The sequence below is a fragment of the Phalacrocorax aristotelis genome, chromosome 11 (assembly GCF_949628215.1).
Source record: "Phalacrocorax aristotelis chromosome 11, bGulAri2.1, whole genome shotgun sequence".
Taxonomy (NCBI): Eukaryota; Metazoa; Chordata; class Aves; order Suliformes; family Phalacrocoracidae; genus Phalacrocorax; species Phalacrocorax aristotelis.
The window spans coordinates 1,116,323-1,173,828 of record NC_134286.1 but is presented as its reverse complement, the minus strand read 5'-3'; the positions used below and the strand labels follow the sequence as shown (position 1 = coordinate 1,173,828).

General features: G+C 46.7%; 2 protein-coding genes across 5 annotated transcripts; one reads left to right on the top strand and one right to left on the bottom strand.

Moving 5' to 3' along the window:
- Window positions 1-4,626: 4,626 nt before the first annotated feature.
- Window positions 4,627-20,848, bottom strand: LOC142063139 (heat shock factor protein 3-like). Its single transcript, XM_075106527.1, is given in 14 exon segments — window positions 4,627-7,215; window positions 7,795-7,861; window positions 8,938-9,003; window positions 9,554-9,659; window positions 11,074-11,319; window positions 12,153-12,286; window positions 12,570-12,651; window positions 13,115-13,176; window positions 13,917-13,992; window positions 14,864-14,988; window positions 17,673-17,800; window positions 19,485-19,593; window positions 20,704-20,808; window positions 20,810-20,848. Coding segments are annotated over 14 exon segments (1,659 nt in total). The 5' UTR covers window positions 20,834-20,848; the 3' UTR covers window positions 4,627-6,886.
- A 239-nt stretch (window positions 20,849-21,087) lies between these two features.
- Window positions 21,088-47,599, top strand: HEPH (hephaestin). Of its 4 annotated transcripts, XM_075106524.1 has the most exons (22): window positions 21,167-21,195; window positions 21,510-21,584; window positions 24,723-24,919; window positions 27,214-27,458; window positions 28,196-28,408; window positions 28,968-29,147; window positions 29,565-29,819; window positions 30,412-30,580; window positions 31,775-31,914; window positions 33,864-33,995; window positions 34,587-34,798; window positions 36,466-36,616; window positions 36,923-37,135; window positions 37,953-38,163; window positions 38,428-38,567; window positions 39,462-39,593; window positions 40,568-40,674; window positions 41,420-41,645; window positions 43,119-43,258; window positions 43,643-43,805; window positions 44,883-44,915; window positions 46,502-47,599. In XM_075106524.1, the coding sequence occupies exons 3-22, from the start codon at window positions 24,759-24,761 to the stop codon at window positions 46,744-46,746; spliced, it is 3,468 nt and encodes a 1,155-aa protein (XP_074962625.1). In that variant the 5' UTR covers window positions 21,167-21,195; window positions 21,510-21,584; window positions 24,723-24,758; the 3' UTR covers window positions 46,747-47,599. The 4 variants fall into 4 exon arrangements, with proteins under 4 accessions (XP_074962626.1, XP_074962625.1, XP_074962624.1 ...); XM_075106525.1 differs by lacking the exon at window positions 21,510-21,584 and having other exon boundaries at window positions 21,088-21,195; XM_075106523.1 differs by lacking the exon at window positions 21,167-21,195 and having other exon boundaries at window positions 21,469-21,584.
- Window positions 47,600-57,506: the final 9,907 nt, after the last annotated feature.

The following is a 57,506-nucleotide window of genomic DNA, read 5'->3' as shown; positions in this document are numbered from 1 at the left end:
TCCCTTCCAAATGAAATATACTATACCATTATATCCCATTTGAGAGGTGGAGAGTTTAGGTGTACAAACCCAAAACCAAATAATTTCCTAGAGCTGCAGGCACCTGGCCTTGTCCATCCTACTCTGTGTCACCGATTGATCCTCCTTTCTCAAGTAGCAATTTAGCTGCTTGGTTCAATTGATTAATTGCATTCAATTCAAAGCATGAATTAGGGCCGTAGGCACCTGCATTTCCTGCAGACTACTTTGGAAACTGCTAAATAATTATCTGCCTAGAGAGAAAAAAGCAGGAACTTACCGAAGTAGGAAGTCTTTGAGACTATCAAATCACGACTTCTTAACTGTAACGAGATGTGTTATTATTTATTAAAGGTAATGTTAGCGTTAATCTGTATTATTAAGTAATTGAGCACTAGACCTGCCTAGGAGAAGTATCTGTCTCTACTGAAACATTTTCTTGAAGAGATTTTGCATGTCTTCTTCTGTCTTCTGCAGCTTTTAATTTTTCTTATGCCCTAATCACAGAAATCTCTTCTGCTTCATTGTATTCAGCTAAATTGGTATGAGGACTTTGCTGTTGTTGCATCCAAATTCAACATACAGTCCTCCAATGCAAGGAACCAGACTAATGAAACGCAGTCAACAAAATCCTAGACCGTATTCTAAAGTACAACCCTCCTTTAAGGACAGTGAGACAATGTTTGCATCTGTAGAGGCACAGTACAGAGTACCAGAGCAATCAGTGCTGCACACCCGATTCTGAAGTGGTGGCAATGTGGGGGAAAAAATATTTCTTATAGTCTTATATATGGCTTAAAGATGGCTCCACCTACATTGTCATTTGTAAGCAGCTTCATTAGGTTATAGTGTAATTTAACATTAAAAGCAGGAGTCTTGTGTGTACAGCCCTGGGAGCTCTGATATTATCGTGTTCCTTTTCTTTTGAGGTCTTTGCTGTCGTTGTGATTGCTTGCTTTTACATATAGTCTTAATTTAGAGCCATTGACAGATCATTCTGCAAAACAATGGTGCTTAAAAGCATATATGCATATAGAAGTGCGATTTTTTTGACTACTTGTTATTAATATTGACCTAATTAAGACAATGTTATTGATAGGAGTTTGGATTTGGTCCTTTTCAGGTTATAACATTCTGATCGCTGTTTCCCTGAAGCTGGTGATTTTATTAAACACAATTTTCATGCCTTTATTTGGTTAGAAAATCTTTATATCCTTGTGGTTGTTTATCAGTCTCAGCCTAGAGAATCATCTGTTAATCAATTTCTTACCATCAACTGTATTTGCAGTTATGCCTGTAATTAAAGAGGGCACCTAACCAGCTTAAGGTCTAAATGCTACTTGATATCCTACTTGATAAGGCTGAGTAAAAGCAGAGATTTCAAGAGATTTTGGGACCTGATTTCACGTGCTTCTCCCTTGTAGCTCTGTATTCCTCCATCAGAAATTTTCCGTGAGCTGCAACTCCAATCTGCAGCCACCGGGATGGGGAGAAGCAGGAAAAGCTTGTGTGGGTTACAGTGTTCACATACTTCTTGGTTCAAAAAAGGAAGAGAAAAGAACATGTTAAATTCAAATTAATGAAACTCCTTCCTGGGGAACATGGCTGGCTGGACAGGAGGGCAGAAGCCTAAACTGACTCGGACTAGGTCATAAGGGAACCTACCCCTAGCAGGGTACATACCAACGAGGAAGCTAAAACTCAAACTGTTTGACAAAAAAAATGATGTGTGTATATATACGTATATATGTATATATGTATTTATATATTATAGCTTCAAAACAGCACTCTTGTTTTAAGAGACAGCAAAGCATTCTGAGCATGGACTGTGTGAGGTGGCATCATACAGTCCAGGACAGACAGATCAAAAGAGGTTTTTCTCGTACTCTGGAAAGCTCTGTGTTAGCAAGCAAACAGCAGTACGAGATAAAAATGGGTGGCTAGGCTAGCACGGCCGGTGCGGGGAGGACCAGTCTGGAACCATATGAAAATGATTACAAAAGAAGCATGTGTGGGGCACTTCTCAGTTTCTCATGCTGTGCTTGCCATGCCTGGATGTGTTCTGTATATTCTCAGCACGTGAAAGTCCAGGAGAAGCAACCTTTCCCACACACAGGACACTAAAACCAAGAAGTAAAAGCAGCAGCCGTGCGTATTGATGCTGGGGGAGAAAGGAAATTTGCATCATAGTGAGGCAACCGTAGTCACGTAACAGTCGTGCATCGAGCTGCACCGTAGCCCCAGGCGGCTGCACGCTGAGGGTCAGCGACCGCAGCCAGGCGGCCGGCTGCGCCGCACAGCCCGTGTGCTGCAGGTGTACCTGCCTGCAGGCTCGTGCTCACGCGGGGATGTCCCTGCGGCCCCCCGCGCCGCTGCCGCCTCCCTCTCCTCGTCTCCAAGCAGAGCAGCACGTTTTCATATAAACTTCCTTTTTCTTGGCGGTGGAAATTATGAATACTGTTGTTTACTTCTGGGAAAATCTACAAAAACTGTGAAGCCCACAGTGCCGGTTAACCTCGGCACGGCCCCGCACAGCGTGCCGTGCCTGGATCAGAGGTCTGCCTGATGCTAGGGCTATCTGTGATGGTCCCTGTTTCCTTCTCACGTCACCTCCAGTAAACGTTGTTTTAATCAACACCTTACGGGGCTGAGGGCCTTTCTTACTGGAGCCTATGAAGAACACTTGCACCGGTGGCTTCACCTTGCGTAGCTGGCAGAGCCCAGTGAGAAATGGCTTTTCGGGAGAGGGCGGGTGCGCGGCTGGCCCCACACACAGGCGCAGGGGCACCTGTGCAGTCTCTGGGCCAAGTGACCGCCCCCCAAGTTGGCAAACCGGGTGTCCCATCCCAGCTGAAATATGAACTTGTCTCCAAAAGGAAAAGTAAAGGGTGGTAAAAAACAAAAAATCCAAACAAAACCCAGCAGAATTTACATCGTAGTTGGTTGTTATTGGCACACTTTCCAGAGTGCTAGCAAATTTTGACCAAGCAGAGCATTACAAAAGACTGAGATACGGGAAGAGCTGGTGTGGGTGCCCCAGCAACGAGAAGCAATGACGAAAGAGCCGAGAGCTGCAGCCGAGTGGCCACGGTCACAGCAGGGGGCACAAGGCTGAGGCTGGGATTCTGCAATGCGGGACCACAAGCTATGAACAAGCAACAGGGAGCCTGGACAACCTTATACACTGCCTCTGTGTGAGATTACACCCAGGGAGAGTTGCAGAACATGGTTGAAACTCAGTTGCAAAAATAGAGGAGAAACTAGGGCAATGGCTCTGGAATAGAACTGTTGGTTTCAGTAATGTGTTTTCTTTTTTAAACAAATGCATAAATAAATAAATAAATCAGAATAGAAGTAATGTTAAAGGAAGAAGGCATAGATAAGTATTAGAAGATACTCAGACTTGTCTGATAACCAACCTTAACACCTGTAGTCTAGTGAATCTAAGTTAACCCTGTATGGTACGTGAACTTCAGCTGCTCACACCTTCCTAAAGAGGAAAGAGGAGATGGTAAGTGTCTGTGCATAAATACACCAACTGCTGATCTAAGCTACAATGTAAAGTTTATCCATTTGTTATAGAGAGGATAGGGGGAGATGGAGAAATGGGGGCAGCAGGGGGAGAAAGGTGAGTGAGTATACTGGGTGCTCCTACGGAGGAAAATACTCCAGCTCTGGGAACAGAGATAACTACTAATGAACAGCTTTTGTTAACCTTTTCCGCAACAGGTAACAGAGGAACTTGGGATCCCCAAAACTTCTGGACTCTTACCAACTTAATGACGTTTCATCCTCCAGGACTCTTGCACAGAGCCGCAGATGATCAGAGGGGCCAGATGGTTCCTACGCCTTGGCAATGCAGCTCAGGGCACCCAGAGTTTCCCATTACTTTGTCCTAATTGTTTTTGCCCTGTCTTTCATCTTACTCTCCCTTTCACTTCCCATGCATTCACTTCAGTTGATTTCTGTTTAAATAGACTTCTTATTCAGAGGATCCCTCTGCTCCTCTGAGTAACATAGGAGGGCTCAAGGATACTTGCTCCTTTGAGGCAGCAGCATTTGCTTTGCTGAGCTTAGGGCACGGTGGTGTTCGTTACCACAGCACCTGTTTGAACAGCAGCTTCCTGGAGTTGCCATTTTACAGCCCACAATCCATCACGACTTTTGGTCGTTCACTGGGGAGCTTTCCAGCACAAGTCCGCTTCTCACTAGCACCCAACATAGTATTTTGAGCTTTCACATCACCACCTATGAAAAAAACCCAGTAGCAGTCCACTCACTGCTTAAATGTGAAGGCTGGCTCCCAGCAAGCTACCTGCATCTAGGCAGCGAGTAAATACCCAAAGCCAGCCTGGCCCAGCACTGTCAGTAACGCCCCGTTCTCTCAAGCTTTGATTCCACAGTATATTGAATATGGGTTAAGATAGGGCTGACAGCTCTGAAAACAGGTGCCAGGCTAACCCTAGCATTGCAGTTATTTTTGATCCAGCAGCAGCTGCCCCCAGAGAGCATTAAAGCTCCCCTTTCTAGAAAATTCAGTAAACAGGTTCGGGAAGTATTGGCACACACAGGAACACACACAAAAACAACGTACAAGAAACACGGAAATGGTTTCACAGTTCTTGAGTTTAATTGTTTCAGCATGTGGGTTTTCCTTGCTTTTCAGTCTTCCCATTGCCATCGTTCTTAGGAAACCTGCATGAACACAGACTCTTCCTAGACCAGTACATAAACCAGACACAGATGCACAAGTTTATTTGCAGTTTTCTTAAGCCTTGGTTTCTTAACTTAAGAGAGAGTGTATTAAAAAACTATTACGCAATCAGATCAAGTATCTGACAGTGAGACGCACTGAGATCAGAGGACTCCATGATGGAAGAACATGACAGGAATCCCTTACAGGAACTACACTTCGGCCTAGCCTGTTCAGGAAGTCAGAGTTACAGAAGATCAGCCTCTCAGAGAACTTTGTTGTCTCCACTATGCTGTCAAACCAGCACAGAAGAAAAGTCTGTTTCTTACTGTTTCACTCTTGACAAAATTGAGGCCTTTGGGAAGAAATGGAAAAAAAACAAAAGTGGAACCCAAGACAGATGTTCACTCATTTCCCCCTCTCCCTTTAGCTCACGAAAACTTGAGGCTCTTCAGCCCCATGTCTCACAAAAGAAGCAAAAAAAAAAAAAAAAAGAGACTAGAAAGGGCTAGCATAAGATGTACTTGACGAAAGGCAATTCAAAAGATAAAAAGACAAAGGGTCATGAGGTAAAGAACAGTTACAGAAGCATGGGAATGAAACGACACTGTGAAGGCTTTACACATACACACACACTCGGTAGCAAGATCCTCCTCTGCAACTCAAAAGATTTGACAATGAAGCACAAACCCAATTAAGCAAGGCTAGCATAGATAATGTGCGTTATCTAGTAGGCTTTAGAATATCAGATTAACTTGGATTCTTGAATATAAAAGATCTCAAAACTTGCTCAGAAACTTTGGAGAGAACAAACCCTGTAGGTAGCCTGGATTCCTAAAACTTGAATAAAATTTTCAAGTAATTGTGCTGGTAGGAAATATCACGTGATATTATACAACGGGTTTTCTACCCGCTTCCAGGCCTCTTCTAGTCCCAACGGTTTTGTATCACTACAGCAGGCTCCAGGTTTGTGTGGGCTAGTGGTAGACTGTTAGAAACTTGGTATCAGCGAAGGAGAGCTGGCTATCCCACTGACACCAGTGACACCAGGAGCTGCTGTCCACATTAGAGTTGCTCAAAGAAGTTAGGAAAACAGTGTAGAAAGGAATTTTGGGGAAAGGTTTTTTGATTAACCAGACACTAGTTTTGTAATTTGCTGTCAAAGGACTCAAATGCATCTAGTTAGTTCAGCTTTAAGATTCTACAAGCAGAAAATGGAGGAAGAAGTCCAGTGTTCATAAAGGGTCAGGTAGATGAGTAGCTGCTGCAAGCAGAAGAGGAATCTTAATGTCATGTCCTGCATCAATGCAAGTTACCCCATGACTCCTTTCTGCCTTCTCTACCCCCCCCGCCCCTATTTTAAGGGCAGCTGCTGGACTTTGCTAGACATGAATCAGTTCTACTCAAAATTTCTGAGGGGACACAACCTGTGAGCTAGGTGCAAGTTACCCTAGAAGAACTGCCATGCAATGTGCATGAGAAACCAGCATTACGCAGGGTGGCAAGCACTTCCTACCACAACACCTACAAACTGTGGCAATGGATGTGTGTTAGCATGTTAAAAAGTAATATTCCACAGTTAAAATGCAATTTTCCATAGGAAAAAACGTTCCCTGTACCTAGGAGCAAATCTAGGAGTACGAAAGTGACCTAAGCAGATGCAAACAATTGTAGCCACAAACTATCAAAACAGATCTCAAATTAAAAACAAAATTAAAAAAAACCCAACAATCTTAATTCCAAACAGTAAACAAGCCACCTATTAAAACGGGCTCTTAGAAAGAGTAAAATCTATGTTTAAAATATTACACACCACGTTACTATCCAGCTAATAAAAAAAAAAACAAAACCAAACCAAAACCCACCAATAAAAATAACCCAGCCAAACTTTACAAACAGATTTCCTTTGCAATAAGGATATCAGATAAAAAGTTACGGAACACGCTGCGGTACGTTTACAGGGAGGTTGTTCTTCCCCTCTGCCCAGTGTCTTTACTCCCACCAGCTCTTCTTCTGAGCTTGTGCTCAGTTTTTCCAGATGCGCTCTTTGCTTGTAGAAAGAGAACTTCCTTTTGTCCATGGAGAACACGGCACCCAGGAAGCAGGTGAGGAGAGAGGTCAAACTTCTTGCTGTCCATTTCACATCACTGAGCCAGTTGCAGATGTTACGTGAGTTCAAGAAGTTTCTATCTCAGAGGCCTCTTCTATGAAGTTAGCAACAGGACTGAGGAGCAAGAGCGGAAACAGTTTATACTCTCCACTCCCATCTTCCGAGAGGAGCGGTGGGTCGCCCATTCCCAGTGCGTCCAGAGGCTCAGCCTGGCTCGTTGGAGTTGTTAGCGGCAAGACAGTTTCACTATGTGGTGGAGGATGAAGAGCAGGTTTCTCCTCCAAGGGGGGCAGCAGGTCTTTCGGATCCTCTGTCTTCCCTGCAGCTTCGCTTGAGGGTAGCTCTTCAAATAACGAAAGCAGAGGATTGGCCCTGTACTGTATCAGCTGCATATCTGAGGGGAAACAAAGGGTTTAAACTCCAGGCTCCTCTGTCACCTAAGCAAAGGCTCTTATTCAAGACAAGGAAAACTGGAGAGGCTGCTTCAAAACTTGGTTCACTAAAGAAAACCATACAGCTGAGCTGTGACAGACCACATCCAAGCTGCAAGAGGGGAGCTAAGGCTGCCGTGTCTGTTCACATCAGTATCTGAAGCATGCTTCAAGCCCCTCATACATACAGCATGCAATGGCAGCACTGACGTAGTAAAATGAGTAGCACTGCATTTGTGGGGGTCGTAGCCCATTAGGAGATACTTCCACAATGACATTTGCACTTCTGTTCCCTATTGTGACACTCTGTCACGTGTAAGAAAAAGGAAATCATTAACACCAACATGGGGCATAGGATGGGGCCTCTTAGGACTGAGGCACAGCTTCGTAAGATCAGTGAAACATTCCAGTCTTCACAAAAATTTTAAGCCCAGACCAAAGGAGGAGATAAACCATATCACAGGCTACAAAAATTCCATTTCAAAACACAGTTTTGGCAGAGCTTGGAGCTGTCACAGCTCTCAGTGTTCCTTCCTGCCCACCTTTGCTTCCTGCTGTGTCTCTCTCACTCGCTCCCGGATCTTCAGTGGTCTCTGTCAAGTCTGCAATCTGAATCAAAACAGACAGAGCATAAGACAGAATGCTTAACAACAACAAAACCCAAGTCTTCACTGACTGGTTAACAAAATTAAAGGAGAAAGGAGGAGAGAAGAGAAATGAAACAGTTGACCAATAAGCCCCTTGTTGCACTCGAGGGCCAGCAAAGAGGAGTTCTCAAAAGAAGGCAGGGTGAAATACAGACAAACCTAACTTACCAAAGCCAAGCAAGCTTCTGACTGGCACATATTTATTTCACCTTCCAAACCATTTATTATAATGTCTTGTTGGAATAAAACTTTTAAACATGATTTCATCAATACAATTAAATTTTGCAAGCACTGCTTGAACACAGCTGCATTTTACCACAGTTGTGGTCTAAGCTCTTACGACTGGAAAGTCCTAGCTTCAATATTATTTCAGGACTACAAAATAAATGACACTTGCAAGGTTTTTTTTTTCATTTTAACATGCATAAATTTTAGGAACTGGACCAAGAGAAGTAAATTTGCACTGAACTTTTATACGACCTCTGAGAAAATTCCACAAAGCCACGTTCAGAATAAATGCAGTATATTACATTATATTTTTCATTTCATGCTTTTCCTTCAGTCTTCAGACAGACTGAAGACACGCAGTCTCATCTGAACTACAACCCCAGACCTAGTCATTACTTGGCTAAAAGACATCACAGGAATCCCTGAGGCTAGGAGAAACAAGCCAAGAAACTGTTCTCACACACTTAGACTAAAAAAGAGACAAGATTGTCTACCCTCCTCATTCTAAACAGAGGGTCTAGAAGTATTAGATAGAAAGAACATGTTATTCAAAGCAAAGTGACAGTTTAAATCAGCCCAGTGAGTGTATTACTGCAGCTAGGAACATAAGACTTGAAATTACCTTGAGAACCCTCTTAAATTCACATATGCCAACGGTGATAACTGAAAACATTAAGTCAGCAGGACTAGATAAAATAGCAGTTTCATCCTCTGCTATCAATCAAGTCCCCACCCTCAAACTGCATCAGTCAAAATGTAGCTCTGAACACCATATTAACCCTCCCCATCATAGAAGCAACTTGCGCTTACATTTTCCATACCAGGGGAAGTTTCCATCAAGCTTATATCCAGGGCTGGCAGCTCTGGATTAAATGTCTGAAAATAAAAACAGTCCATGTGTCATATAATAAGGTTCTTAGAACAAAACGTGAGAGAGCTCCTGGAAGGAAAGCAGGATCCAGCACAGCACACCACCCTCTGAAGCACAGCGAAGGCGGCTCCTCCGCAGGCCTACAGCAATTTACTTTCAACCTGTGGCAGAAACTGGGGTCACAGGAGAAAAGGACACCATGTTTCCCAGTGGTTTAGGGTATATGGCTAAGTTTCATCCCATACCACAATGCATAATGGAACACACAATCAGGATGTCATGATAAGTTGCGAAGGAGAAAAACGTCCCATTTCTTCATTTTTTTCCCCTTGAGTTACATATAACAGAAATACTACATGAACTGAAAAAGGTTCTCAACTTACCTTGTATATCCTTAGGCTCCTAGAATGACTATGTATCGTTCTATCCACAACTACTTGCTTCTCAGGATTTCCCCCCCTCTTGCCCATTACAAGATGGAATAAACCAGTAAAATTTCATAATGCACCCTAATCAATATTTTTCAGAAATCAGAAAGAGTCAAAAGACACTCACATCACTGAAAGCTTCAGAACCAAAGTTATACTGCTTCCCAGATAACATTGCTTGAAGCTCTTCAAGGCTGGCATCAATGCAATTAAGAAAATCCTGAATTTCTTCTCTAAAAAGACAAAATGATATAGTAGTGTACAGGCAGCAGTCAGGTCCTTCTTTTGCACCACGAGGCAGGAGAAACTCTTAGCAACGATGAGCTGACCTCTCAGTTATTACAGCTGTGGGGCAAGATGGGAGCCAGCCTAGGTTGCTCACCATCCAGAATAGCTTCTTGCCTAATGAATGAAACGGCATTCCTGCATCACTTTTCAGGGTCCAGCTCTTTGAAGGACAGGTACAGGGAAGACTACCTGAGCGGCAAGTATAATAACAGCTATCACATCAAAAAGCAGTTCCTCCTTCCACACCTACTTCCTCCTTCATTTTAATATCTCCTGAATGTTCTCAGATCCCAGCCCATATACCAATACCTGTTTAAACTAAGGTCTGATGGCTGTCACCTGGGGACGATATATAATCAGCAAAGGGCGGGAAATAATCTGGATCTGAAGAAACACTACCTATTTTGAAACACCAGATTGTTGCCAAATTGTGCGCCTTTCCAAGGACACTGGGCAGGACACGGGACAGGGAATGAAGCGGAAAGGAAGCAGCAACACGGTGCCAGTCCGGCACTTCTCGCTGTGCTGCAAGCTACCTCCTGTGCTGGAATACTCAGCTACAAGCAACACCCAGTTCCAAGGCATTGCCCCGCATTTTGCAGTGCCAATGAGGTAAGGTCTTACAGGGCCTTCAGACTACACTGAGGGCTGACATGCATCATCTCAGCACTTCCTACCTGAAGTCAACCGCAGAGGAAGAGCTGCCAGGACAACGAACTAAAGCTAGTTCCTTGATCCAGCTCACCCTGCAGACACACGAATGACTGCACCGATAAAGCTCAGGGGCCAGTGCAAGCCAGGAACTGCTTACGTGGCAGTGCCGCTGAGTGTGAGACCACAGCCCACATGATTTTGGTCCTAGGGGAGAGTCTGGTCTGATAAGACAGGAGGGAAGCGAACCTTTGCAAAAAAAGAGGGGCAAAGAAAGGAAGCAACAGCGAAACAACATCAGGCTAGCACAGACACAAATCCGCATCCAGTTCTCAGAAACAAGCAACACATGGTGCCCTCCTGAAATCGCCACCCTCCATCTGCTGTTCGGCAGTGCTCGGCAGTGCCAGTAGTTGGCGGTACATGGGCTGATGCGACAGAGTGACCTCGCCGACCCTCAGACTGACAGACACATCAGAAGTCGGGCACACTCATTACTAGAGATGGGACTCATGAACTCGCCCTGCTTTTAGTGTACGATGCTAGCACTTGTCTTTTTCAAGACCTACTAACAAAGGGGCAGAAATTTAAGTGAATTAACTTTCTAAATGTCGTTGATGGACTATGTTCTGCTAAACACATCCTCTAAAACTTTGACAAGTTCCCCCAAGATGACGACAGCGTAAGTTTCCAGAAACGAGTTAATACCTTTCCAGTAAAGGATCATTTTGGTTTCCAGAGCTGTTCTCGTTCAAGATGGAGTCAATCACTGACACGGGGTCTTCTGGAGCATTAGGTTGTGCAGAATGGAGTTCCACAGCAACATTTCCTATTTCACTGGATTTGCTGACATCATTTATAAGAACTGGTGGGACAGGTTCTGCACGACTTAACTCATTTGGCTGCAATACTTGACAAATAGGTAAGCTGGGATCCAGAGCTGCCTGTGTCTCTCTAAAATATGACCCAATGAGAAAAAACACACAGAAGAATTCACCAAATGTATTACTGCTCATTTCAAGTTTAGTATCTCAAATCTTAACAACTAATAATGTCAAGACAGTCAAGGGTTCAAACAACCGACTGGTCTTTAGAAAAAGAAGGAAAGTGCCTTCCTAAAGGCAGATGAGAATCTCTTACTACAGCTTATACAGACAGCACGTATCAGAGCAAACCACCCCATTTTGCCAGTGTATGGAAATTAGGCAGGAGGGAAACTCCTAACATTGCGTCTCTGGAAAGAAAAGATCCCACACTGGTCCATATTTCACTCTGGGTGTTAACAATTAAATGGGTTTTCACGAGAATCTGATGCCACAGAAAAGAATGCCTTCCCTTCAGTTATGCTTAGCATAATGCTAGTGAGAGCAGTACTGAAACTAGAGATAAAACTATATGTCTTGGTTTCCTTATTAGTAACCTTTATACATTTTGGATTGTTTGTTAGTAACCTATATATTCATTCAGGTCCCTGTTCAGTCGAAAAGTTAAGTATGTGCTTATTTGTTGATTAGACAGAAAAGGCTCAACAAACCAAACCTGGAGTGCCAAGCGGCTTGATAAGCCCTCAGGCACTCCTGAAGAGACAGGAGCTCTTAAAAAACTTTTGAGGACCACAACCAATGCTGTGTGCTGTAAAAGAGGCAGCCTAGAAACAGGCCTGTCGGGCACAAATAGAGTAAAAATCCGGAGAGGCTGTTTCCCAGAATTCATACGGATCACTCACGCTAACGTAACTACCCAATGAACAACCTAAGCATAAATACCTCCACATCCTTTAAACATACCTGGCTCTGCCACTTGTGTGTGCCACAGCAAGGAGACCATCAGTGGCGTTTTCTAGGGTATCGGTGATATCTCGAATGACGAGACCTGTACCATTTCCATCCTCAACATCCGCATTATGTTCCGAAAAAGCCACCTGCAGGGTACAGCAAACAGAGTCAGTAAACCAAAAGGTCTGACTTTTTCTGATGTTGAAGCTCCATTCTTCTTGCAGCTTCTCTTCCCTGTTCAGGTTTCATCTTTCACTAGTTGTACTAATCTGCATGATTTTACAGACAGAGCAATGCTTTAAAGCGGCCCATTTCAAAATGGAGCGCATCTGATTATAAGATTAGGGTATTAATAGTTATAAGGAAGACTTTGAGATCCCTGTATATCATCCTGTCCAACCCATTGTCTCTCTCTCTGGGAAGACTTACTGCTTGGCCACTCTCCACCGGTATGCGAACATACTGACGACTGTATTTGGAAGGTGAAGCACCTGCAGCATCTGTTAGAGACCTGAGACAAAATACGGCTTTAGTATATAGTTCCACAGTAAAAATCCGTAGTGGTGCCAAATACGTACAGCAATGGCAAGAACCACCATTCTTCTACTTCTAAGACAGCTGGCTTTTGGAAATGTTTTTTAGTAAGCGTACGGCAGACAGGTTGCATTCTAAACACGCTTTTTGCTTTGAATAAGTCAGTCACATTTGCACACTTTGAAGGAGTTACCATTTCTGATAACTGTGCCCTTCAAAATTCAAATTGTATAGTATATTCTCTTCCCACCCATTTGTTTTAGTGCTAAAGCAGAGGAAATCTTTATTTCATGCTTTATTCAACTTCCATCAGCTTTCTCAAGTCTGAATACACAAGTGATAAAAATATTCTTCGTACAGTCTATATATCTTCCTTCTAGAAGCTGATTTATCCCTGTAATTGACATCTGACACTGGTTTGTGACCTATCCAGTAATTACCTTTTTCTTTTGACCCCAACAATATAATTCCCTCGCATCAAACTTAGTATAAATTGAAGAATCTAAAAAGGAAAAACAAACAAAAAAACAAAAACAAGTGGTCAGCATAGCAATCCTAACAGCAAATTACTAATTCAGACTTTCCTACAAAATTATGTAGTTATGTGATTGAAATTAATAGGTAAATTAAAATTCCATTTCTGTTCATGCCTTAAAAACAAAATGATAGTTACAAATGGCATTGAAAAGTTAGCCCCCTTGGACACTTTTTTCTTTTTAAATGTAACATAACACCACAAGTCATTAGAAGATTCCAGACCATAAGCAGCTGAGGGATAAACCAGAGAAAATTCGTTCCAGTGCAGAAGCTCCTATAGTTTCCTTGGGTTCCAAGTTGACTTCTTGAGTGGTCTAAGTCTGTCTTGGTCCAACATCTTTCACAGACTCCATTCCATGTGCCTGCAATCTCTTGTCTTAGGCTCCTGCTACCATGCACTGCCTCCAGCCCCATGTTTACCCCAGGTCAGCTTGGTTTACTGATTTCTCTCCAAATAAGATTCACTGAGATTTCAAACACAGTGAAATCCTTTTTACTATGACTTTTCCTTAGTATTTTGCTTGTGGTTCTTTGCTGTGCTACTTCTGGGACGCTCAGGAACTGTGAACATTTTCTTTATGCTGTATTAATATAGCCTGTTCAGCTCTGTGTCATTTGTCATTCTACATAAGCAAAGAATGCCATCAGAGAGGCATCACAGAGGCAGGAATAAGGATGGTAGCACTGAAGATGCTGCAATGGTACCTTAGACAGCAGCTTCTGTTGTTGACTGTGCTTCTGCCTTAGAACTGCCACTTCCTTCCACAGGGCCTTATTTTCTCTGCAATGCAGAATAAATTAGAAGACAGAGGATGAACAGAGTTTACTTTATATGCTTTAGTTTTACAGCTTTCAAACTTTCACAGTACCTTGCAGGACCAATGGCAACATTCCTTCTGAGGATAACTAACAATCAGTTAATCGGATCCACTATCATGAACTCTGGGTTAAATTAACTCAATTTTCCATCAGGCAGGACCAAGCACTCACTAATAAGAACATTCTCATCCTCTGCTGCTCCACTAATAATCATGATCTGAGGTGTTCCTTCAAAGCCTCAAAGCCTTAGAATAAAGACATGGTGTTTGGAAACAGGCTGAGTGTAACACAGCCCACCTCAGAACAGTTGCAACGTTTGTGTTTGAGGGTTTGGTTTCTTTTTTTAAAGGAACAGAGGAAGTGGAGTGAAGGTATCTCCTGAACTTTGGTCGATACCTGCTTGCGTACCAATGATCTGAATGAATTACCAGTGCCTACACAAAAACTATCCGAGGGAACAGAGATGAGGATGTGCAAAGTCCACTTTCAATTAGAAAGAAAAACCAAAGACTAATTCTCCCTCACTGCATCTAACGCTGCTTTGTGTTTAGAAAGGGAAATGCTTTGATCGCCCTAAAAAACTACTAGAAGTGATGGCAACCAGAATGAAACCTCAACATAGTCAAACTCCCAGTCTTAATCTCTGGTCTGTAACTGAATTATAAAACCAAACAAGATTCAGAATGTCCTGTGGAGTGGAATGGGAATTCTTAGCAAAAAAAGGTGTAGCTTCAGCTGTTCCCAGTTCAGATGAAGCCCACATTTAGAGTCAAACTCCATTAGATATAAGCAACATTCAATGTATAAGTGCCTCTGAAACAGATGGAGTCTACCTCTTCATGTTAGCCAGTCTGACATCCATGTTGTTCTGCTGCTCTCTCATTTCCTGGACTTCAGAGAGTACTTTGTGCAAATCCTCCGTACAGACCTTGAGATCCTCCGTTCTTACTGCAGATACCTAGAACAGGACCAGGTTGCACATGCTTTACTACAAACAGTGCCTTGCACACTGCTTTCTACAGTTAGTCTGTAGAAGAACAGGTACAAACTCCATTAAAAGATTAGGTAACACTATAATTGCTATAGATGATGGTCCTCAGGACAGTCTACTCTGAAAAAAACAAGATGTCAATGAAAACATGAGATTAGCACTTTGTACGTGCAGGCAGTAGATTCATCGCTAATTCATGAAAAAACCTACCACTGATTGAAAAGAGCCTTCCCTATGGTGTTGTCTCTGACAGGTCTGGTGACAGCTTGCCCTCTAGTGCCAAGGAAGAAGACACCAACCAAAACCAAAACAGAATCCGTAGTAGAATAAGACGATCGTATTCCTTTTAGGTGTGGGTAAATCTGCCAGCACAGGAGTAATAAATTTCCACTAAGTTGCTGGTGGCGGATGCGGGGACAGGGGAGGGAGGGAAGGTGTCTAATTAGATGCATCTTACTTGATTTGAAAATGTGTCCCACACCACCTGAATTGCAGACTCCCATATTGGTGCTTCCTCTATTACCACTCTGCTCAGTGACATTCCAAAATTATGGAGACTTGTCTCCAGAAAGTCAGAGTCCAAACTGCTCGCTCTTCTGCCCATAGCAGAATCCATGAATGCTCTTCAAACGATGGTGGAAGAGTCACCAGACAGCAAAAAGCTCGCTCTCTCCTCCCCATATTCAAAATTTTCCAGTTCCTTCAGCAACTCTCTGTCTGGTGGTGGCATCGATGGCTGACATACAATTCGGTATTTTGAAAAAGATGGGTCTGGTGCACCACACGTCTGAATGACATGTCCAGGTTTTGTGGGCATAATTTTAAAGATCGCTTAGCCAAATACTGATGATAACTGAACCAAATGGAGTTGCACCAGATAACCACCAGATGTCCCCTCCAACCTACAGCATGCTATGATTTTTCTTATTATTCTACTAAATTCCAAGAGGGAGGTGAAAGCATCTGGGATTGGCCTGCTGAAGTGCTAGATAACTCCCATGCAGGTTAGCTCAGAGACCCCTTTTTTCCAAAGGAGAACGGGATGGTCAGAAATGGACCTGCAGTGTTATAAAATAACATCCCATCACTTCTTGATGAAACAGAACCTAACTGTTATGTAATCAGTCCACAGAAATAACTAACTACTTTCTTAACACAATCCAGTGTCACAGAGGATGGACCGAAGGGCCTGGCGGTTCTCCTCTCTGTCTGCGTTTCCAGGTGCTTTGCTATTCGTTGTGGGTAATACCTTATGCTAAGGTACATGAGCTATATCCCAAATGCAATCCATGGCCGTCTGATTTCTCCTCAGCACACCCAAATGCAGTCAGCCTGCCTCTAAAAAAAGGGCCAAACGGAAACATTCTGCCCAAGTGCAAGGAACTGCTCTCTTCAAAGTCTTTAACTCGACAGTAAGGCTGTCAGGACTGAAGCACACCAGCAGAGCTAACACTAAAAAGGAGTAGATAAAGGAAGTCCTGCATTCAAACTTGCATTCCTGTTAGAGGCTTGAAATCCAGTTTATAGCAAGTATGGAAATATGACTCCATTCCAGACAGTATGAGATCAAGAAAAAACCAACGGACATTTTGCGAACAATCCCTAACATTTCCTGTGCAACAAAGAATACGTTTCACCAACCTATTCAGTAGTTTCATATGAATGTCCTTGGCACTAACTAGAGCTTTTGTCTTTCCATCTAGAATACTCCACCCAGAGCAACGCTCCTGGGATACGTGGTGCCATACATAATGTCATCAGCTGATTGCCCCAGAATACCAGAAAGCGAGGTGTGCAAGCCAAGACAAGTTAGCGATGACAGCACCTGGGAAGAGCACAAGCCTGAGTCAGAGAAGCAACCGTACAACTATATTTAATCAATTGCGATTCTGAACAGAGACAGCTCAGTGAAGAATCAATCAAAACACAATTGTGGCTCTCAAGCCTGCCCCGTACTTCTATTGACTTGGGCAATGTAGCTACCACATTACGACATTCTAAAGAAAAGATTCTGCTGTTCAAACGTCAACATGATGTATCATGATACTCTCTTTCCCTGGCAGCCAGGATATTATGGGCTGTAATGTGCCAACAGAGGATAAATATCTGTGCAGAAACAGGTCAGAGGAGGCCTGAATGTACAAAACAAAACTGGAAAGCACTAATAAAGATGTAGCCTAGTGGCAACACAGTTTTGGAGGAACAACGTCAGTTATGCGAGCTCACCCAAATGAGCTCATTACTGATGCCCTTGCTAATTTTCATTGAGCACCAAATGGGAATGTATTTTCTTTCACTTCTTTCATTTTGTGATTCCTTCCAACTCTGCTGTGCTGGCAGAACTGAAGACCATGGTAAGCTGTAATCATGTATATGAACCCCCTGTGGGAAAACGGCTCTAGTTTGACAGCTACGAAGACCGTGGTCCTACTCCAGTGCATTGCTAAACAACAGCAGGGTGTGTTCTGCCCAAGAGCTGGCCCGAGGAGGCCAAGCCAAGCATTAGCCTGGCATTCAGGAGGGAGTTGCAAAGGCTTGCATCATGATGCACTGCCTTTGTTCCCATGGAATTTGTTGGCTGAGGACCCTAGACTGGTGTTGATAAGCTCCTTTTCATAACAAAGTGAAGTAAACACTTGCTTAGACTGTACCTTGCGCTTGATGTTTTCCAGTAAGTGTGCCTTCCCTTGCTTGAAGAAGGGGTGCTGGAACTCAATGACTGAGCTTTTCTCTGCCATAACCATACCATTCTCCAGAGCAATCACCTTCCTGAAACCATCTGTGAAGAGGTATTAACAAGGTCATTTCTTTCACAGTACAAAGCTGACTGTTACAACACACAGCTAAAGAAACCCCCGAGGCTACTGAAATACCTACAGCACTACAGTTGCTGGGAGCAGAAACTAGGAAAAACAGCCAAAGTAGCTTTTCTTTGGTGCTCAATGACTTGACTGCTCCAGTCTTCGCAGCTAGAGGACATGTCCACAATACCATCAAATGACCTTGCAGGCTGTACCAACAGCATGCACGGCAGAGACCAGCTAGGGTCTGCAAGTCAGGCAGTGATGTCCAAATAATCACAGAAATTAGGTAGAAATTAGATTATGGGTTTTTTTAGGGTATCTTGAATAAAATCTTGTCCCAGTGGAAGCAGCAGAACGGTGAACCTTCCCTCTCGTGCCTATAATCCCAGACAACTACATATCAAAACAAATGCTGTCACGTATCACCGGGGTCTACAGAACAAAGTAAGGAAGAGAAATTAGTTCCCAGCCTTTGCAAACACGTGCACGCAGCGTACTTTCTCCATACCAGACTGCCTGCATGAAATAAGACGTTGCCAGCTCTATTTCCGTCGCTGCTTCAAGTACCACAGGGCAGATGCGAAATACAGTTGACAGACCAATCCGTACCTCTCCTCATTTGAGTTTTTAACACAGTTAATGCACTCCAATTTCAATGCACCCCAACAGTGCTACCGTTAGAAAACCTTACTCGAAGGTAGGGTAGGTCCAGCAGGAAAAGGAGGCTGCCATCGCATTTCATGTCTTCGTAGGAAAATCTGCATTTTAGCATTTACCCTTCCTACAAGGCAACTGACAATTGTTTGCTTGCACTACCCTTTGACACTCAAGCGAGTCTCAACACTTGACACAAACAGCAGCACCCACCCTGTGTCAAGAGGCCAAGCGTACGCTTTCTGTCTCACGTCTGACAAAACCTAAACAGGGATCAGCTAGAGAGACCAGGCAAACCTACCGAGCAAGGACAGAGAGTTCCTCCCCTTTCTAAATAAGGTGGCCACCTTCTGTGCAGTTTGTACCTTCACTCAGCCCATAAGCTATCTGCTGCAAGACAGCTATTTCTGCCGTGTGTTGCAGCCCCACACATTGTACTGTATCTCTGAATTACCACCCCACTCCAGCTTCTTTGCCTGTACAAGCTGCACAGGTGTTATATCGTGGACGCCACATGATGCTCACAAGTCAGGCACAGAAAACATCATGAGAAACTTAGTCCAGCTTGATCCATCAGTGTGACTAATCTTCTTTCAACACAGCAATGCAGGCAACAGCATGATCGAGGCAGTTTTATTGCCATGGTAGATGCACGGGTGTAGATATGCCTGTGCTCCCCTAGGTACACACAAGTTTGCTGTTACTGTTGCCGTTCACCCTACCACTGGAGCCCAGCGAACTCTACCCAAGCTTCAGGTACCAGCATGTAAAGCGGTATTTTTACAGTCGTTGCTCAAAAGGACTCAGAGCTGGAACACAGACAACAAAGACTAAGCCAAGCTCTACTGTTATTCTTTTCTTTTGCAAAGCAAACTCAAGACCAGAATTCACGTTTTCAGGGATGAAAGACCTGTCAAGTCAATCCGTTTGTTTAAAAAAATCCAAGTCGATGCCAAGTAGCAACAAATTTGGCAGAAAGAGTACATAAGAACAGCTGATGCTTACACATGTTAAGCTGTCGTATGAAGCTGGAGATATTGTTGTGCTTGAAGTACTTGGGGAGTAACTCCTTGGCAAACCTCTGCTCATCCAGAATGCAGAAGTTCTCACCATTCTAGGAAATAAGCAGAAGGAACAGTTAGAGAACAAGCACAATTCTTCTAAGGCGTTGCTCATAAGTGAAGCCATAAATAAACAGGGAGAATCCCTACAGCAGGGAAGGGCAAACGCCTCAGCAGAGGGAATTGCCTGCGCGAGCATGTTGAGCCCTTGGGACTGAACTGAAACGACGGTCACACGGCACACTTCTACTGAACGGGGGATTTTTTTTTTCAAGTCCTGAAGTCTTGGTCTTAACCCAAAGAAAGATCATTCTAAAAACCCCGCTGCCTGCTGCTCCCTTCGTCCACAGGAGACACAAATACCGCTCCAGCGCCACAGAACTTGTGCTACTAGAGGGCTTTTATCGCCTTTGACCAGAGCCCACCAGCTGCTGATGAGATTCTTCCCTTGTACGTGCTATGTCACCACTAAATATAACCAAGGAATGTCGCAGAGTTACTAAAAGCTCGGACGTCACAACCCTGCGGCGAAAACGCGTAACTGTGACACAAGATGAAGTTTCCGCTTCATCAGATTCTCAGGTCCAAACTTCCCGGAACCCGGCGGGTCTCCGAGCCCTGTTCGTGCAGTCCACAGAGAGAACAAAAACACCACGTTTCTTTTCGTCTTTGCCTTTGCAAAGGCCAAACCTCTGAAAAAAAGTGGAGGAAACCCTACGGCTGTAACAAGGGCAGGGGACAAAACCGGGCGCCGTGTTTGTGCCAGATGTCTCGCTGGCCTGTTTGCGACGCCCCGGTGCCGGGGGCACGCGCCACCAGCACGGCCACGTGCCAGGGCTGGGGAAGCGACAAACCGGGAGCCGATCGCTTCCCGGGGCGCGGGGCCGCCGCGCGCCGCCGCCGCGCGCCCCGGGGCCGGGATGCCCCCCCCCGCGCGCTGCCGCCCCGCCCCGCCGCGCCACGCCTGCTCACGGCCAGGGCGCGGGCACCCCTGCGGCGGGGAACGGGGGGCCCCCGCCGCCCCGCCGCGGCAGACCGGGGTCCTCCCCAGCCGCCGCCGCCCCGCGTCCCGCCGCCCCTCCCCCGCAGCCGGCCCCGATCCCCCGCCCCGCGGGCGGCGGTGCCCGGGCCGGGCCGGGCCGGGGCCCGGCGGCCGCCCTCACCCTGCTCCAGCAGATTACGTCGTCGCTGTGCGGGTCCTCCACCAGCGCCCAGAGCTTGGCCAGGAAGCCGGGCACCGGGGCGGCGCCGGCGGCGGCGGCGGGGGGGGGGCAGCGCCGGCCCTTCCCGCATCCTCGGGCCGGGCCGCGCGCTCGTGCAACGGGCTGGGGAGGGCGGGGCGGCCAACGGCGGCCGTGACGCCGCGCGGGGCGGGGCGTTGCCTCAGGCCCGGGGAGCCCGCTCACTGGTGCGTGCCTCCTGGCCCTGCCCCTCTAGGCGGCCCCGCCCCGTGGCCCGCCCCGCCCGGCGGCTGCGAGCGTGACTGTTGTTGTGCTCCCGAGGGAGCGCGGAGCGCGGCCCCGTGACATCACCGGCCGCCGTTAAAGGGGCCGCCCACCAGCCCTGCTGCCTCCCTGGGGAGGGCCCGTTGGCGCGGGGAGGGCCGGGCCGGGCCGGGCCGTGTCCCACCGCCTCCCGCCCCGCCCACCGGGCAGGTAGGTGCCGGTGGCCACGGGCCGAGTTCCGGCCCTGCGCCGAGACCCCGGGGACTCGCCGCGCCGGGGGGGCCGAGCCTTTCTCCCGCCCCGTTACCTGGCCGGGCCGCGGCGCTCCGAGCCCGGGACACCGAGCCCGGCGCCGGGCGGGGCGGGCAGGTGCGCTTCCCGGCGGGGCGGCGGCGGCTGGGGGCGGCCCGGGCTCCCCGTGCACGGCGGGGAGCGGGGCCCGGGAGGGCGGGGGCGGGCGGGCAGCGCCCCGTTTTACAGCCCAGACTTTGCCCCTCCGCCGCTGGTGCATCTTACCCCCGCAGGCTCCCGCTCCCGGAGATGCCTCCCGGCTGACGCGCTCGCCTGCCCGCACCGCCCGCGCCGGCCCCGCTCCGCACGTAAGGGACGCCATGGTCTCCCTCCTCGTCTAACGCTTTCTTCCACCTCTTTCTTGGGCAGGGGCTGCTCTGCAGCCAAGGGTCAGGAAGGGGCCCCGCGGCCAGTCCCTCTGCCTTGATAACGTGGAAGCTGGTTAGCGACCCCGGGGACTGAAATCCAGTTTTCTGTTCACTTGTGACTCCTGTGCTATTAGTGAATCGGCCAAGGGAAGTCTGGGAGTATAAAGTATTGAGGTTCAGGGATGAACGTGATACAAAGTTGGGGTTGGCTTTTTTTTTTTCCCCCTTGAACAAGACATATATTTCAAAGAAAGATTAACTTTTTGGAATGAGTTTGAGGTTGTTGCTTTCCTTTACCTTGCACTAGCAGAGTAACTAAATGGTGACTAGTGACTGTAAAGAGAATGTGAGAACAGAATCGGTCTAGCCTGCTGAATCTTCGTTAAGTGGTGTTGTTTTGCTCTTTCCTAAAGTTGCCACAGAGTTACGTGCAACATCGTGATCAAACTGCACCTGGAGGTCCAGACGGGGCTCCTGTAAAGCCTCAGTAAGGCTGTCCCAAAGACTTGGTCCTTGATTTTTTTTTTTGAATGCTAGAGCACATTCGCAAGGCATTTAGATGGCCATAACTTCTGGTTGAGTCTGATCTATCTGATAAGTTGACTGATGCTGCAGTGGGGAGCTTCATTGTGGTAAGCAGGGGCTCTGCCATGTTGGAATAGTGGGCTGGCGCAGCCGGGATTTGTCTCAGTAGGCAGTTTACACAACCAACTTTAAGAGTTGCTGTTTGTCCTTGGTATAAAGTCTAAGCTTTGCCCTTTCCTAGGATTTGATATTGCTCACAAAAACTGTTAGCGTGGTAGGATGTAAAAATTAGTGCCCACTGGCTCCCCAGGCTCGGCTGCTTCGGTCCTTGGGGACAGCCACTGGGCACGCTTTCTGCAGAAAGCTGCTCCTACAGACTTTGACCCGTGTTGACAAGAAGGCCACTTCTTTGGCTGAGTCAAAAGCATCCCCCTGCCCTTCCCAGCAGGGCGTGTGCTGACGGGATGGGAGGTTTCAGGCTGAGGGCTGGCACTGCCAGCTTTGTCTTTCCTTGTTGCTGTCCCCACGGCCTTTTGCTGTTATGGCATGTGTGTGTTCAGCACGGGTGCAGCTTTCTGAGCTCCTTACTTTGAAACCTCTTTATTGGCACAGAACGAGTGGGTCGGTGCAGGTCCTTCACCTCTCTGAACAGCAGCGGTTGCTGGAGCAGCGGTAGTAGAGGGTAAGGTCGGCGAGGTTAGGGCACGGCGTGCAGCAGCAGGGTTGAGCCAGCGTTCTGCCATCGTCCCCGCTCAGCAAGTGCCATGGGGAGGGGGCTGTTCTGTACCTGAGTGTGTTCAGGTGTGTGACCAGTACCTTCTGGAGAGCTTGCTGGTGGAGCTGCTGGAGCAGAGTGATGCTGTGTTGATGGGTCAAAACCATCTTGGATTTAAAGATCCTTACAGCTCCCTTTTGAGGAAGGAGGGAAGGAAGGCTTTTCCAAGTTGAGAATTGCTTTCTCTCAGCTTTGCAATTTAATGACTCTTTGGAATCAGTAATACTTGATTATTTAGCTTCTGAGGATAGCACAGCATGCTCAGAAATAGAGGTTTGGAAGGTCTCTAGTCCATTGCCACGTACTGGGGTTGAATCCTACATATTGGGTGTCGGATATGGTACGAGCTTTTGCAGCTTCTCTGAGAAAGCTGTTCTGGTGTGACACTGTACTAGCTGAAAGCTTACAGAATATCCAGCTTTGCTGCAAATAAACCTGATACATTCATGTTGCTTTTACCAAAGACAGGGGAAAATAAATAATGACAGCCTCTTTATAAAAAAAAAAAACCTTTCTGTGTCTGACACGGTGTTATGTCACCATCCCTTTCTGAAGTTAAAGAAAACTGATTCCTTTAAGCTTTCTTGCTAGGTTACATTTTTCTAATTCTCTTGCTTTCTGTTCCTCTCTGCTGAATGTTTTCCAAGTTGCTGTTGTGTCAAGAACTGGACATTTGGTTCAGATGGCTGTTTGATTATTGGTTACATCCAGCTTCAGCTTTGTTAATTCTGTCACTGGGTGAGGTCCTCCTTAAGCATTGTCATGTGGGTTTTTTAGTTTGTCATGCATTTTTTTAACTCTAAGCTATTTTCTTATCCTTTGGTGTAATTCTGCTGCCCCATGTTGCACCAGTTTCTCCTTCATACAGGTAGTTCTTTGAACTTGTGTTCAGAATTGTGTTTTGATTATTTCAGACAATTTCTGCAACTTCCCCTGGATCTCTCGTTAGAGTATTTCTGGTGCTTATTCACACCAAGCTCGGTATCGATTGGAAGCTTTATGAGTAAGCTCCTTACTTCGTGATCTAAGTCATGGGGAGAATATTTAATCAGACTAGACTAAGTAAAAAGCCTTGTGTAGCCCATCTGAGGTGCACTCCCTGGGTTACAGAGAACCACTCTCTAAGAGCAATCTTTAAAGAGGTGAAAATTTAAAATTACTTCAGAGTGACTAAATCATACTTCCTCAGATGGCTTAGTAGAAATGAGATCTTGGCAACGCTTCAAAATATAAAGGTACTTGCTCAGGATTATTTTCCTGAGCGTTGTATGTGGTCCTGTAAGATGACCTGGGCCATCAGAGGTGGTGAAAAATGAGTCACCTGAAATTCCAGTGCGCGTGGCACTCTCTGCTCAGGACCCCGCCGCCCTAGGGCGGCTGTTACGCAGCGCGCAGGATTTACAGGTGCCTTTTCTGCTAACGCAGCGCTCGCTGTGAATCCGTTCACCTCGCTTACTGAAATTTCTGAACTAGCAGTATTTTCTCAACATGATGGAACAAAGCATTTGGAAGAGAACTACAGACAAAGAGAAAAGGTTAATCAAACTGTTATGAGAAGCGCGTTTGGTATTGGGGGCTGATCAGGAAGGCATAGTCTCCATCCACCTTGTGCCTTAATTTTGTTATAGGAGTGATTTCCTTCCTGGATATGTGAGTAATGATCCCAATAGGACTTCTGTGATCCCTTCATACCCCCTCAAAACGTCCAATACCTTCAAGCCACGTGCTTGTATTCTTCTTCTGTTCCATTACCTTTGTTTTTCTTTTCTCCCAAATAGGTGTAACCTCCAAAAGTGCCTTCACTCCAGGCTACGATGGGATTGTTTTGGTGGCTGCTGCTTTACATCCAAACGCTACCACCCACGTTTGCTGGAGGTGTCACCCGAGTCTATTACCTGGGGATCAGCGAGGTGCACTGGAACTATGCTCCGACAGGGAAGAATGTACTCGCTAACCAAAGCATCGCACATGACCTGTATGTTTCGTTCTAGAAGAATTTAGTCCGGTACTGGCTTAAAATAGTAACTTTGAGTAATTTCGTGCAAGTATTCTGGGGCTTCTAAGCAAGCAAGAGACACGACCTCATAGATGTCTGTTCTTTATGAGCTTAATGTTTAACTTGTTTTATCGTAGGAACATAGAAACTGTATCAGTGGGAAAATGTGCAGTCAGTTTAATGGAGCATCTAGTGACCAGAGCCTGCACACTAGAGAGAAGTACAAACACTCCGTAATAGAACAGATTGTGCAATGCTCTGCCCTGGGGTTTCATTTTTCTTAGTTCCAGCTGGTGATCAGCTTGTGTATCCTGAGGCATGATGACTTTTCACCTCTTGATGTAAATGACTTGACAGAGCTGGATTGGTTTTGTTTGAATGGCATTTCAAGCCTTAGACTTAGTGGAACTCACTGCGTGGAATTTTAGGGGTTGTTTGAAAAACATTTTTGTTGCAAAAGTAAACCTGGAAACTGTAGAAATTACTTTGAGTCACTACAAAAAGAGGTTTTGGTTTTAGTTTTCAAAACACCAAACTTCTTCAGTGGTTTTTTTATTTGTTTTTTTCTTGTCTGGTTATGGGTTTTTTTGTTTGGTTGGTTGGTTTTTTTGGCATAGCTTTTCTCAGCTTTTTAAAGGCACTTGTGCTTTCCCTCCCCTGCTCCCCCCCCATTTTGTATGGCAAATAACTGGTATTTCTTGACCTGCTCTGTCATTTACCCCTCCATGATAAATAACGCTTGGATTTATACATATTGTTCAGCAACAGCACAGCATGAATAGGAGGGCGCCACAGCAAAATATCAAGGTCTGTCAGTTCAGCATGGAAAAGTCTCTGTTCTCTGGAGATGCTGAATAGGCTTAAATTAGTTCACAGAAAAGGAACCCCCCCCAAAATTCAGGTTAATAAAGATGTTATTGCTGATTCCTGCAGTGATAATGAATGCAGTGATTTTTTGTTTGCTTTCTCTTATAATACATGAAGAGAAGGAAATGAAATTCAAGGCCACTAAACTTAAAAACTGTTCTGTCACTGCATTAGCTAATGGGACTTATCTGTACCATGACTGCAGAAACCAAATCGCTAGCAATAAGGATGTGATATTGATATGAATGAAGGAGGTAGTAAAATGCTTGAAGAATTTTTTTGCTGGGAAGAAGTGGACTATGTGGGGGGGTGGAAAAGAGGTCTGCAAAATGAAGTATGAATTATTTGTAAATTCTTTGCTAATAGTGGCTGTGCAGGAATGACTTCGCAAAGGGTTGAGCTCTAGCTTGCACAACTAGAGCCCGGCCCTTCACGATTCTGAATTACAAGGGCTTGGTGCTTCACGGCTTGGTCTCAACTGTTCATCTTCTGGAGATACGTGTTAGAGTTTGCCTGTATTTCTGGGCTACTTATATGACTGCAGGGTCATTGATGCTAAGGGGGAAGTGGGAGGAGTAACCTCAGCTCTCATTTAGGCTGGTCCCACTAATACCTGGACCATGATTCATCTCTTATCTACTAAGAATTAGCCATAAAGGGCAAATATACTCATGAGTTGAACTTTAGTACCTGTATGAGGTTTTAACTCCAGAAGCTGGTTATGTGCTGGGTATGTACCTGCCTGACTTGTCTGCTGTTCTACAAGTAATGCAGAATTTGTTGAGTAGGAAAGTGTCTTTTAGGCTGTGAGTTTTGGCCAGAGAGCTCAGGAGATCAGCCCTCCCCTGTGAATTAGCTGCAAATGCCTTGGAGGCTTTGAAGTGAGTTTCTAAAAGGCCAGTGAAGGCTGAAGCCAGGCGTAAGAAGGGCTTCTCTTCCCTGTGTCCCCTGCACGTGGTTGTCAGAGAAGCGCCGTCCTTCCCGCTCCTTGTTTGTGCTGCATGGTTCAGGGGTGCACTTTGTGTCCATGCAGGGACGAGGACAGGGCTGCGGCCATGCAGTGCAGCAGGGGGAGGCGCCTGGCCGTGCTGGTGGCTGTGGTCCCAGGCTCACCCAGCTGTTAATGTGCTGATGTGCCCCGTTGTGTTTCACACGCTCAGAAAGCAGACAAGTCTAACGGCCAGCGCTGCCCGTTTCTGAAGCGGACACGGGTAGCGCTGCCCCCGCAGTCAGAGGTGCGGGAGGAGGGAGTTCACGGATGACTTCGCGCATGCTGCCTCTGTAATGGCAAAGCTTTCGGGCTTACCTGGGGAAGTTGTGTGTCATTGTCACTCTACTGGGTTATCGACCAGCTGTTTTATGTAACACGTGACTCACAGTGCCTTTCCCTTTTCTCAATTTAACAGCAAGGCCTCAATATTCCTCCAGCCTGGCAAAGACAGGGTGGGAAGCACGTACAAGAAGTCTGTCTATAAGCAATACACTGACTCCACCTACACCACTGAGATTCCCAAGCCTGGCTGGCTGGGATTCCTTGGGCCTGTCATCCGAGCAGAAGTGGGGGATACCATTAAAGTACACCTAAAAAACTTTGCTAGTCGACCGTATACAATCCATCCTCATGGTGTTTTCTACGAAAAGGACTCTGAAGGTAAATGAGCCGCTGCCATAAAAGGGACAGATTTTTTTCTCGCTGGGAACTCAGGAGTATGTGCTGAGGAAAGATGTCTGTAAAGCCGCAGACTTGGTTAGCCCAAAGCTATATTGCTGGAAAGCAACTGCGCTTAGGTGTTCAGTGAAGGCACCGGTGTTGGGTTAGCAGGTTCATAGGTCTGGGAGTAGTCTCCTGACCTGGGCATTACAGTACACAGCCCAGATTTCTTCACTTTAGAAGAACCTTCAAAGCTTGCTAGTGGGAGAGTGGGGCAGAGGCAAAAGAGCTGTATTCATTATCTGAAGTGCTGTAGTACGAGAGTCATGAGTGCGATGAGCTTCAGGGAATTCACAAGAATGGTGAGGTATGAGATCAAAGAACTGCTATTTGAAGCAACCCTAGAGATTGTAGAGAGGCTGACTGTGGCTCGTCGCAGAGTTGAAGGCAAAGCAGCAGTACGCAGATTGGGAATCATCTTTCTGATGACTGTCAGCCATGTGCTGACCTGTGTACTGGGCCAGTTGCCTTACAATGGCTCTGTGCCTCAGTTTCTCTTTGAAAGAATAATGATGAAACACTGTTTAAGCCTTGGGATGGTGAGTCTTGCTTTGAAATTTGCTACCCAAGTATACCTGTGCAGCTCTCTGCTGAGTGAGAGCAGCTCAGTGTAAGGTTACATGTGTGGACATCTCTGCTCTTCTTGAATGGATGTTGTGGTTGCTCAATTGTTCTAGGATCCCTGTATCCTGATAGGTCCCCCCAGGATCAGAAGAGGGATGATGCTGTTTTCCCAGGACAGAATTACACCTATACTTGGACTGTCCCTGAAGATCACAGCCCAACTGCTGATGACCCAAACTGCTTGACCTGGATCTACCACTCTCATATTGATGCACCAAGGGACATTGCATCTGGATTAATTGGGCCATTACTTACATGCAAAAAAGGTAAAAACTCCAAGAGGAAGCAGCTGAGGGCTGCAGTTTCATACTGTGAAGATTTTGTGGTGACTTGAACAAAGACAGGATGAGAAGATACTCTGGTGGGCAGCTCCCAGCTTCATGGGAGAATGCAGCATGACTGGAGAAGACAGTACCCATGTTCTAGCTGGGTTATGACATTATCTTTATATGTTGGTGGCGGGGCAGGTGAGCTTGTAGGCCTCTTGATCTGAGCGCGCTGTCTGAATCCATATTAAAAGCAGGAATCTTGTCCAAGAACTAGTTTGTGTATTTAAAAAATGGGGACTGTGTGATTTCGGCAGGAGTAAGAACACTTGAAGGTGGTGCAGTTCAGCCATGCAGTGGCAGAGCTGCTTGGGAATGAGAAGCACATCAGCAGGGATATATTAGAAAAGAGTGGGCTTGCTAGAACTCTGCAGTGAGCTGTGCTAGGGTGGTGGGGAAAGCATCTGTCTCTAATTTGTGTGGTAAGAGTTTTAATCCCTTGACTGATGTCTGCTGTTCTGCATGGGCGGGTAATCATTCATCTTTTCTTTCACCCTAGGTACACTGACTGGCAATTCTCAGAGACGCCAGGACGTGGACATTGATTTCTTTCTGATGTTCAGTGTGGTGGATGAGAACCTAAGCTGGTACCTGGATGAGAACATAGCATTGTTCTGCACAGATCCAGGCTCCGTAGACAAAGAGGAGGAGGAATTCCAGGAGAGCAACAAAATGCATGGTCAGTGTCACCTTTGTGAAGCCACTGACTCTGCCCAGGCACTCCAGGGGTGTCAGTGCTCTGGTGTCTTGAAAGGCACTGTGTGCTGGTGTATGCCAGGGTGTGGGCGGAGGGGAGGCAGGAGGCAGCAAGCTCCAAGACTGTGTGCTAGGTAAACAATATGACAGGGGCAGTGTAGCAACTCCAGAAAAAAGTGTTACTTTAAATTAATCTTTGGCTTGAGTGGGCCTTTGTTAGTTGTTTGGAGATCCTGAATACATTTTAGGAATGAATTGTGGAGCTGGGCTCTCCAGAACGGGAAGAGGAAGAAGAGTTCTGGTTAGGTCCGTCTTCAAACTTGCCTGTACTGTGGCCTGCTGACAGCAGCTCTGACAGCCCCTTTTCTAATCTCTGATTTTGGCTTGCTTGGTTTTGCAGCTATTAATGGCTATGTGTTTGGGAACCTCCCTGACGTGATAATGTGTGCTGGGGATTACATTTCATGGCATCTCTTCGGGATGGGCAATGAAATTGATATTCATACAGCCTACTTTCATGGACAAGTGATCAATATTCGAGGCCACAGGACAGACGTGGCCAGCCTCTTCCCAGCCACTTTTGTTACAGCAGACATGATCCCCAGTAACTCTGGGAGATGGCTACTGAGCTGTCAGATCAATGATCACATACAAGGTAAGGCAGAGGTTGGAATATGCCCCATACTATGCAGCCTCCCTTTTTTTCTCCCCGGGTGGGCCCGTGACGTACAGTGTGGTAGGGGGCAGTGCCTTGGGCAGGATTCCCAGTAAAAACGTCCCCAGATGAATGGGGTCACTCCTTGCCTTGTATAAATTGGGGCGGATTGATCATTACAGTGCAGGCCAGACTTACTGGGGGTGACTTGTACCACTGTATGATGGTCCATGTTGATCGGTGGTGAAGACAGTAAGTTTGGTACAGCTGAAAGCTAAGATGAGGCAGTGCCGTAAGAACTCTTGTCCCTGTTAAGAGGCACTTACGTGGTACATGGGGGGGATAGCAGAAGGCTCTATTCGCTCCCTGTCCATACTTCCACAGCATCTGATATCTAAGGTAAGAAGCTCTGCGAACTATCACAAACCCCTTGCTGTGGGAGCCACCTAATCACCTTTTCCCAGCCATGTGCCTTTGGGACAGCAGCAGAGGAACGTCCAGTTTGTGGTAGGAATGTGGGATGGTGTTTATTGCCTGGTCAAACAGTCTGAGAGGGGTTAAGCATGTGTGTCCTCCACCGTGTCTTGCACAGCTGGGATGGGGGCACTCTTTGAAGTCCGGCCCTGTTCTCGGCAAGCTCCAGCACCCACCCTGGAAGGGAAAGTTCGGAAATACTATATAGCTGCAAAGGAAGTGCAGTGGGACTATGGACCTTCAGGGCTCGACCAAAGCAGTGGGAAACAGCTGAGTGAGGCAGGCAGGTAAGCACGAGGCTGATGGGCTAGGGCAGTGTTTGGGAGTCTCTAGTCTGTGTTGGGGAGGTGGCTAAGGAAAACGTGGGATTTCTTGTCAAAATACGTGCCCGCAATTTGTGTGGAATACATTTCCTGGGAAGGCAGATCACCCCATCTGGAGCTGTAGGTTGCTGTAGCTACTGTACTGAGAGCAGTACTAGGTTCACAGCCTTAGCACAGACTCCAGGAGTCCCAGCTTAGGTAGAACATGAGCTGCCACATGTCTCTGGGCTTCATTTCTACTTGCTGTGCCTGACCTAGGAACAGATGTGTATATTTTATGAACTATTAAGAAAGCACATCTTGCAGCAGACACAGGGTGGCAGAGCTAGCCTGCAGATCTGCTTCGGTATAGCCTTGCTGCAGCAAGCAATTTCTAGGAAATCAAAAGCAGTGACCTTGACGGCAGCCTTCCATCCCACGTGTCAGATGGTTGTGGTGGCAGTTGGTGAGTGATTTCCCATTCAGACTTTGGCTAACTGAAACAAAGACATTCCTCCCCCTCCATTCCCTTGCCTGGGAGGCTGTTGGAGAGGATAGACCTCTTTCAGATGGAGAAGCAGAAATGTGGGGTGGTTAATGATTTACCCAAAGCCATCCAGCAACTCTTACAGGCCTTAGAACTGAAAGTTCCTTAGACCTGTGAGCTGGCCTTGTAACCAAGCTGTCTCTCCTGCAAGGCGTGTTACGACCGTCTGCATGTTTGGAGAGGGTGGTGGCAGAGGAAATGAATCTCTCTTTACAGCTGTTGTCTGTGGGGTTTTTCCAGTTATGACTGCAGTTGTCCCCTGGCCTCTGAAGAACTCGGAGTTGTAGCGCTGCCTTTCCGTTTACTGCGCTGCAGTTCCGTTCACTGCCCTCTCTTGCACACCTTGTATAGAGACGCTGTTCACACCTGTGCCACTGAGCGCGGCTGTTTCAGCTGGGAGAGGGCTGCGTGCCAGAGGTGCTCTCTGAACACAGTGGGTAGACGAGTCTGTAGGGTGAAAAAGTTTCACTGAGGCAAGCTGCGCTTGTTCAAACCAGAGGTGCTGTCCTTGTCTGAAAAGCTGCTTGATTTGGAGATGCTGCTGGCATTGCCGGAGGGGTGTGGGCAGGGAGCAGGAGGAGAACAGGGCTGATTTTCATAGAAATGACCTGATGTTTGCTTTTTGCATTTAGCCCTGCTGAGCAGTTTTTCAAGCATAGCACCTACCGAATTGGGGGTGTCTATTGGAAGGCAAAGTATGTGGAATATACTGATGAGAGCTTCCGCGAGGAAAAGCAGCAATCAGAAGAGGAGAAACACCTTGGGATACTTGGTAGGAATCATCCAGCAACACAAATCCTCTTTCAGTGCCTGCGAGAGCAATGCTGATGTTGGGAGTTCCAGTTGGCTGTAATTGTCCTCTTGCTTCATGGTGCAGTGAGTGGCACAGAGGAGGCGTTTCACAGCATTTACATCTAAGAGTGAGGGGGACAGACCTAGGATGTAGAATGGTAGAACAGATGGAATCACTTTTCTGCCAGGGCAGTCTTCAGAGATTGTAGTAAGGGCTGAGGGATGCAGTGTGGTGTTTGTAACTAGAGCTGAACGGGCCACAGTGATAGCCTCCGGTTATGTGGTTTTGACTGAGCATCTTCAAGGCATGCTACAAACCCCACTCCCTCACAGAAAGCTTCCTCTTTTGAGCGGGTGGTCTCTCTGTTATAGCCAGGTAACAGTGGGGGTGGTGAAGAAAGACGAGAGAAGAAAATAGGCAGTGTGTAGAGGCAGATAAATTGTGCATGAAGGCTGTGACATATGTGGTAGAAACATACAGGTGTGGTCCAATTTCCTGCATCAACAGTGACTAATAATCTAATGACACTAGAAATTAGCAACAGCAATCCAGCAGAGGCCACAGAAGGAACGAGCACATGGAGTAAAATACAGATTGGGAGCGGGGAGGAGAATAGTGGAGAGGCAAACAAGAACTATGAGCAGCTGAATAAAAGTTAAATAGTGGAGTTATGCATGGGAGAGATGCAGTGTAACTGTCAGGAGCTGACGGTGTCTTGCCAGACCTTAGGAACCAGGGGAAGAAAAGGGTTAGCATTACCAGCAAAACAGCCACATTCCTATAGAAAGGCGAGTGACTGAGGGAAAACTCTGGTATAACAAAGAAATTACAGATGTTTTCTATTGTAAACTAAAACCACTGAAGAATGAATTGATGAAAATCCCTGGTCAGATAAACAAGTGACATCTGTGGGGGGGAGTGGCATGAACTCGTTTAACTGGCTCATTAAAGCTGACTCAGTAAAGTGGTTGGGATGTCTAGAAGAGATATGGGGCCACGAGGGGCTGAGCTCTGGCACAGGGAGCTGCTGAACGGGACGTGGTGCAGTGTGGACATCCCGTGCTGCATGGGCATGTGCCGCTGGCTTACGCTGCCTGTTCTTGCCACAAAGTACACTCAGCTGGGCTGGTTGTTAGTGCTGTTGGTTTTCTTCGTGGGGCTGTTAGGCACGGCCACTGTGGGCATCTGACAGCTCCTCACCCCGCAGCTCGCTCCTGCTGCCCTCCACCTGCCTCCATTGCAGTGGCCTGCTGTGGTGCCACCCAGAGTCCCTGTGCTTGTGGGATGCTGCAGGTAGCTTATTCACGTTGCTAACCGTGCAGCAGGTTGCCTCTTGGTTTTATGGCCCGCATCAGTCGCCTGAGATGTTTAATGAACAGTGGGGATGGAGCCTGGGCTGCCTAGGAGGGGAGGGGTGAGGAGGAGGAAGGGGGAGCCTCATCAGTGAAGAACTGCGGCAGGATTGCCCTGTTGTGGACCATCACGCTAACGTGGTCCCCTGAACTGCAAGGACCAGTCCAACCCTAAGTCTTAATTGATGGAGGGGAGAGGGCCACAGCTCCAGGCCTGAAAGGAGCCCCCTCGCACATCAGGAAGGTGAATGGTGTATTTACAAAGGGCTTGGTTTGGGGTTCCTCTGAGGAATTGGGGTGCCACCCAGAGGAGATGTTGACCCCCAGGGCAGTAGTTGCTACGGTGCAGAGCAGGGCCTGGGGAGGCCACGGTTTCGGATAATTCTTGTCAGCCCCCTGCTCCTGCTGCCAGGGCTGAATGGCCGTAGGCAGCGTCTATGTACGAGGGTGTCCGCATTTCTTCTGCATCCTCTGCTCCCCCCTGCCTGGGTGAAAGGTGGCCCTGGCTGCTTCAGTTTGCCTGGTCACCAGGGGAGTTGCTCAGTTGCTGACATGCTCTCTCTGCTATTTGTGTAGGTCCAGTGATCAAAGCTGAAGTTGGAGACACCATCCTGGTGATGTTTTTTAACAAAGCCTCCTGGCCTTTCAGCATCCAGCCTCACGGAGTGTCCTATGGGAAGGCATGGGAAGGGATGCAGTACCATGATGGTTTGTGGCTCCTTTTTCTCAAGTAATTGAATGCTAATGCTGGTGGTGGAGCTCCACAGCTCGTACCTCCTCGGTGCGGGGTAGTTTCTGCAGCCAGGAAGGACTCGTTGTGCTCAGGAACGGGGTGGAAGCCAGCCTGGTCCTCTGCACCTGCCCGAGGCCTTGCCGAAGGAGGCTTTCCGCTGCCCTGGTGCCCAGGAAGGGTGCCAGAGGGAGTATGGCTCCAGAGGTGCTATTTTTTGGATGAAAATTCTAAACCAAAGCTCAGACCATTTCTAGCTGTGTGAGACCCCGTGAGCAGAGGAGCGCGCCCAGTGCACTCCAGCTTAGATAACCATCTCCCCTGATGCAGGGGATCCCCTTTGTTACCTCCTGTCACCATGCCCGTCCCTGCCACGGCACCAGCAGGAATTTACATGGTACTGAGAGCAGCTCTCTGTGCCTTGAACACTCCCACATCACACTTCAGAGGGGCTGGGTGTTCTGGTGACACGAATGAAACAAAGCCCAGTACGAATGTAGCTGGTGAGAAGATGTAACCAAGTTTGTTCAGGGACCTTGGGAATAACCGTGCCAACCCCTGTTTTAAAGGTCTGTCCCAGAACGGGGTTGCCGTTGCGCCACTGCACAACTTCACGTACCGCTGGACTGTGCCGAAGCACGTTGGGCCCACGGCCAGCGACCCTCCCTGCCTGACCTGGATGTACAGCTCTGCTGCGAATCCTGCCAAAGACTCCAGTTCGGGTTTAGTGGGGCCTCTGGTCATCTGCAAGCCGGGCACTTTGGATGGCAACAACAGACAGGTAAAAGGGGTTTTCCTGCCACAACCCTTAGCATGTTCTTTGTTCTCTTGTAGAGAAAGAAGCATCAGTGAAAAATTAGGGAACATAATCAAATCAAATGTATGATAGTGTGAGTCTAGGCGAGTTGAATCAAAGCCACAAGGCAGGTTAACACCAGGACAGCTGGCGCCTAGGTCTTAGGTGGGAATGGCTGGAGTTCTGGGCTCCCAAGGGCTGCCCTTGAAATGGTTTCTGAGCTCTGCTTTAAAACTCATGGCCAAACTTGGCTGAACAAGTGTACCTTGGATGTGACTTTATAGATAGCTTTTGTCCTGAGACTTGCGTAGCAGGCTTCTTTGAGGCATGTGGAATATTCATTGCAGTCTCAGAAATGTTAAAAAGACATTTTTACTTATAGGTGATTTGCTTGAATGATATAATGCTTTGAGGTTTGGATGAATTGCATTTCGTCTGCAAGATCAGTTCATATTCGAGTAGAGCTGGCTACAAAAAAGCATGTGAAAATCCGTGTCAGTCTTTATGCTTTTGGTAAAGAGAGTGGAAGTCTGAAGGGCAACCAGAACTTAACCTTATTTCACTCAGGGGTAGTCTACTCGTGGCAGTTAAGTCTGGGGAAGGCAGCAAATTAATACTGGGGAAGTGCAAGACAGATTAGCAGAGCCTTATTGTGAAGAACAGTAGGTAGCAGAAAAACAACCTAGTGCCACCCTGCCTACCTTGCGGTGTAGATCAGGGAGTGGCTGGCGGGTCTCAAAACAGCTGCCACGAGAGCCTCCCTGGAGGATTTGCCTGTGACTGCTTTCAGTGGTGGCACGATGTGGCTAAATTAGGAGTGCAGAAGAGATCAGCATGTTACACAGGGTGGAAATGTGACTCTCCTGAGCCAAGAGAATCGTGAATATGTACAGCTCACGATGTGAAGGAGCTGTGATAATGATAACATCTGCAGGTATTGAAAGGGTGTAAACAAAACAGACTTGTTTGGAAAGGCAGGCCAGGGAAAAATCACCTGGGGCAGCAATTCTGGCTCCACAGTCTTGGGCAACCCTTTAATGAATGCTTAATTAGGAAAGGTGCCTGGCCACCCCTCGTGTGCCACCGTCTGGGAATAGTTCAGCCCCCTCTGCAGGGTGTCCTCCTGGGTAGGGCTGAGGAAGCTGATATTGGAATGAGAATCTGGACAACAACGGGGATGTTCTTTTAGTGGAGAAACACACCGTGCTTTGGAAGAATGCATTTCTTAGGAGAATGAACACTTTCAAGGACTTAGGGTAATAAAAACATCCCCAATCTAGGCCTGTGGTAGGAGAAAGGAGGGGTGGAACATAGTCCTCGGCCTGCCGTGTGGGCTGGGCTCTGATCTCAGGTCTGATTGGGACAGGCAGTGAAACCTCCACCTAAACGTAGGGATGGTGGGGGAAGGAGGCAATGGCTTTATATCCTTGCCTGCATTTTGGTCACTTTACTCATGTGAAGTATGGAAAAATCCACAAGTGGTGCCTCTTATGGAACGAAAGAGGAACATTCAACTTGACTAAAGAGGCCCTCAGTGAGCCAAGTTATAAGGTAAAGGGGAATGTGAGAGCCAGGCACAACAGCTTTAACTGTGAGGGTAATTAATTGGTGCATTTTAAAAATTAACAGCCATGATTATGATTATATCTTAGAAAGGGATCGACAAAGAATTTTACCTTCTCTTCAGCGTGTTTGATGAGAACCTCAGCTGGTATTTAAATGCAAACATAAAGTACTATTTGAGGATGGAAGAGACTTCTGTGAAGAAGGATGGTGGCTTTGAGGAATCGAACAGGATGCATGGTATGGCCTGATGCTGTTCCACATGCAGCGGGAATGAACCTGCAAAACCTGGGGCAGTGTTCACCTGAATATTGAGCTGGGAAGCTGGAGTGGCTGTGTTGTGAAATGGAGTGAGGCTAGAGGCAGCAGGTGGGACATGGGAAAAGAACAACAGCTGTCTCAGAAAGCATGTCCTGAGCGTATTCAGGGGTGGATTACAAGGAAGCTATATTTCCACTGGCAGGTCTTCCCTGTCAAACTGCATGCACAAAATAAATCACTTGCCGATACGTATGTGCAGAGATTTAATTGTTTTCTGCTTTGCAGCCATTAATGGACTTATGTTTGGTAACTTGCCTGGGCTGGACGTGTGTGAAGGAGACAATGTGTCCTGGCACCTTCTGGGCTTGGGCAGTGAAGCAGATGTACACAGAGCTGTGTTTCAGGGAAACACCCTGCAGGTGAATGGGATGCGGAGGGATTCAACCAATCTGTTCCCCCACACGTTTGCTACTGCCTTCATGCAACCTGATAACAAGGGTAAGTGACTGCATATCTAAAATTGCAGGAGGAAGAGTCTCCTACTGTAGTACTTGCTCCTGTGGCTGATTCTTTAGCACAGTCTAAACTCTGACAGGGCGAGCTGTGCTGTAGATCTGATTTGGTCCCATTTACGAGGCCACAGCTCCTGTCTTTGCATCTGACCCTGGGGAAGAACTGGAGATACAGGGTCTTGTTCCGTATCGTCCCAGACTGATTTTCTAGGCTGCCACTTCCTATTAAATACTTGTAGTAACAGCCCCGACGGACGTTGCTGCCTGCGACCCACAGAAACATGCGAGCATGTCTTTCACAATAAAGCAGCAGGCAGTTGCCAGAGCTTAACTCCGCTGCCCAGGCCTCACGGAGATTCACATTTATGGCAGACCCCAGCCTTCCCAGTTTGCGGGATAGGCACACAGTACCATGCCTTATTCAGACAACGTGATGGCCTCCGCTGCCAGTTGTCTCCTCCGCTTTGGCATTCGCAGGCTAGATCTTTTACTTAACAAGCGTCTCAGCAGTGATACGCAGTTATGTCACTTTATGGGTTTCTTCACATCTAACAAGCTGGTTACTGGGTAAGGAAGCCTCCCGAAATGATTTTTATGTAGGACTTTGTTGTGCCATTCCTGCTTGGTTTCTCTAATAACCCCCTTTCATCTTGGCCTGTGGCAACCAGCTTCCCTAAACAAACACCCAGACACACAAAACACACATACCGGTGTCAGCCACGAGACAAGCTCTGCACTGGGAGCAGCTCTTCCCTGGGATCTTTAAAAGTAGCTGACTTCCTTGTTTGTGCTGCCTCCCTCAGGGACTTTTGAGATCTACTGCCAGACGAGCAATCACTACGAGGCTGGGATGAGGGAACGCTACTCGGTTTCCAAGTGTGGAAAAAGGGATCCCGCTCCTGCCCCGCAGTACAGGGGGGTGCGGACATACTACATCGTGGCAGAGGAGGTGATGTGGGACTACGCGCCTGACCGAAGCTGGGAGCGGGAACGGCACAACCATTCTGCAGAGAGGTAGAGCCCTTCTTCTGGGGAAACCTTTGGCAAAGCTTCTCAGTAGACCCTGGTGTGAAGCCTGTCGGGTATCTTGGCCATCTTGTGATGCGGTGTGTATGCCACTGCTGGTGGGAGCTGCAGCGCCCCACGTTGCTTTGCCCACCTTTGCAGCCAAAGCAGGTCTCTGGGAAAACCATTCAACTGGTCAATCCCCTGCCACAAGTTAGCTGTTTATTCCCTGTGGGCTTTTGGGTATCTCAGCACTCCTTCTGCATTTCTCAGCTACGCTGATGTATTTTTGAACAACGAGAATGGACTGCTCGGCTCCAGGTACAAGAAAGCAGTTTACAGGGAGTACACCGATGGGACTTTCCAGACCCCCAAGGCCAGGACAAATGGTGACGAGCACCTCGGGATACTAGGTAAGGATCTGTGCAGAGGGTACATCTTCCACTCACACAGCAGTGGGACTTGGCCTGTAGAGCGTCAGTGGCTAAGGGCTGTAATCTGAAGGCCTCCTAGATATTTAGGCATCTGCTGTGTATGCAAGTGAGGAGAAATTTAGACTCTCTCCTGTCCAGCTTTGGAGAAAAAGGGTCCCGAACACAGCTTGTAGTAGAGAAGACTGGGTTCTCATGCCTGCCTTTATGCCAACTTTTGTGTCTCGGGCAAAGTATTTCACACCTGCATTTCTATGACTGTAGAACAGAAATAACTGCTGACTTCTGAGAGATGTAGGTGGAAATCTGTACCTGTGAGAGAAATACTTTTGGGGCAAAAGCAGGCAGGCCTTGGGAAGTGGAGAAGCACGTTACATGTCTGATGGGGGTCTGTAGAGACACAGCTCTGCATTATGAACCCAGGACTGTAAGTAGTGCCAGAGCAGCAAGGCTGAGGCAGTATATGCCATTCAAAATAAGCTGCAGCTCTGATTTGTGACACTGTCAGGCCAAATTGAATATTACCACATTTTTTTGAAAACAGCAGCAAGGTATGATTAAGATGCTGTGAAATTTAGCATATTTAGAAATTGAGCATATTTAAAAATCAAGCCTTAGCTGTACTGGGCACAGTTAAAATGCATAACAACCTTCATTTCCCTCACTGTGAAACTCAGTCTGGTTTTCTAAGACTTACTTGAACTGGGACTGACCTGCAGTTCTCTTTTTGGAGGGTAGAGAATAGGTAGGGGAGTATCGTAAATATTATAAGGGAATATGTCTGGGGAGAAGACGATGAGAGAGAAGATGGGAATATCCTCAAGGGATGCACTGACAGTTTTTGCTAGTCTCTGAGTACATTCTTCCTATCTCAAGGTCCTTTTCTGTGGGCGGAAGTGGGAGATATTCTCAACATCGTGTTTAAGAACAATGCCACGCGACCCTACTCCATTCGTGCACACGGGGTGCTGGAGAGGGGGACGGGACAGCCGCAAGTAGCAAACCCAGGTAAGTCACCGTGGTCTCCAGCCATGTTCCTGTACGGGCTTATGAAGCTAACTTGAGCCTATAGCTAGACCAGTTTCCTTTTAAGCAGGCTTAGATGTACTTGTTTTCTTGTGGTAGAGAACTGGAACTGAACAATAACTGGTTGTTCAGGTTCACCGCGGTTTAAGTGGGTATCGCTTGTGTGGGGGTGGCTGCCCGAGGAGTTCATGTTCTGCTCTGGCTTCTGGGCTAAGCTTTTAGCTCAGACTTTTCTGTGTGCAGCCTTATCCTCCCCACTGAGCGTGGCCTGTCATAGGAAGGAGAAACGATGGCAGTTCACAGCTCAGTCCTTGGTAGCTCTGGGCTGACAGCCCACGGTGGGGGAAGCTGCCCCTCTTTGGGACCTATATTTCCTGTGCTGTGCACGGTGGTATGAAAATAGTATGAAATAAGAGAAACACACAATTGCTTGCAAGGATGCTGACTGAAATAACCAATTTGTTTTGTGGTCCAGGTGCCAACTTGTATAATTCTTGGCCCCCTTCAAATTGCGCAGGCTGTCTAAGCAGCAAACAGGTTTTCAGTCAGGCCCTATCTCTCTGAAATGTGTTGCTAACACACAAAATAGTAATTTTAAAAATGAATTTGAATGAGCATCATAAATATACTTCAAAGAGACAAAAGATCATCTCAAGCTCCATCTGTACTGAAGAGGTGGAATTTCCTTGGTCAGGTTCAGTCTGAAAGGTGGCAGATAAGAGTTGCATGGGTACCGGACAGCACATGCATCCTGTGACCCCTCAGCTTTGCTTGTGAGAGGGGAGCTTCCATCCTGCTTTGCAGTGTTGGGAGAAGGAAGATGCAACATCCAGCAAGATCAGAATTGAATTTGCACTTTAGAGACAGGATCTTCTTTTTTTGTTTTGCTTTGCATGCTGCTCAGCAAACTGGTGAGTGTATCACACTGGTGTTAATGGTGCTTCTCTGTCACTCAGGTGACATTGTGACGTACCAATGGGAAGTTCCCGAGAGATCTGGTCCTGGGTCAAATGATTCGGCTTGTGTTCCTTGGATCTACTACTCCACAGTGGACCCAGTAAAGGTAAAATAGAAGTTAGAACCGGAAAATCCCAGTTAGACCAATTGTTCACCCTGTCTAGAAAACAGTGTGAGCTGGATACAGTTTAGAGATTGGCCAAGCCAGGAGGTAGAAGAACCACCTGGTGGCATGCCCAGTGTCCTCTTGGGACGTGAAGTCCTCCAAATTTGTCCTGATGTTTGTCCTTATTTTTTCCCTAACAAACCCTCATAAAACAATTCCACAATTCCTTCCTACAGCTATTTGCAGGATATGAGAACCTCTCCCAGTAAGTCATGGTTGCTATTAGTGAGAGCCATAAGGCTAACCAAGAAGGACAGAAATTGTCCAAAACTGGGTCCTGTGGATAAAGCAGGAAGATCTGAGCGTTGCTAGGATCAATTATCAAGGCACTGATTTCACAGGGAAACAACCTGGAGGATCCTGCAATAAACCATTGCATTCAACTCCGAGGTCATTGTCTTGTTATCTCAAGTTGCAGATGTTTTTGCAGCCACAGAGTGGAGAATATTTTGATACCATTCATATTTATGACTTGGATTTGCATTCATAAGAGCATGTGTAGTTTCTCTTCTTGTGCTTTGGTAGCTGATTTTCACTAATGAGAGTACTTACACAGTAGCACCGTTTGCTTTAAGTGGGGTGATGCAGGGAATAGAAAATATGGTTGCTGAGAGGCAAAGCACTGCATGCAAAAGAGGGTGAGAAGATTCTTGCCTCAGAGGCTTTTCTCCTTTGTTCTGATTAGGATCTGTTCAGTGGTTTGATTGGACCCCTGAAGGTCTGCCGGAGAGGGGCACTGCGGTCTGATGGGATCAGGAAGGATGTAGAGAGGGAGTTTGCTCTACTGTTCCTGGTTTTTGATGAAAATCAGTCCTGGTACTTGGAGGAGAATGTGGAACGTTACAGTAAGGGGAGTGACAAGGAGATCAACCTGCTGGATGACAAATTTCTGGAAAGCAACAAAATGCACGGTAATGCCTGTTAGGCACCTGAGCACCCCTTACTGTCTCTGCAACGCTGGTGTTGATTCTGTGACCTCTATGAGTAGTCAGCCACCCAAAAACCAGGAGCCTGACCCCTAGCAAATGCCCTCATCCTTTTCCATTGTCAGTGGCACAAATTAAAGAGTCTGTTGTTCTCAATATTACAGCACGTGTATGGCGCACATCTTTGATCTACAATGATTGTTACGGCTGTCCCCGTCAGGAGGCATAGCAAGATACGGGCCGGAGAGGTTAATCTCTGATGTGTCTGAGTGACTTGGGACAGGAAATAAAATCAAATATGAAATTAACACGTCAGACTCATTTCATCCTGTTTGTGTCAGGGCCAGTGGAATATGTTAGATTTCAAATTAATTGACTGAACTATGTGGCTGCAATACATGGCTCAGTTGTTTTAGCCGATTACCAAAAAGCTGTTTCTGCCATAGTAGGATGAACGCATTTTTCTAAATCACTTCTGGTAGTTTTTCTCCATATTATATCTATATTTCTTTAAAGTACTCTCAGCAAAACAAGTCCCTTGGCAGCTGTGGAGATGACAATAGTGAAGAGTTGCGTTGTTAACTACCATTACTACTGGTTTTGTAAACGTGATACAAAGAATCTCCAGATATACATGTCCGTTGTTGTAATTGTTAACATTATAGCTAGCAAAACCAGCATGCTGAAGTTGGATGCTTGTTTTGGGCTACCGAAAGCGCTTATGGCAGATGTGGGAGTAAGACAGCGGTGTTCCTGCCCTCACATCGTGTCTCTTTCCATCTTATTCCCTCCGTTGTCATCTGAGCACAAAAGTTGCTGTGCATGTGCCACCGCATTCAGCTCGCTCACTGTTCTGGTCCCTTTCTTGCATTTGCAGTCAAAGCAGTATTCCTTCTTGCTGTGCTGATTATGCAATGAAGTCCTGCCCTGTAGCGCTTTTACAGGTGATCAGCATGTAATGTGTACAGCCAGCACGAGACTCTTAGAATGGCAGGGCTGCCTCTTGGCAGGATTTACCCGTCTTCATTGTTCAGCAAGTAAATTGTTCAGAGGTTTATATGTATATAGATATATACGTGTTTCCCTACCATTGGGCTAAGAAGGCCATTTTTACACATCTTGAATTCTAGAAACAACCGTCTCTGCTGGCTGCCTGCAGATCTTCAGCAAGAGGTAGCTTCTGAGATTTATTTGAGCTGAGCTACAGCATGGCCTTGGATGCAAGTCACTTTACTTCTACCCATTAACAGAGTGGATAAGTAGTTGAGCTCGAGAGAGACTGCCAGACTTCTGGGGGACTGTCATATGGAAGGCACTAACTGCTGATGCACACTGGTTGCTAAATGAGCTTTGTAGCATCTAACTTGCCCTGCATGTTCTTCCTCTGAGATGGCTCAGCATCTTTACTGTTTCAGTAACAGCCTTTTCTACTCTCTCTGTATGTTATTTACTGCACAGCAATCAATGGGAGGCTCTATGCAAACTTGCCTGGGCTGACCATGTTCCAGGGAGAGCGGGTGAACTGGTACCTCCTGGGAATGGGTCAGGACATTGACGTCCACACAGTCCATTTTCATGCCGAGACCTTCATATACAAGGTAAGAATATCCTGCTGATGATAAAGCAGAGACTGACCACTGACACCGTCACTTTTGCTTGACTCTGGCGGACTTGAACTTCTCGAATGACTTCACAGCAACTTCACGCAACTAGGAAAGGGTTGTGACTTCACACATCCAAATCTGACTCGCTGAACCTATGTATTGTGCTGGTATGTCTCGCCTAACCCTTCTCAGGATTAGGCATTACCGAGTTGTGTTTGCTTTCCCAGCTACAGCCCTGGAGCTGCTCTTTGAAATATTTTTTTGAGCTTTCAAAAACTGTAGTGGCACTGAAGTGGTCCCCAGTGACACGAACAGAATTTTCTTTCTGAAAAGGAGCACAGAGTACTGCAGGCTAACAGCCTCCCTTCCCTTTGACAGAATGGCAAAAGCTACAGAGCAGATGTTGTGGATCTGTTCCCTGGGACCTTTGAAATGGTGGAGATGTTGGTGGGGAACCCTGGGACATGGCTGCTTCACTGTCATGTGTCTGATCATATTCATGCTGGTATGGAGACAGTCTTCACAGTCTTGCCCAGGCCAGGTAGGGGACTGTCACTGGTGGTTACCCTAAAACATCTAACAGCGCTTCCTACTACTGCTGCTAAATGATGAATGTTTGCATCACACTTACAACTCTTTTACATACCATAAACAGCCAGTTAATTGAGCAGATAACTACTTAAGTACTATTAATTTAAGATGCTCTGTTTGAATGTGGTAATACCTGCAGCTGGAATTAATAACAAATTAGTTTCTGGGGTTGACAACGCCTATATTGTTATTATGAGTTCTATTTTAGCTTCTGTCAGAGAAGCAATGTTCAGCCATCAGCTAGTAATTTTTCTTACTAAGAATATTACCTGTAATCTAAATGTACTTCCTAAGGCTTCTCACTTCACCAGTAAACTGGAAGGTGCTCAAAGGTGAGTGACACTCTACTGAGTTTGGCTGCCATGGAGTTAATTTTCTTTATAGCAGCCCATGTGGTGCTGTGGTTTAGATTTGTTACCAAAACAGAGTTGATAACACACCACTGGTTTAGCTGTTGCTGAACAGTGCTTGCGCAGCATCAAGGTCTTCTCTCTTTCTCACTCAGTAGGTTGGGGTGGGCAAGATGCAGGGGAGGGGCACAGCGGGGACAGCTGGCCCTGGTTGACCAGGGGACATTCCGTGCCACATACATCGTGCTCAGCAGTACAAGTGGGGAAAAGCTCTTCCCGGAGTAGCCATTGCTCAGGGGCTGGCTGGGCATTAGTCTGCTGGTAGCAAGTGATTGCTTTTGCATCACTTGGCTTTTTAGGGTTGTTTTTTTGTTTTTTTGTTTTTTTTTTTTCCCCTTCACTTATTAAATTGTCTTTATCTCTACCCACAAGTTTGGTTTTTTTTTCTTGCTTTTGCCCTTCCGATTCCTCCCCTGTCCTGCTGAGGGGGTGAGTGGGTAATACAAAAACACCCTTGGTGTGATGTGGAGAGGGAAAATGTTGGCAGGAGAAAAGAAAACCTGCGAGCCCTGAAAAACCATGCTGCCTCTGGGTCTGATCCTGCCCAGCGTGCCATGTTCTGGACTGTGTACCTGTTCAGCCCAACGCTTTCTCACCCTCTTCTTGTTTCTTTTCAGAGCCAGAGCTTGAAGTCCTAAACTACGGTGCAGGTACGGTGTATGTTGCACTGCTAAATACTGTCTGTGTGTGAGGAGGAGGAAGGGAGGTCTGTTCAGAACAGATTTAGAGCTGCATGAGAGGAAGGGAGGAGCACAAACAACACTTAAAGCCTCTCTGTCAGGCTGGCCAGCGTGTTGGTCTGAGGCCTGGCTGCTGATAGATAACAGGGAGGGCTCCAGGTTAGTTTGTTTATCTGTCCTCCAGATGTCTGTGCTCTGATGATAAAAACAAGGAAGTTGAGCTCGTTTGACCATGTTAGGTGAAAAAGTTTAGTGGGCTCGCATGCTGTTGTACTTGCTCCATATGGATTCATCTTCAGAGGAGAGTGCAAGCTTAGAAACTGGCAGAGGTTCAAAGGGTTTCAAAGGAGAGTGTTGCAAAGGAGATTATTTTTCTTATCACTTTTAGTCAAAACCCAAGGGGTGCCTTAGATTTGTTTTCTTCCCTTCCTGAGCTGTCAATGACTGTGTGGTTTCATGAGTTTTCATTCACCATTACTAGCTGAAGGGACTGAGTCAGCATGCAAACAAGCACATCTGCCTTCTGGTTTGCTCTTCCCCCAAGAAAAAAGCCTAAGCATGTGCCCTGGGTCTTTCAGGTATTTTAAGGAACAGATGTGAGAAGACATTTGTTTGAGCAGCACCAGGGAGAAGGAGTAGATAAGATCTCTTTAATATTTTCTAGGGTAAAAGTCTGAGTAGTTCATGGTGGTGATTTATTTCCCTGATTTTTCATCTTTCTCCACAACTCCATTCTTCAGCTGCTGTGAATAAATGCAGCTGAGCTGATTTCAGAGCTGGCTCAGACCAGCTGAACATACAGCTATCTACCTACAACTTTTGAGTCTTTCTCTACTGATACATCAGTCACTTCCTTCCCAACAACGTTTTCCTCACTAAAAATGAGTGTAAAGAAGAGTAGGAAATGTGTCAGCATAGTAATGACAGTATTAAATAGTTTGGTTTTATACCCTCCTCAGACATCAGCTGCGTATGCTCATCAGGCAGAAACATTGATCAACAGTGGTTACCTGTGCAAACAGCCACTTCTCAATCGGTTGCTGCTGCCTCTGCATGGAAGTGTACGAGAGCTCAGGATCTTAAGTGACTCACTCACCACTGGCATGACTGAGCAAGTGCACTCTGAAAAGTGGTGGTTAGCACAGCAGCCATGTGCGTGGGGAGCCCGGAGCAGGGCGGGGAACTCGCAGCAGCCCCGGTCCAGACACATTCTCGTCTCCATTCCTCCGTTCCTAGCCCAGCCACTGACTCCCCACGCAACCTCAGATCCCCTCCCTCGTGAGCGGGGGCAGCAATGGTCAGCTGTGTGGGCTGAAGAGCTGTGAGACGTGGTGATGTCCTGGGATGGAGTTGATTAGGGAAAGAATCATTCATTCTCAAATTTCTATGTGACCTCAGGGATGAGGGTCTGTTAGATGGAGGGCGACTGGGTCTCCTTTGACTTGCTTTGATTGCACTGGGTCTTTATTTGGTCCTTTTTTTTTTTTATTTTCTTGAACCTTTCAGTTGTGGTATTTCTGCCTCTCATTGGAACTATCTTTTTGTTTGTGTCTCAGAGTTTCCACCTGAGGACAAGGATGTGTCTAAGAAGATCATGCTTTTTGGAACTAAGTTGGCTCAAGGGCAGATAGAGGCCACAGTCATCACTCTAGCTGTTGCAGGAACGATGCTCTTCCTGGTCGCCTGCTTCCTCCTGGGAGTGGTTATCTATCTCAAGAGACAAAAGAAGTTAAGATGCAATCGGAGGTCCATCCTGGATGATGGATTCAAACTCGTGTCTAAAAAGAATTCGTCACTGTAAAAACCATGTACGAACTTCAGGCTGTGTGCTTTGAGCAGAGGCTGGATCGTTGTCCACAGCAAAGATTTTGGGGCATCATTTCAATCATACACTGTACTTCTAGAAGCTAAGGAGGGAAAGCTGGAGCCCTGACCTCTTCATATATCCTCATCAGCACTCTGTAAAGAAAAAGTCCATCCAGGAGAGATCTTAGGACCCTTTGAACTCGCTTGAAGACAAGTAACAAGACTAAAAATGTCCTAAAATACTCCTCTTCCCCAAGAAAGAGACAGGCATTTCCCCTATTTTCTTCTGCCCAGAACAACTCCACTTGGTCTTTCTCAGCAGTCTAGCTTAGGCCAGATTCCAGCCTTGCTCCATTGCCAGAGCTGAGCTGGGAGTTGTCTCCCAAGAAACTGTGAGCCTTTAAAGTAATTAATCTGAAGGGGGAAGATAATATTCCCATTTTTGTGAATCAATTAAGAATACAGAAGAGAAAATGTTAATTTAGATTTGGATTGCTGGTTTTGATGAGTAATTGGACATATGCAAATTCAGGGCAGTACGTATCAGGGTGTGGAGAGCTCTGCCGAGGACCATGACAACCGCTGTGCCTCACCGTCAGCCTTGCTGCAGCACACCCTTCTGCTGTCAGCACCCCAGGCAACGTGCTTTGATATTGGGCATCCTGTGCCTTGTGCTTTTCCAAGAGCTGTGGTGTCCTGGTGACTTCCCTGCATCGCAGCTCTGTTGGCCTGCACACGTGGGGCTGTACCTCAGCACCTCTGCAGCTCCTTGTGCAACAGGGTCAAGGATGCTGCGATGTGGTTCGCTCTCTTTCTTTCAAATACATTTTATTGAATTTGTCTCCAGAGTTGAGCTGTTGCCATGTTACTGTTGTGAGCCAAGCCAAAGACTCAGTCCTGTGTGAGCTGGAGTTTATGCCTGGGACAGAAAAAGCCAGTGGGTGCTTCCCCCATCATGGTACAATGGCAGTTTTGTCCAGGCAAACGTGGCCACAGTGAAGACGACGGCTAAAGTGCTGGTGGAATCTAGCAGCATGGAGCAAATAAGTGGCAGTCCATGGAGCCTGAGGTAGTGTGGCCTGAGCTAAGGGAATGCTTGCCAGAGCGAGGGGCTGCATTAAGGCGACCCTTGCCCTGTGATAGCACAGAATTGCAGGTGTTAGAGATGGAGAGGCCTGTTCTGATAAATAAACAGTCACAGAGCATTGCTGTCTACAGAACCCTCTGTGCTAATGACAGTCCCCATGGGGAGAGGAGCTGGGGGGAGCCTGCTTGGAGCCAGGAGGGGACCTGGGACATGGTGCCTCCTCTCCAGCCCCGGGGACGCCTTTGGTTGGGGTTGGGCACCTCCTGGTGCCTGCTCTCTCTGCTGCAGCTGCCTGTCAGGAGCCAAACTGTGGGGTGGGTGGTATAGCCTGTGACTAACCGCAGAGCTCTGTAGCCCACCCTGCAGGCTGTGGCAGCCATCCTGCAGCAGCAGGATGCCCTCACTAGTCAGTTGCATTGCTCTGCATGTCGAGTACCAAGCAGTTCCCTATAAAATACCTATCTTCCTGGCTTACCCACTGAATCCCTATTATCTAAATGGACGCAGGTTAGTGCTTACATATTTCTGTCCCTGGTTTTAAATTGGAAGGATTTCTTTTATGCTCTTTTCTAGGTGGCTTTCAGTGGCAATTAAAGCAGAGCGAGCTAAAATGGCTGTAATGACAAGGGACTGCTGTAGGCTATTTAGGTATAACAGCACCATTTTATTCAGAACAATAGTTATAACGTACTTAATCATGCTCAATTCATATTGGGTCCCTGCATATTTCCAGCTGCCCTTTCCTTTGGCAATGGGGACAAAGCTCATTAATTTCCTTTCATTACACTTCATTAAGCCTGGTGAGGAGCTGGAGGGCTGTTGAATGCTTTGAACATGGGTACTCCTTGCTCATTGTCAACCCTGGTTCAGCTGCTGTTGGAAAGCAGAGGTTTACAAGCCCACCAGTCCTGGGTGAGTTTTGGAAGCGATGTCATCAGAAATAAGAGCCAAGCAGGAAACTTTTTTTCTTTCCCTCCCTCACCCCCTGCCCCCAGCTTGTTTAAAAATAGATCAGAAAATGTTCTTAGCCCACACTGAGACAAAGCAGTTATTGTAAATGTATTTACTTTCTTTGAGAAAGCAGAAAGAGGGAAGTAGCCCTTTTTTCAGTTCTTCAGCCAGTTGGATGTCGGCAGGCTTGGATTTCAATGCTGGCTCCAAAGCAGGGCAGCGCAGGGGCCGGAGCTGGGTCTCCAGATTTGCACGTGTTCCCTAAACAGCTGGCTGCCACTATTGTGGGTTTTTGGGCCAAGTTGGAGCATCAGTGGTGGAGGTCTCTCTTCCAGTGTTGATAGGTAGTATACCCTAGAGGATGCGTCAGATGGGAGGGCTGTGTCCTCTGGTAAGCAATTCCACCCCAGATGGAGAAAAATCAAGGGAAAGCTTTGGACAAAACAGATTATTTTGCTAAAACTTTCTGTTGCAACAAACTGTGATGAAGAACAGTTTACCAGCAACTTCACAACTGCCTCTAATCAGGAGTTGGCTCTCCCAGCCAGTGGGTGTACGAGGAAAAGAGGTGTTTCACAGTTCTGGTGACGCTGAGCTGGAGCCCGTGAACAAATGTGAGTGTGCTTTGGCAGCAAGCCTTCTGCCTGAGCATCCTACGGCGTCTTGTTTGTGCTTATCCCTGACACACGTAGGGCTACCAAGGAGTTACCTCAAAAAGACAGACGGTGGGTAGGATCAGGGTCTGGGCGCTGCTGCTCCGCAGGGAGACGCTGGGATGGCAACGCTGCCTGTGCTGAGCTGAGGCAGTAGGTCACACGGGCGCGAAATAGGCTGGCGAAGGTAAACCTCTGTTCTGTAGTTGTTCAAGATAAATGGTTCACAATAATACTCAGTAGGATTAGAAGTACTCAAGTAATCCATTAGCATGGCTCAGCTTGTAGGGACAGAAGGATAGAAATACATGCATACGTGCTTTTAGATAGTATGCTGTAGGAGACAAAAAAAACCCCACCCCACTTTATTACACTGCCAGAATGAGTCCAGAACAGTTTTATCTTCATGGAAGAGCTGGTCTTTCAGGTTTTATGTGGGTTAAACATACGAAGCAGCTAATATTCCCTATTGTATTCACTTTAGTATTTCTTGTCTGCTCTTCTAACGCTACCCTTCCCAGGGCCCAATTAGGTGTTATAAACTTGTCAAAGTTTACCCAGATGATCATGTACCTATTGAGAGTTACCCACCCTTGTCCAGGCTGTCTTAGGTGACTGCAAAGCTGAGTTGCTCATTTACATGGCAGCAGCTGGGTGCTTGCAGCAGGGCTGAGATGAAAATCGTTTTATTCGTGCTGTCGCCTTGCTCAGTCAGGGGCACAACCACCGCTGCAGTCAGCAGGCCTTGCTGCGCGTCAGGGCTGGCCCGGCCTTCAGCTGACGTTCCTTTACACTCCCACTCGTGTTACGGGTGCGAGAGATGTGCGAGTCAAAAGCAGGGTGGCTTTTGGGTGTGCACACGGAAGTATGAAACGCTCTCCGGATTCTTTTCTCAAAACACAAAATTTTAATGTCAAGTTAACCTGAGGAAAACCATAAAAAAACCTGACACTGGTAATTGTCAGTGGAAGGATTTGAAAGTCTTTCAGGTGTAATGCAGTCTTTAGTTCTGAATTAAATGTGTGGCTTAACACGTGGCTTGCTTTGTAATATGTAGCTGCCTTGCGGACTGTTTACAGTGGCTATAATTTTGTTGGCACGGCAAATGATAGGAGTGATTGTAAGTCCGGAGCGACGTGCACATATACTGCCTGGGGAAAGGAATTCAAGCGCAATAGCTGTCAAGACAAGGAGATCTGCAAGATCACAATCAGAGGATGGATCTGAGTAGACGCAAAAGCTGGCGTCGTGCTTATTCCTATGTGGAGTACAAGAATAAGGCAATACGCGTATGCAAGGTACTGAACTTGCCGGAGCATTAGTCTCAGAAACAATTGATGAATTTAGTCACAGACTGTTCTGGCAATGTGAGAACAGCAGGACTGGGCATGTGGTTGATGAAACAGCTGTTACTGGAAATTAGCATTTATGGTGTTAAAATTCAAAGACAGCCTGCCTTGGAAATCAATTTGTTTCTTAATTTGCTCCTATTTTAGAGAAAGTAAATTTATTACTCAGCAGGTGTTCTTTATAAACCTCATATCCTTTGGTGTTCTTGAGAGACTGGTTTCGTTCTGTCGTTGTGTGTTCTTAAACTGTGGGAAGGATGGGAGAGCTGAAACAGTTGCCTATCCCCGAGGAGCCCTAGGGGAGGAGTAAGGGAGTGGGTCAGTCTATTGGGAGAAGGTACGGGCAAAAATCCTGCTGTGTCGGGGACAGTTAAACGGGTGCAGTGCTGCTGGCAGCGTGTTTGAGGGGTGCAGGAGAGGAACGGCTTCTCTGTTATTCAGTGTCATCAAGAATAATAAAGAGATTATGTCTTTGTGTACAGAAGGATGCCGATGTCATGGGAAGTTTTGGAATCTGTCATTGCAACAAGCTTACAGAAAACCCTGCCTGTAGGACCTTCCTATCAGATTCTTGGTTTTCATATTTAGGGCTTACTTTCTTCAAAAGAAAGCTTTCACTTTAGAGGTAAGCAAAGAATAGCCATCTGCCCTCAGCCAGGCTGACTTGCCTTTGAGAAAGAGAGAAGCAGAAAATGGCTCGGGATGCCGAGCGAGGCCGGTGCGTCGCTGCCGGCCCGAGGGCTCCTTTTGTTGGAGCTGTGTCGCAGCAGCAGCGCTGGGCCGCGGGAAGGAGCCTCCTCCTCCTCCTGTCAGCGCGACCGAGGGTCAGGTCCTGCACCGAACGTGACGTGCAGGAGAGGGCCCTGGTGCGGGCCCCGCCTGTAGCTTCAGTCACACCGGGTTTGGTGGTTACCCGTTAGCCATTTTACAGGTCTCCGCTGTCGCCACGGTTGGGAGACAGAGGGCCGGGCGATTTACAGTTGGGTTTGGGTGGGCTTTTCAAAACCTAACCCGTTCAACAAGACTGAGTATAACGATTGCAACTGGTCCAATTTACAGACCCTCAATTTGTTAAACATCAAAAAAACCCAAAGCGTAACAGCAAAGTGGGCTTCAAAACAGGTGGCTTGTTAGCTGGATTATGTTTAACCTGAAAGCGCTGCAGTGCTCCGGCTTGTCTAGAGGAACTCATTAGCGGTGCATTGAGCTGAAATATTCTTCAGCCTGCTTTCATCGATCCTTTGTGAATATACAATTCAGCAGGTTACAACTGGCACGTGACCCCAGAAAACTTCCTTTCTGCTTCCTTTTTTCAGTGCAAAATAAATCATTCTTTTGATGAGGCAAGAGAGCTGTTCGTTTCATCTGCACTTTGGCCTAGATGTTAAATATCGTGCTTACAAATCTGTGTGCGGAGGCTTATGGACGTGTGCACGTTTTTGTGCATCTTACCCGGTGGGGAATCTCCTGCCCTGCCCGAAGGTCTTGCCCTGCTCTTACGCATGCAGCTCCATGTAAAGCTGAGCAGGCATGACCATTTCCCATTTCTCAAGGCATGTCATGCTTTTAAGTTGCAACCTCTTTTTTTTTGTTTCACGAAAAAAGCCAACACACATTTCCTGACTGAAAGGTTTTGCTTCAAGAAAACTGAAACAGGCATTCCAGCTCTGATTTCAAAAAACCTGAGGGAGATTTATGCCGAAACTATAAACTGTCTTTCAAAAGGTGTTCACAATGGAAAGTGGAAATTATCCCTTCAGTTTGCAAAGACGTTTTGATGCTACTGGAATATTTCGTTTGATTTTTATGAGGTATGACAGAAACTGAAACTATTTAAAAAAAAAAAAGGTATCGATAAAGTCTTGACACAAGGTCTTCCCACTTTCTTTTACCTTTTTGCATTTCAGGAGATCTACCCAATCCCTCCTCTCATCTGAAACTTAAAGAGTAAGTGTATCTCTTATTAAAAACGCCAGCCATCTAAATAAACCGTAAGGCAGGAGAAATACAGTCGACTGCTTTCATACCTGAAAATTTCTTAATGAACAAGTACCTGACTTGCTCAAGGGACACCCTGAAGCAAAGCTGTCATCTGAGCACAATGGCTGCCCCTTCCTCCTGAGCCCACGCTCTTCCCACCACCTCCCTCTCCATCTAACTCTGTCTAGAGATTTGGCTGTAAGTCCTGTGTCAGAATATCTTGTGGCTCTTGGTTTTTCTTCGCAGCCTTTAGAGATCCTGAGCTTGGAGGTGTTCCATGAGTTAGGCTGGAAGAGCCAGCCCAGATCCTTTGGCGTTGCTAATTGCCAGCCAGAAATGGCCTCCTTGTGGGTGCTGTTCTCTTCCTAGAGTGAATGGGACCCGCAGGCTGGAGGGTTTGCTGCGAAATTGCCAATTGTAGATGTAATAAATACCAGGTTTTAGTGTTGCTTTATAAGGAACCTTCTGGGAAATCTGCTGCTGGTGTCACGGCTGAGTTATGCGATTCCCCTTGGGTGGACCTATACAAAGGTCTGATAAAACTGATTGCAATGTTTCATTAGCCAGCAACTTGCTGAACAGCTGATCATGCATCATAGCATCCAATCACTGTCAGGAATGATTCAGGACGTGAGACAAGGCCACATCTCTTACCTCTTTGAGAAACTCCGATAAATCACTGTCAGGATAAGTCATCGTGTCCAATCAGGTTAAAAGCCTGAAGACTTGTTACAAGGCTCGCAACAGAAGTGGAAGGCTTGTGGGGAAAGGAATCTCAAATGATTCCGCTCAGCCATGGTAATGCATTGGGTGGAAATGCCCAGGAGCACCAGTTTAGTTAAAATAATGGCAAATGCCTACATGCTATAACCTCAGGGACTATAAGGAAGCAGCTGGCATCCTGAGAGCTTGATACACAAGGCTTCAGGAATAAATCGCTACTAGCTTCTTTATTTTCTAAGTCTTTAAATAGAAATACATCATGTTGGCATTTCACGCTGTGTTACAGACAGCATATTCATTCTTACCCAGGGGAACATCAATGTTGCTGATACAAAAACCGTATCATGATTCAGTGGATTTTGAATAGCCAGGTGAAATGAAACCAAGATTTTAAAGTCTTCTCATTCCATTTTTCCCAAACAAAACCTGATCAAACCAAACACCTTCTCCGACTTTGCCTGCATGCAATCAGTGTTGCAAACAATAATTAGCTAATCATCAGATACCCGTGTCCTGAGCCATACACCCTCTGCAGTTGCTCTGTGATCTCTGTTAGCTCTTCAGTTATGCAAGCGTGGTCCATTATGACTTTCCTATTAGTACTTTCCTCTTAGGCTGCTTTCACAGAATCTCAGGTTGGAAGGGACCTCGGGGATCATCTAGTCCAACCTTTCTAGGAAAAGTGCAGTCTAGACAAGATGGCTTTCCGCTGCTATATTTAACCAACTATAACCTCACCGCCTCAGTATGCTTTGTGACAGCGGCTGCTTTATGGGTTCCACCCTGTGCACCCACCAGCATCTGTCTCGCTCACTGCCTGCCTCTCCCAGGGTTTCCTGATGCTTTACACACTCCCGTTGGTTCTTTGGGCCATTTCTAACATCAAGCTTTACTGCCTCTTCTCTCTAAATCGTAATCTTAGAAAAATAGTGTATTTGTTTTAAAAACGTGTTGCCATGACAATGCCACATCTGGATCTTGTAAATATTTGGAAAGTGTATATTGTTAATCAGGGGAAAATGAGAATCACCTCAGTTATGCATTAGATGCCTGTTCGTAACTGGGCTCCCTCATGTAACTGAAAGAGTCTGGAGTCAGTAGAATGGATGATGGTTTTGATGGAACAGGGCATGCACGTGTGCTCTCATGGTGTCCAGTAAGTTATCAAAGTTATCAAAGTAAGTTATTTTCAGAGAAACCAGGGTTGGCTGACCAGATTCATGCCATGAATATTGCCCAGCTCTTAAGGAACCAAGGAAATTCTGTAAAAAAGAACTGCTTTCTGCCTACAGGACTAACTCCTCTAGCACTCCTGAAACAATTGCTGATACACATTCTCTTTTCCATGCCTGAAAAGGAGACAATTTGTTATTTAACTCTGTCCTACAGTACGGTGTGGATAATCAGGCACTTTTCTCATGTGTTCCTCACTACTTTGCGAACACTGTGAGAGTTCGTTGGCTCACCTGGAAGCCATATGTATTTATTCTGCACTTGCTTTCAGATTACTTTCACTTCGTGCAGAAACCAGTGTCATTTATAAACATTCAGAGAAGCCTGGGAACCTGCAGTTTGCCCTCAGCCATTTCAGCCCGTGGGTGACTCTGCAAACGAGCACGTCAAAAATAATTCCTTTTGCTAAGAGCTGTGCCACAAGCTATGAGCTTTCTTTGCTGTTAAGAAGTCTTTTAAAAGTTCAGGAAACAGTGGCTTCTGAGGCTGTCTCTGCCTGCTCAGCCCATGCCGCTTCCAGGCGCTGCTGTGATGGCAAAGCACGTGTTCTGACAAGCACTACACAAACTTCCACGCTCTGGCAGTGGCTGAGGCTCCATGCTGCCTGATAGTAGGACTGTAAGTGTACAAAATGCTTGCTACCGAAAAGGTAACCGTGGAGTTTGAATTTTCTGTTCCATTATATGGAAAACAATCCTAATGCTAAAACCCACCCAGACACATCTTTCTTGCACAAAGCAGCCTGTACGTGCCTCCTGGGAAACCGGCTATGGACCTGAACGCTCTACCCAAAATAATGACTGAAAGCTCACTCAGGAGGTGATGCTTTGAGATACAGCTAGGCGAACCGTTCAGGGGGGATGGAAATAAGGTATTTTAAAGTCCGATGAACCCCACCTGAGGGTTTACCTATGTTCATCTGCATCTTTCTGGGGTCTATCCTTAGACTGCAGGATGAAGGTGATTGCCCAGCTTCCTGCAGGCTAAAGATATATAAATTATGAAACTGAATGGAAGAGAGTCAGTGGATTCCTGTATGCTTTGTCTTAAGGTGGTGGGAAATAAATTTCACCCTGGGGAATGGAAAGGCAACAAATGTTAACTGTGTTTGCAGCGCTGGGCCACCCAGCGCTGCAAACTCCCCACCACAGGGCACGATCCCGCGAGTGTCAGAGCTCAGGGGGCCTTCTGTGAGATTTTTTGCTTTGTGTGATAAAAAAAGAATCTCTTTAGTAGGTCGTCTACATACTGCATTTGGCATGCTGATGCTAAAACACTACGAAGGTACAGAAATAATTTGTTTCATTACTGCTCAGTAAGATCCTCCCTGGCATTCCCTAGTTATGTATTACAGCAACAGTCAGCTGGCAGTGGCAAAATGTGATTAGCTCAGACTGCAGAGCACAGTTCAGAGATGCAGATTGTAGAGGATTAATTGAGGGAAAGTCTGCAGGGGCTTTGGAAGGCAAGGAGGCTCCTGGAGGAGCCTTAGTCAGAAATACGAATTGCAGTTTGTCCGCATGGCTTTCAAGTAGACTTCTCTTAAGGTGTGAGTTTAATTTATCTCATGCCTCCATGAGAAACCTGTGTGATGAACTGGTCCATTGCCTGCTGGCAAGGCCTTGTGAGCTACCAGGTGCAAGTACCCAAAGCTTCTAACGAGCCATGTGCGGAGAAAGCCAAGGATTCCCCATCAAAACAAAGACTCCTAGAAAGTGATCAGACACCAGTGAATGACTTGGGAAAGCCAGGTTCCTCATCTGCCATCGTGGCTTGGTGTTTGACCTGCTCCTGAGGAGTCTTCTAGGTCTGGTGGCGGGGGAGTGGGGAACAACTGATTCCCTGCACTTACGAAGAATAGATTGCTGCTACTTAAGGAAGGTCATGTTTTAAGGGAGAAGCATTTGCAGAGCTTTGTAGCTAGTCAAAAAACACAGTCAGTTTACCAATATATGTTTTGTTTCTAGTTGTCAAGGAACAGAATAAAATTTAGCATCATATCAGATCGAGGAACGTGCTCTAGAAAAACTGTTTTGTCCCTTTTCTGGGCTCCCGGCAGCTCTGTCAGAGCAGAGGTAAGAGAGATTCCTGAACTCCCAGGCTTGTCCTTCCTGCTGCACCGAGTGAAACCCAGGCACTGATTCCCCATGTCCTGATGAGTGGCGGTATCCTGACAAAGATCACTCAAGAAGCAAAAACATAGCTTAGATAACGTGTAAACCTTATGATATATCCCACAGTCTTACAGACTGCTGTTTTATCTCCTTCCTACATATATTTTCTATCTTCTCTAATATTTAAATAAAAATCAAGGTGGGCAGAGATAGGATGTCTCACAAAATGAAGTGCGAGATAGGTATTTGCTGGCAGGTGTGTGCTATTAGGCACAGTTGTATATTGGTGAGGAGGTAGCTCAGCTGCAGGAAGGCAGGTCTGGAAGGGAAAGATCCCCATGCCAAATGAACCCGGGTGGTATTAATCTGTTGTTTACAATGAAGTGTTTCTCATTTCTAGCATGCTTTAACAAACGGAAGAACTGGCAATGCCCATGTCAGCTCTTAGTTTCTGCAGCTCTCTCTCCGCTCGCATTCCCAGCACAGATGCAGCTCCCCGCTGACCCCTGACAGGTGCTGGAGGTGGTAGTTATCTTCTGGGTACCTGTGCTGGGACTGGCCTGATGCTGGGGGCGGCTGGAGCAGGGCTGAGGGCTCAGCTGAGGCTGCAGCTGCCTGGCGGAGCGGGTCCCCCCCGCTGCCTGGGGAGCTGGACGCAGCCCCAC

Coding starts and splice junctions, on each gene's coding strand:
- HEPH (XM_075106525.1), top strand. CDS start 24,759: ATGGGATTGTTTTGGTGGCTGCTGCTTTACATCCAAACGCTACCACCC. Junction 38,568..39,461: donor CGAGCACCTCGGGATACTAG/GTAAGGATCTGT, acceptor TCCTATCTCAAG/GTCCTTTTCTGTGGGCGGAA. Junction 39,594..40,567: donor GCCGCAAGTAGCAAACCCAG/GTAAGTCACCGT, acceptor TCTGTCACTCAG/GTGACATTGTGACGTACCAA.